Genomic DNA, 72,089 nt, shown 5'->3' with positions numbered 1-72,089 from the left:
CTAAATTTGAAGAAATTAAAAACAACATTGAATTTTGAATGCCTCAATCTGCCTGCACACCCTTGAGAATAATCCCACCACACTCACATAAAGCACTGTTGAATTCTAATTTTAAAGAGTTCTTCATCTGGTCTTTTCCATCTCATCATCGATGATAATTTTACTTCTTTATAATTTAAATTTAGATGACTAGCCAATTTGCTTAGCTATCTTGTTTCTTGGATGTCATGCAGATGATTTCAATAGAATTAAATGAGCAAAACAATGGAAAAATGCCATTGCAAATGAGGCAGTCTCATCTCTGTTCTGAAAACTCCCTTTTCTGCCAGAGATGTTCCGCAGGTCATATGACCTAAATTCTAATTTCACCACCTCCCTTCCCCCCCTAACCTCCACCCCCCCCCCAAAAAAAAAAAAAAAAACACTTGAAATGTCCTTTCAAGACTTTCTCAGAAGCAAGGATTTCCTATCATCAATAATACATAAGGTTCTTGTGCAAAGGGCAGCCACGGAGGATTCTTGCAACATCAAAAACAAATCCATCCTTGAGGGATCTTTAAAGCATATTTCAAAATGTGTTCTAACCAAAACAAGCAGCACACACATGGAAGAAACATTTTATTGTCACTTCTCAACCATTAGCCACTTCTGTGTGTAAATGATTTCTTACACCATTATTTAGTACCTGAATGTTATGGTGTTCTCAATTCCTGAAAAGATGAAAAAGAGGGTTTATCATGTCCCTTTCTTTACAGGTAAGACTGATAACTAGATAAAGGTTTTGCAATAGCTTTTACAAGGACAAACAAGGAAGAAAAAACATCCAAATTCATATCACCAACGTGTATGGAGGACTTTGATACCAAGCAGGATTGCTTGATGTAACCTGAAAAGGCGCAGCGTAAGAGTAAGAAAAACATAGCTTTGAAAGTATATGATGTTGTTGTTGGCAATGAGTACTGTTGAACTGAAGAGAAATACAGGATGCTTCTGCTGTTTCCTTTTTGCAGGATACATTTACTTTTGGAAGAGTTCTCTTAAGCTCTTAAGGCATTTTCTGCAAATATAAACTGTCTGGTGTAAATGGGTTGTTTGCTAGTTTGATCACTTGTTAGAAATAATTTATTTTTACTTGATCAGGAATAATTGTGTCTGACAAAGGCACATTTAAAGTTGTAAGCAATACTGAAAGAGATTTTTTTTTTAATGTAGTAAAATTTGAAGTAGTTTGTATTGTACATAAAGATTCAGGCATCTTGGCACATGTATCCATATAACCTTAAATCAATGTTTATTTCTCCTAATAGACAATAGAGATGAAATATTCCAAGTTGAGCTCAGAATTCATCCTTTTAGGTGGGATTTGGTGCCCAAAGCCACAGAATTGATCTCAAACTAATAAATTATATTTTTCTAATGTCAATCCTAATTGGAAAGAATAAGTTGAATCATACTATGTTCTAATTCTTCTATTTTTTAATAGTTAAATTCTAGCAGTCAGGCTTAAAATATCTCAGTAATGTATCTCTCCAAGGAGTAACTTGAATGTGAAATGGCATGAAGCTGTGCACTGAAGTGAACTCAATCCTTGCCAACAAGATTGTAAGTTCATGACAACCGCAAACATTTGTAGCTTTGTAGCACCTTTGTTCCAAAGTGAACTTCAACTGCCCTAAATATCTCTGGAGCTGGTGAATTGACTGGCAGAATCTTTGGATTATTTGTATATGCCTTTGCTGTCTGACATGTCAAATATGGACATATGCACACAGCTTGAGCAGATGAACTGGACTGCAAACAAGCAGCACGTCTGACATCTGACTTACCTCTCGCATGTGAGCTGTTGCCCTGCATACACGCCTCTATTCCAGGAGGTACCATACCTCCTGTATACTGATCAGACCACTTACATGAACCCAGCCTCCCCAGGCAGAGGCAGCAGTAAGAGAAGTTTGGCAGGAATCAGTCATACTTGCCATCAACTCTAAAAAGCCCTTTTCTGTGTTTTTGCAGTGTCTTCGCAAAAGGTGTGACTTGCTGTGCACAGTCTGCTGTGCCCATCAATGATGACATCTTTGGGAAATGCCAGGGAGATAGTGGCTGCCCAACATAAGTCGGAGGCAGCTTACTATGTGCCAGCTGTATCTATGAGGTCAGAATGGAGCCATTAGTATGCAAGAAATCTGCTTTGCGCTATCTTCTCCACAGAGAGAAGTTTCCATGCCAAAACTGGTTTCCTCAAAATCCATACTTAGCTGCTGCCAAATGAAGAACCATCTAAAATCTGTAAGTGATCTAGTTTTTTGCACTAATGCCCTCCAAGGCAATTAAAGCTCTACTCTTCAGCATGCCTAGAAACTTCTGCCTTAACTGGTCAGACTCATTTAGTATGTATCTTCTCCTTAAGCCAAAAGCTTGATATTCTTGCATGCACCTATCCTAATCTGAACCCAGCAGAAAATCAGATTCTGTATAAAACAGAGACAGAAAGATGTTGGAGAGAGATTTATTTCAGCCAAGGTCTCAGGGATTAGAGCACTCAGGCAGACACATGGCTTCAGATTCCTTCTCTGAACCTGCAAAATGCAAACCCACCTTTTCCAGAACTTACAAATACCTTTTCTAAGAACCCAGAGACTCAAGTGCCCTCACTGCTCCCTGGAACTTATTTTTTTCTGTAGCAAGTGGAAAATCTTCATTGGAAAGGATTGAACCTGATCTCTCCCTTTCTGCCAGCTAAAGAGTCCCTTGTCCTCTACTCAGAACATACTCCTACAACAAAAAGAGAGGTGATTCTGATGCCTGTCAGTCAGAGGAGCTAGTAACAGGAAATTTTAAATGTGCTTGAAAGCCCTGCCTAGTTACAGAGGGAATGGTGATGTTACCTCCTCTTCTGGAAGTGTTATAATAGGAGAAACAAAACAAAACAAAACAAAACAAACGAAAAAAAAGAGTTATGACCCTTTTCTGAAGAAAGAATGTAGGCATCTAATCTGGGGGATGGGAACTCCATGGTTATTCCAAGCTAAGGGAGTTTTTTTTTGCTGCAACCTGGCAGAAGTTAACTATGCCCTGAAGAAAAGTGACATTCAGTTTTCTTAGAGGATTTTAGCCCAGAGGCACTTATTGTAAAGGAACATCACATGTTTCAACAGTGTTAGAGGTACTCAAACTATCCCCAGGGGAAGAAGCAGGTTTACACAGAAGAGCACTGGGGAGACAAGTTCATCGAATTCTCTGAGGTGGCCCAGAAGCACCAGGACTTTCAGAACAGTTTGCTTTGTCTTAATGCCACCCTGGGACCACTATTCCTCCCTGGTTTAGGAGGGCTGTTCCTCGGGAATGTCAGCACTATCCTATACGGTGGGTGAATGTGCCCTGCTTCCCCTGAAGGGGCAAAACCTTCAGGTCATACCCCAGATTTGATTTTTATATGCCCACCACACCTGCCATTGAAAATATGACACTAATTTTGTTTGTTCTTTTACTTTCTGAGTCTGAATTATGTCTAAATGGAGGGATAAGTTACACACAGAAGTTGAGCATTTTGAACAGCTTCAGTTTAGTGAAATTAACACTACAGGACAAACATTTAGAAGTAAAATATTTTAGCCTGGATAACCACTTTTCCATTTAGCAGCCCAGTGTCATATCTCACACAAAGGAGTTAATGTAATGGAATAACCTGATGTAGAAATTATTTTAGAAATTATTTTATGCAATATTTATGAAATATGTATATTTCTTAACAGACTTTTTTGTACTGTGAATTCCATAAACTGAAAATAAGCAATTGCTCATTTTCATAATGTAAATTTCAATTTAAAATGTGTAAGTCTGCTTTGCTGCAAATGAGTCTGACCAGAAACTATTTTTTGTTTATATTTAATAAAATTGAATGTAAACAGAATTTTGAAATATATTCAGAACTCAAAACACTTCTTATGCTTGAGCATGGTCAAAGTAGAATTTTGTCATCCAACTTATTATAAATAATACCCACATTCTCTAAGGACAAGGAATGAAAATTAAGAGAGAATGTCCATGGGATACACTGTTATTTATTGTGAGATAATGGACTCCTGCTGCCGTATGAATGGGATTGGGCAAGGCTGAGGCATTTATGGAAAACAAATATTCAAGGAAAGATGATGATTTCATTTCTAAAACTGGAAATACTTACCCTTTTATATAGGTTATGCTATTTGTTATATTATACATGCGACAAAGCTTTTAATAATTTTATCTTATCACACTTTGTCCTATAGAATAAAAATTTACTATTTGCCGCACCTCTAAAGCCTATTGTAAGCCAATCTTGTATGCAATGTTAGTTCTATTAAAAACAATAAAAAAAGATTTGTCTAAATACAGACTAGTCCAGTGAGTAAGGGTGTAACACCAAGTTCTTGGGGACAGATCGTGCCCTTAAGGCACAGTTTTGCATTGCTGCAACATGGACATGCTTGATCAGGTTTCTGACGATGATTGTGTATCAAAGAGACCACAGATACATCTGGACAGATAGATTTATGCCATATATTCTTTCTGAAAGGAAACTTCTGTGCCACAGCCAATCAGGGACAATTGTGCCCCTAAATACACAATTATCCTAAGTGAGCTTTTTAGCTTTTGTATTCTCTTCTACGTGTATACTCCTAATTGGATACTGGAACTAAAAGCAGTGGCACAGATTTTCAGAACAAACGGAACTCAGGACTGCTGTTAACACTGCATATATAGTCATGACAAGCTGGTCATTTAGCCATACAAACAACCATTAACTAATGATATGATAGCACAATCTGCTGGGGACATACCTAGATCTTCCATGATGCTTGCTAGAGAGGATTTAAGGTGCCACAAGCAATTCTGGTGGATAGTCATTATTTTCAACAGCTGCAAACAAAAGCATTGTGACATAAGGCAAGTGTAGAAAGTTGAGAGATTAACTACGAACATATTCATACATGTTGTGTGCATGACCTGTTTTGTCCCAAATGAGCATGTGATGAATCCTGCCCCTTACTGTCTTACATTCCTCAGATATTTTTGCTTATCATTAAATTATATATATATTTTGAAGATGGTACAGATTCGATCACCATGTAGGTGAGCCCACATAAGTTGAAGCACAAAATCATCACTATCTGAGAATTGCTGGTGCAATTGGATTGAAAAAAGAACTGTGGTCACATGTTTGGTTGCTTTAGTCTGATGCTTCAGTATTCATGTGATATATAGGCCAACAGTTTTGTGTTGCAGGAGTAACCATAAAACAAAGATATATGCTTTATGAAGAAAATGAGAGTTTGATATATGTACAAAGCTTTTGTTTCTGTACTGAAGTGAAACCCAGAAGCTTTAGAAAAATATCTATGTGAGAGGGTTTTTTGTTGTTCTTTTGTTTTGTTTTAGAAAAATGTCTATGGGAGAGCCAGGAAAGAAGTCTACAAGAGATCTGCAGCTTAAAGAACTTGAGAAGTTTTCTGTCAGCTGTAGGAGGAGGTTTGAGAGTAGAAAGAGAAATCACTAAGAGACTGCCTTATTTCTTCTATTTCCCATTTCATCGTCTGTCTGATTTTGCAATCTGCTGTCCCTACTGGTGTGGTCATTGCTGGTCTATAAGACCCTTGTGCCTAGCATGGTTTAATCAATAGTCTAAGTTACTCTTTTACTGTAGCAATGAAAGAAAGCAAATAGTTAACAAGTGACTAGGAATCTTTATAATTGCTGACCTTCAATAGTCTATATAATGTGACTTTAGGCCACTTAGTAATAAATAGACTAGTGTAATATTTACAGACATGTCTGGAATGCAGCTAGTTCCTCTCTTTCACAAAGTCATTAATGGCTCTGTGAGGAATCAGACTACCCCCGTTCATGTTCCCTGAAGACACTGTTATCTCTTGACAGTTTATGCTGACCTCTCTGTTTTGTTTTGATTTGTTGTTCCCTGATCCATTTCCCAAATCCTGGGTTTTACAAACTGTTCTAAGGGGTTAAACATTTTCAGCAAATCATTCTATGATCTCAGTCATACCCGTGGATTCCCCAGTGCAGTGATCAGAAGACCTCATAGAGACTGTTTCTCAATCAGTTCCTTTCAGGTGGAAAGGACCTTGTTGTTTGTATGAATAGAAATTTTCCTACTGAAAGTACACAACTCTCCCTCTTTTCCACTCCAGCAGCTAGTTTCCACTGCTTTGAAATTCTGAATGCTGAAGCAAACAGGGAAAAAATAGGAAATGTGTTTCGGAGAGCAGAAATGAAAACATATGGGGAAACAGTTTCTTGCTTTCCTTCTTTCTTTGCCTCTTTGACAAAATCTGAATGTAACAGCAGCTGCTGAAAAGCCCACAGCCTTACAGATATACAGTGTGAGCTTGGCCTTTGAGCTGTATCGGGTATGCAGGACTTACTTGTAAGAAGAGTGAAGGGATTATTTCCAGAGAATAAAAATCACCACTTTTGAAGAAGCAGAGTAGATTCATAACATTGTAGAGTTCCATTAAAAAGTTTAGTAATTGTTTGCAGCTGCCCGTTAAAGCTATTTCTTTCAAATCCCATGGCACTGAAGGCAGAAAGAAAGTCTGTATGCCAATTTTTATGGATCATAGTGTTGAATCTAAACTCTTCTACTGTGGTCCCCAAACCATTTTTGGTTTGTTTCTGTTTTATTCCAAATACAGATGGTACATATAGTCACTTAATGTTCCAAAACAAAAATAAAATTAAAAAGAATTAAAGGAATGTACAGAAAATGTATTGAAATCCTTAAAAAAAAAAAAAAAAAAAAAAAAAAAGAAGTACAATTGGAAGTGCTAAATTCTGGAAAGTCCATTAAATACTGAATCAGCATCTGCATCAAGCCACTTTATAGAGGTAAAAGAAACAGGTTTGGATAAACTCTTTGCCATGCAGTATGACAGTCTGTGTCAAATCTGAGATTTAGCGTTGACAAAGATTTTCAGTCCAGCTTGTAATTTGCTTTGATTTTTAATGTATGTTATTTTGCTTTATTATACAGCAGGGAATTTGGCCCATGTCCATATTAAAGAGATGTTGCCCTGAGCTACATTCATTTGTTTTCTAATATTTACATCATGGAGCTAAATTTGACTTTCAGTAGGATGCTTTTACCTTTCACATAACTGGTCCTGGTCTAATTATCCATGCCAACCTCACTTCCTTGGAAAACAAGGACTTAAGTAAAAGCCAAAGGCATTTTGAACACGCCCAGAGATGTCAGATTCAACCTAAGCGCTGTGTGCAATGGGGAGTGAATGGAATTTTTTTTAAAGGAATTTTTCTGCGAGGTCAGTACAAAGGCGCTATCACAGTCAGTTGTTTTTGCACAATAGCAAATAAGGAAATGTGAGAAATCTGTCTCATGTTATCATCTTCCTCTGATATTGAGCAAGCTATTCTTGGATTAGATCAGCAATTTCTTTCCCTTCCATTCCCGCCCCCTCCATTTCTGCACATGTGCAGTAAACATCTGTGTTAAGGCAATGACACATTTCTCACTTCAGACTAATGCCTTTCCCTTTTTAGGGAGAGCTGCTCTCTAGAGGTCTCAAGAAGTGGCAGCATGTTAGTATTTATTTGCTCTTATTATATACGAGACAATTTTTCAATACTATAACGTCACTGGATTAGAGTGTGAGATACAGAGAGGACTCAGACTGCAATTAAAGGTCATTTCAATCCTGCCTAAATTCAATTCACTTTGCTAAATGTGTCTGTCTGACAGAAATGCTGCAGATGATATACACAGAAGAGGAAAAGAGTAAACAGCTATATTTTATGCAAAGACATCTTCAGGATAGAAAAAGAGTTGGAGTCTTCTCAAAACCACTGTGTGGTTTGCAGAGCTAGTCAATGCACTTTGAGATTTCTCTGGTGCAATGATTGCAGACAGGATCGTATGACATAAAAGGCCGACAGTAGAGATTCGGCTAAACACATTTTTTACATGTAGAATTTATCATTGTGTCCCACAGAATTTGTGCAATACATTTTGTTTGGTAACTGCTCCCATACCGGTCCAGCCTGACCAAGTAGTAATTCTTCTATTTCAGGTTATCCTACAGTGCTATCCTATCATTTTCTTGTTACTTTTCATTACAATGTACTAATAACAAACGCATCAGTGCAGACATTTGTAAAAGAGAAGCATATACAGTCGATCTGCCACCTCCAAAAAAAAAATTTTGCTACACATCTTTGTGTTTTCTATGAAATATTGTGATTTCCTTTACTACAAATACTACTATAAAATAATAATAATAATAATAATAATAATAATAATAATAATAATAAAATCTGTTTTTAAACCTACAAGAAAGGAACTGAGTAGTGCAAAAAGTGCTTGCATAACATCTAGAGACATAGCACATAAGACAGAAAAGATGTGTAAACAATAAAAGTAGAAGAGTGAGAGAAGACTGATAGTAAAGCATAACAAATGGAGAAGTAAAATGTAAGCCAAGACTTATTTACTTATTCTGTGTGCTGCAGAATGTATGAGTGGAAGGAGGGGGCTTCCAGTAATGAAAAAGCTATTTAAAAGTATTTGCAGTGGTGTCCAATGTATTTCTACTTTGCAAAATGTATTTGCCTCTCCCTTTATCTACTATCTACTTTGCTTCTCACTAAGCTTTTGTTTGCAGCTCTCTTCCTCTTTAGCAAGAAAGGCAAACAGCTCTGCTGCAGCCTGTGTTTTTTCTTTGTGGCACATATCTACCAATAAAATGTTCACATGCTGAAATATCTTTGTCATGTGCACAAACAGTTAGAGCTGCACTTTGTTTTTCCTGTGATAATCACAGCGCAGCTGATTTCTCCCTTGCAACACAGAATGCTTTTTGTTGGTTTCCTCTGCCTTGATTTTCCTCCTTTTAGCTGGATTTCTCCATCACCTGCAGTGGTGTGCTTCCACCCAGAGCTGAGTCACTGGGATCTAATTCTGGTCACCTTCAACTCTGACTAAAATTAATGCCCTATTGACATGGCTTTTAATGTCTTCCTGGGTTATGTCATGGTTGGCTTTTAGTCTTCCTCTTTGAACTACAGAAATTTAACACGATGTTTTTTAAGTAACACACAAATGCACCTGCAATCAACAGATCAGTCTATCTTTACTCAAGTCTAGACCTTTCATATCTTTTCACTTCATTTCTCAAATGACAGTTTGAGATAATGTGAGATGAATTTAAGACACTTGGCCTCCAGGTTTATTTATGTTCTTTTACTGTTCACTGTAATAGCCCAGGAATGGTGTATGTTTCTTAGTTTGCTTTGCTTAGTTCTTGGGAGTTTTTTTTTTGTTTTGGTTGGTTTGGTTTGTGTTTTTGGTTGTTGTTTTTGTTGTTTTCTGTTTGTTTTTCTAATATATATTTTTGAACTGAGAAATCTTCTTTTCAATTGGTTCTCCTAAATTTTCTGCCAACTTATTCTTTTTGGAAAGGGAGTTTGAACAGCCTCACTCAAATTCCTTCCTCTTTTGTTTGTTTGATTTAGTTGCATCAGTTTTGCAGCCTGCTTTCAGCCACGTCTCAAGACACCACTGAATTTTTTTCACTTGCAAAAATCAAATCACTTTCAAAACAAAACAAAACAAAAAATCATGGAATCATAGAACCATAGGATGGTTTGGATTGGAAGAGATTTTAAAGATCACCTTATCCTGGTCACCTTCAACTCTGACTATAATTTATGCCCTATTGACATGGAAAAAAGTCATTGAGTACCTCAGTCTTCTCCTTATCCTGGGTAATTGGGTCTCCTGCTTCCTTTTGGAGAGAGTCCACAATTTTTCTAGTCTTCCTTTTAACACTGACATACTTATAGAAATCTTTCTTGTTGCCTTTTACATCCCTGGCCAAATTTAATTCTAATAAGGCTTTAAACACCTAAAATACACCAAAGTTTCTGACCGTCTTTATAGATGGGTCTTCATTTGTGGATGTGGTCTACCTCGACTTCAGTAAGGCTTTTGACATCATTTTCCACAGCATTCTCCTGCAAAATCTGGCTGCTCACAGCTTGGGTGGGTGTACACTTTGGATTAAAAGCTGTCTGGGGTGTCATGCACAATGAGTCATGGTGAATGGAGTTAAATGCAGTTGGAGGCTAGTCACAAGCGGTGTCCTCCGGGGCTCAGTACTGGGACCAGTTTTCTTCAATATGTTTATCAGTGATCTGAACAAGGGATCAAGTGCACCCTCAGTAAGTTTGCAGACAACACCAAGTTAGGCCTAAGCGTTGATCTGCTTGAAGGTAGGAAAGCTGTACAGAGGGATCTGGATAGGCTGGACCAGTGGATCAAGGCCAGCTGTATGAGGTTCAGCAAGGCTCACTGCAGGGTCCTACACTTAGGGCATAACAACCCCATGTAATGCTACAGGCTGGGGGAAGAGTAGCTGAAAAGCTGCCTAGCAGAAAGGAACGTAGGTGTATTGGTTGATAGCTGGCTGAACGTGAGCCAGCAGTGTGCTCAGGTAGCCAAGAAAGACAGCAGCATCCTGGCTTGTATCAGAAAGAGCAAGGCCAGCAGCACTAGGGAAGTGATTGTCCCCCTGTACTTGGCTCTGGCGAGGCTGCACCTTGAATACCATATTCAGTTTGAGACCTCTCATTACAAGGACATCGAGGTGCTGGAACATGTCCAGAGAAGGGCAACAAAGCTGGTGAAGGGTCTAGAGAACAAGTCTTATGGGCAGCAGCTGAGAGAGTTGGGGTTGTTTAGTCTGGAGAAAACGTAGGTTAAGGGGAGACCTCATCACACTCTACATTTACCTTAAAGAAGGCTATAGTGAGGTGAGGATTGTTCTCTTCTCCCAAGCACTAAGTGATAAGACAAGAGGAAATGACCTTAAGTTGTGCCAGGGAAGGTTTACATTGGATATTAGGAAAAATTTCTTCACTGAAATGGTTGTGAAGTATTGGAACAGTCTGCCCAGGGAAGTAGTTGAGTCACCATCCCTGGAGATCTTCAAAAAACTTTTAGATGTAGTGCTTAGTGACATGGTTTAATGGTGGGCTTGTCAGTGTTAGGTTAAAGGTTGGACTAGATGATCTTAGTAGTCTTTTCCGACCTAAATTATTCCATAAATTATGCAAAAAATGCACTCTCCTACTCCTTCTTCAAAGAAATAAAACAAAATAAAATAAAAAAAAAACAATAGTTTCAAAAATCACAGACTTCTATATTTATGTATATTTTATAAGTAGATGAAAAATGATGATTCATTACATTTTCATTTCTATTGTACAATGCTTTGAATGACTTAAACTCCTGGTAATTTTTTTACAACTGTAGTTAATTAACACTGAAAGCACAGAATAGAGTTTATATTTGCTGGCTAGAAAACCGTGGATATATTTTTTGTTGATATATATATATTGTTATATATATATATTGTTGATATATTTGTATGTTATTTATTTATGGTCATTTCACCATGATAAACTACAGACCACTTACCCCATCATTGTCCTTACCAGAAGAATAGCAGTACTAAATGAGACCGAATGACTAGCCTATCTCCAACAGTAGTCATAACAGAACGGCTAAAGAAGAGTGTGAAAGAAAGGCAAGCATATAGTATTCCCCATTAATACACTACTACTTTCCAAAACTTTTCACCTCAGTATCTTCCAAAACTGGATGTGGTTTCCACAGACTTAATACCATGCGATCCTTTGGCAAGAAGTTCCATGTTGTGAAGAGCCACCTTTTTTCTCTGAACCTATTTCCTACAAACCTCAGTTGAAATTCTCTGATTCTTTTACTGAAAAAAAAACAGTAAGTCCTTTTGATGCATTTTATTATTTTACAGACCTCTAGTGTATCTTCCCAGCCATTTCTTTTCTACACCAAAGAATGCTACATTACTAAGACATTCATATATTTTTGTGACCAAGATGTGCAAACTTCTAAATACTGAGTAGTACTCTTGTCTGGAAATAGAGTTTATCCCAGAATGTAAATGCTCCTCAGCTACATGTGGAAGTTCATCACTTTTGACCCATGACTCCACTGCATTTATATTTAACTTTCTTGACATATTGTACATGTGTAGAGTTGATCTATAAGTATCTGGGTTTTCTTCTTAAGCTTTGTTTAACAATAAATATATCCACAGTTTTCTAGACAGCAAATATAATCTCTCTTCTGTGCTTTCAGTGTTAATTAACTAATAAATAGTATGTAATAAATACACATACAATTAAGAGTTTAAAGATTTAAGGAAAACAAAATCACCAACATTTTCCAGGATAACAGAACCTATCTCACAACCCACATAAATTCACAATGAGCAGTTTCTCATAAGCACAGGCAGATCCCTTTGATGCAATATGGAAACAGAGTACTTAACTACATCATCACAGCCTCACAAATAATATGGGACTGAGGAAAAAAATTATGCCCTCTAAAGTGGAAGGTGTTCTGATGAAAGTCAAGGGGAGTTATGCTCAAATACCAAAGGGCTGAGTTTGTTTCTTTCTGCCTCCAGGGAGCGAACTGGAATCCACACTACTTCTTCAGCTACTTGCCAACACCTCCTCAGGTGTAAAGCACTTTAACATCAGTAAATACAGAGTTGCAAAATTGGCCCTTATCATATTGTCTTTTAGTAAGCTAAGCAAAGTTAATGCACCTAGTAGTCTAATTAACCCAAATTCATGGCAAGCACAGAATTATCTGTTCACTTTGTATACTACACCCTTAGATGACACATTTTATCTAACTGTAGAGACACATAACTGAATGCACTGGAATAATCCCAAATATTATCCAATCCACCCACTTGCATTCATCAGGATTTATTTCTACACTTAACTCACAAAGATTTTCTCTCACCTACTTTTGAAGACTGCTCAGCTGATGACTGGCACCATCATGGTTGCATGGCACTTGGAGATAATTCTTTGATAGTACTTCAGAGATGCCCACAACAAGAATGCTGTCTGTGCCATGCATACCTGCCTCCCTATAAAGAAGGCATAATGACTATATCAAAAATACTATTTACTTTTTCAACATAGGCCTGACATCAATAGAGACATGCAGAACTGGATACAGCTGCAGGCGCACATTATGTTGCTGTTATGTAGGACATTTTCCTACCTATCATTGCCCACAGAGGTGTGCTGGATAAGCATGCTGCAGGGTTCTCTGCCATGGTGGGATTAAGCCCTTATTTTGCAAACAGAAGCCCATGAGTCAAGAAATGCATCCTACAGTTCTGCTGCTCAAGGAGAGACTCATTATAATGTATCCACAGAGTTTCATCGGCAAAAGCATATGGATTTGCAGCAATATCTATTTTAAACTGATGGATTTATCGTTCTACACTGAGAGAAATGAGGAAATCTCCAAAAGTCCTCCAGCTATTCAAGAAAACCCAAAGATTTGCACCCTTCCTATCATAGCAACACCTATTGCAAAGCTCCTCAAGCCATGAAGAAGATTCCTCAGGTGCCAGAACTCCCACAGGCACAGAGCACCCACAACAAGCCATAGGTAGGTAGGTAATGTACTAATGCTGCTTTGCTGCACTCATGGTAGATAAACTGTTCCACTCTTACTCTAGGGAATATAGTTCATTTAGGCACACCCATCAGCAGAGTCAGAGCTGCCACAGCATGCAATAGGTCCCGGTCTCCTTCCCAGTCTCAGCCTGTAGATAGCTTTAACCCCTTCCTTCCTGATATGCATTTCAATTTTTCTTTCATCTTTAATTAAAAAGATTTTGTAGGAAGATAGTTAAACCACTCCTGAATAATGGAAGCTGTAGGCACACGACTCATCTGTAAATATAATTTGTGCTTACACACTGAAGGTCACCAGTGTGCTGGTAAAGAGGCAGACTTTGGGTTCTTTTCACCCTGGCAACTACTACCTGCGCTAGTCACAAATATACAATCACATCTTGGCAAACCCCATTCACTCTTCATCTGTAAGATTTTTTCCTTAGGTGCCATAGCGTATACTGATTCATTCTCCAGAGGTCCATCTATGCAACTTCTGCATTGTTTTCCAATTACATCAGATTATAGCAGGATTTCCTTGCAGAATGTTACTTACTTCTCTGCATGTATTATTAAATGAATGCAGATTAGATCTTCATTGCCATGAAAACGAAAAAAATCACCCTGAGGATGAATAACCCAGTTAATAAATTTGTATAAAGTACTAAATTAAAAGGCACAACTACAGCTACTGATGCAGTTAAATGCAACACACTGATTATCATTTATCTTGGTTTATTTAAATATATATACATATTCTACTTCATCTTGCTAGCTATTGAATCTTAGACACTAATTATATACATTAGAAGAATTGCCTTCTTATTATGCAAATGCAAGTTTCCATTTAGTGCTCATTTAAATTCTACTAGCCATCAAAAACATCTTCTTTGCATATCTATACTAATTTTTCTTCATTATCTGTGCACATGCAATACAGTTCTCTACATACACATGAATACATGCATGCATGCACTTAACCACATCGCTTCAAGTAATATCAGTTTTGAAGCATATAGTTACATTCTATGGGACCTGTTTCCATGTGCTTTATGCCATACAGAAAAGCAGCAATACACAGTTGCAACACACTGAAAATACCCAGTCTGCAGTATTGTCTCAGTCAGCTCTCCAGGAAAGAAAAGAACACTCATGAGCCAGACAATTCAGAAACTGGGAACACACAGTTCTACATATTGCCACAGCTGTAATGCTGAACTGTTAACAAACAAATACCCCTGTATCATAGTATATTACTCCATTTTCAACTCTGTGAACCAACTTTAGTCTCAGTCCTGGAAGTGGTGTGTGAGTAACTCTGCACTTCCAAGGGCTAGTCACATTCATAAAAATGCACATGTAAGAGTGCAGATTTTACTGTCCTGGACCAAACTCTGCGCTCCGTCCTCACTGGGGCAGTGAAACATTCAAGGTGAACCTTGAATATGATTCCTCCACTCTAGCAATGCCATAGGAAAGGTATAGCAGGACTTAATACATCTTCATCACCTTATCTGTCAGAGGTCTTCCAGCTCCACAAAAGAGAGGAGTATTACCATATGTGTACCATCTATGCGTGCAAGAAGAAAGGCTAGAAAAAGAGGGAGGTATGCTGAGGAGGTTGGGGGTGGGAGGGGGCAGGGGGGAAGAAACCAGAGAAACAGATAGTGAAGTCCCACAAAGCAAATTTTGGTCCCACAATGAAATTGGATGAGTTGAGAACGTGGACTTACTGTGGAATATGTGAAACAACGGAAAAATACCTCCTTGCTCCTACCCACAGCCTCCCCTCCCCCCAATTATAGCTGGTTTAATGGTTTCACAATACTTTGTGGTATTGCAATACTCTATTGGTGTTGGTTTTGAAATAAATTCAAGTGTATCACTCATCATGACTATGTACTGATGTAGCAAAAAAGCAACAGAGTCTTACTTGACTTTCACTTCTTCATGCAGAGCAGCCACAGGGGCACAGAATTTGTCTTGTAGCCTTTGCTGAATTAACTGTCAGAGACTTGGGCAGCAGTGGAAGAGTGGGAGTGCTTCTCTCAAGTCAGTCGATTAGGAGGGAATAGAGGTAGTAAATGCAAAGACACTCCCCATTCCTCTTTTCCCTTTACTTTGTATATGGAGTAGAGCAGTTGCAAGATCACATGCCCTGTGAAATGAAGGTCCCTGCTCTTCCACCTTGACACCCTAACAGGCAGGGGAGCAGGAGATGGACTTCTCCTGAGGCAGTGCCACTGTGTAAAATTGCAGTCTCGATAGCACACTTCCCTCTCTGGCTCCCTGTTTATATTTCTGGACTTTTTGCTGTATATAGAAAACAGAGGAGCCCCTGTCAGCTTATGTTCTCAGTTCCCCATTTCAGTTACAAACCCCTGTTCCCAGAGCCCGGTGATTGGATTCTAAAATATTTTTCTACTGCTCTGAACTTGGACGTTTCTTTCAGAAAGCTGGAAAGCAGCTGGTACACTTTTGTTACCTCATGCAAAAAGGCAACAAATAAAATGAAGTCTTCCAGTACTCTTTGGGAGAGGTTTTTTTTCTTTTTTTTTTTTTTTTTTTTTTTGGCCTGGACTTCATGCTTTTGAAAGTGCCTAGATGACAGCAGCAAACAGCAATGAGTGCATTATCTACAGAGCAGATACAGACAACTTCTTTAGTACACTCTGCAAGCGTACATCACTCCTCACCAGGCAGAACTATGCTTTCATCGTCATACTTCTGCTGTGTCATGTGAAACTACCACTCACAATTACTAATTCTGATTGAGAATTTGGGGGTACCTACTGGGAATTAGACTGAGACTGGTCACAGCATTTGACATACATAGCTGATAGGTAGCAGTGGTAGCTTTCAAGAAGAATCTTTTGGCAGTTAACTCTGCAAGTTCAATGTTTGGCTTGCCCCAGCATCCTTGGCCACCACAAACCTTCTGGATGGAAATATGCATTCCAGTTGCAACTTTTGCTGAAATTGAATGTGAGGTGAATTCAACTACAAGACCATGTTGAGCTCATGCAGCTATATTATGACATGGGTGCCTTTTACATCTCTTTAGTTTGCATGGGTACAGTTAGGTTATTGTACTGCTTAAAAACAATTCTGACAAGCTGCGTCCTGCACCGTCCTCTCATCAAATTTCCATGACTTTTCTCATCATTAGTATTGCAGATTTTAACCTTCTGTTTCCCCCTTAATTCCCCACCCACCAACTCACACCCACCCCCAGCTGTTGGTCTTATACTGACTGAAAATTTTCTTTCCTATCTGAATAACATTCATATAACATTTTTATTGTCTGTGGTTTGTACCACGTATTCTCTGTGGTCTGGTATTATTCAGTTTTGTATGTTGAGATTTTGTAGGCCTACTCTTGGATTTGCTTATACTTATCTGTACTGCTAGTGACCTGTTGTCAGGGTGCTGAGGTAGTTTGCTGATGCTGGATGTCGGCAGACTGCCACGGAAGGGCTTTTTGAAGTATTTTATCCCACCTACTGCAAAAGGTCCCAATCTTTGCCCACTTTTCTAGTTCCTACCAAAATAGAATGGTAAGTAGGTAGCTGGGGAGTTGCAATAGGAGCCCTACTTTGATTTTTTAGCGAAACAAGTACAAAAAAAAAAAAAAAATAATAATCATGATCCACATATGAAAATCATAAGACTTTCAAATATTCCTGTACTTGTGTCAGGGACAAGCAAGAGTGGGGCTGCTCTGCATGGGAGGGTGAGCTGGGAGCTGTGGGGATGGCAAGGCAGGCAGGACAATGTCCATGCGACAGAGGCCCATTTCCACAACACCCAAACAAGATGAACAGTGGCAGCAGCCTGAGTCAGCCACAGCCCACTGACTGCTGGACAAGCTTGTAGGGGTGAGGTAGGTCTGAAGTTAAGCCAAGAAATCAGACCAGCAAGGCAAGGTGAGGATCAGTGTGGCACAAGGGCAGGCCCAGCACTATTGCAGTGGAGCTGAGGTGAGGACTCAGAGTGAAAGCCTGATCCTCATCACAGCTCCCAAGTAAAGGGCCTGCCTCAGACAAGACTTCTGGCTATCAGCTTTTTTCACAGCAGCTTGATCCAAGGTTACACGGCTGTGCCATATCAAAGCTGACCTTGAACACTTCTTTGCAGGATGGGAGGAAGAGTTTACAGTGCCTGTTGGTGCACTCAGTGTCCTGGCAGGTTTCTGTCAACTAGTGCTACAGGCTTTCTCTTTTTCATTATTAGCCCCCATACAGTGCAGCTCATCCAGGCCCTGCAGGCTGATACCAACCAGAGCACAGGACCAAATCTGTGCAATAGTTTTGCATTTGCTTGATATCACAGAAGTTTGAAATTTCAATAACACAAGCCTAGCACCTATCAACGGTAAATAGGTAGGCATGTGACTAAGTACAGAGGGTATGCTATATCTATGAAATGTCCTCACTGTGCTGAAAATCTATAGAAATACCATACCAATGCACAGCTGTACTACAGAGGCCTTCTAGCCTTTGATAGTTATCTCATAGTACTCTCTTACTGGAAGGAATTAGATGCACATGTACCCTATAGTTCACTTGTTTAGTATTCTCAGGCCACTTCTTTTCTACGGAATTTACATTAATTTTCCCAACAACAGAAGAGCTCTCAATCAACAGCAAAAGTTAAAAGCATATCAATACTAAAAAAAAAATGTATTTAAAACCATCTTTTTCTACTGTTGCTTATCGTTAAAGATTGTTTCACACAACACTTGTGGAAGCTAAGAAACAGAAGGTGATTTCTAAGCTCAAAATAGAGTGTGTTGTCAATAAAGTCTCTAATGAGTTAATGGTAACTGGCTAGGTAACTTCTAAGAATTGTGCTGTCCTGCATCCAGATAGTTTAAATGTAAATGTACTGTGAAACTTAAGAGCACACTTAGAAAAGGTTGGAAAGAGAAGGAAGAAACATGGGAGAGATGGTTTGTGTTGGAAGGGACCTTAAACATCATCTAATTAAAGATAAAGACATAGCATTATGATATAGAATTGCTGCCTGTTCAGAACAGTACAGAACAATGTACATATGAAAAACAGTGAAAGATCTCCCTCAAGCACAGATTCAAATACAAGGTGAAAATACTGCTTAATGCATGTAACTTCCTTTTCATGACAAGGTCACACACCTACCTGACCAGAGAAAACTGAAATTTCAGTAACACTAGCTTAGCACCTATCACTGGTAAATAGATAGGTAAGTCTGTGACTAGGTACAGAGGGTATATCCATGCAAAGTTCTTGCTGTGCTGAAAATCTACAGAATGCTGATGTAATCTTTTTGGATTTCAGTAAAGTTTTTGGTACGGTTTCTCATGGTATATTTCTGGACAAAATGTCCAGCATACAGCTAGATGAATACATAATGCAATGGATGAATAATTGGCTAAGAAGGTTGAGCTCATAGGGTTGTAGTAAATAGGGTTACATCAGGCTGGTGGCCAGTCACCAGTGGGGATTCACAGGACTCCTTTTTAGGGCCAATTCTCTTCAGTGTCTTCATAAATTACTTGGATGCAGGACTTGAAGGTGTACTAAGTAAGTTTGCAGGTGACACTAAATCTGGAGGAGCTGTTGAGCCCCTTGAGGTTAGAGAGGCCAAGCAGAGAGATCGTAACAAATTAGAGGTCTGGGCAATCACAAACTGCATGGAGCTTAACCAGTGCTGGATTCTGCACCTGGGAGAGGGCAACCCTAGTGGTTCTGGTTGACAGCAAGTTGAACATGAGCCAGCGGTGTGCCCTGGCAGTCAAAAGGGCCAGCCACAGCTTGGGGTACATCAGGCACAGCACTGCTAGCTGGTCAACGGAAGGGATCGTCCTGCTGTGTGCTGGGCAGCCTCACCTTGAGTACTGTGTGCAGTATGAGGTGCCACAATATAGGAAGGACATTAAAAAGTGTCCAAAGGAGGGCTACAAAGATGGTGAAGGGTCTAGAGGAGAAGACATATGAGGAGTGGCTGAGGTCGCTTTGTTTGTTTAGCCCAGAGCAGAGGAGGCTGAGGGTAGGCCTCATGGTGGCCTGCAGCTCCCTCACGAGGGGAGTGGAGGGGCAGGTGCTGAGATCTGCTCTCTGGGGACAGTAACAAGACCTGAGGCAATGGCATGGAGCTGTGTCAGGGGAGGATCACATTGGATATTATGAAAAAATTCTTCACTGAGAGGGTGGGTGGTTAATAGGGCACTGTCACGGGCTTCCCAGGGAAGTGGTCACAGCATAGAGCCTACTAGAGTTCAAGAAACATTTGGACAATGCTCTCAGATATCTGGTTTGATTTCTGCATGGTCCCTTGTGGAGCCAGGAGTTGGATTCAATGATCCTTGTGGGTCCCTTCCAACTAATATTCATATATAGGATATTCTATTATTCTATGAAAATGGGGAGTGGGTGAGCTAAAGACATAGTTCATACCTCTGTGTATAGTTCATTCCTACTGTGGTCTTGCTAACAACCATTAAGAGTATTAATGTGTCAGCCTGCAGTTTAATAACTTACCTCATAGGTGCTGTATCAAAAGATTCCAACTTACCTTCATGTTCAAGTGCTGATAATCATTTTTTTCTAAATTTTAAAGAACTCCAACCTTGTAGAAGATGGGTATAGAATCATAGAATCATAGAATCATAGAATATCCCGAGTTGGAAGGGACCCATAAGGATCATCAAGTCTAACTCCTGGCACCGCACAGGTCTGCCCAAAAGTTTAGACCATGTGACTAAGTGCACAGTCCAATCTCTTCTTAAATTCAGACAGGCTTGGTGCAGTGACTACTTCACTGGGGAGCCTGTTCCAGTGTGCAACCACCCTCTCGGTGAAGAACCTCTTCCTGATGTCCAGCCTAAATTTCCCCTGCCTCAGCTTCACACCGTTCCCACGGGTCCTGTCACTGGTGATAACAGAGAATAGGTCATCTGCCTCTCCAGTCCCTCTCGCGAGGAAGTTGTAGACTGCGATGTATGCTTAAGAGTGAGTGAAAGGAAACAGTTTAGGCTGTCCTCTCACTTAAACAATGTGAGTTCTGCATGCCATACTCTCGCAGCAGATTCTTTATGCCTTTGGTCACCTTCCTCATTCTGGTCTGCTAGGCTATTTCCTTTGTGAAATCTTTAGACCAGGGACCAGTCTCTCACTGGATATTTGTACGTGGCTCAGTACAGATGGCCTAATAAGAGATGACAGCTCAAAGTAAAAAAATCAGTGGAAGATAGACATTTACTTGTTGTTTTCAAAATTTTTATATTTCTTTATTTGATAAAAGAAAAAATTTAAATGTTAAAATTTTATATTTTTCTCCCTGGAAGGGATTCAAAAATAGAATTATTTAAAACCTTAAAGTTGCCCATTTTTTTTTATCCCTTAACCAAGACTAATCGGTGATTCATGACCTTGTTTGTACCTTCCATATTTGTGGATCTTCAAAGGCTGAAGTGGCCATGCCATGAGTTAGATCATTCTTAAAACTTACTGATCAAGATATAGATCTTCCCCAGCACAGCCCCTACACACAGTCTTGTAAAAGTACAGTGCAACACCAGAGAAAGTCAGGAAATAAATTGGCTTCTGTATTTACAAGAGTCCATGCATAGCAGCCCCAGCAGGGGATCACAATCCACCCCTTGAGATCAATTCTGTTAAAAGTGAAAACAAAGTTTCTGGAATCACAGTAGTGGAAAGGACCATAAGTCGAGGCTTCTACAGTAACAGACAACTATGTAAAACAGTTATTTAGTCCAGAAGGGTCCCCACAAACCACAAAATACTTCCCAACACCCTGTAACAAGCTTATGATCTGTGGTACAAAAGACCAAAAGCCACAAATACTCCAGAGTGCCACAGGAAGTGTGCAGGAAAGATCCTGCTCATCACCAATATCTTTGGCTTCCATGAAAGCATGGATCCTGGGACATAAAAATTTTGTAAATTTTGTCTTAGGTAGTGTCATTTTGATTTGACGATTGTTAGTTAAACAAATTTCAAATTGTGCTAGATACCTAAAGTAAGCCTCGAAATAAGTTCAAGTATTATATGTCATTAGGAAGAAAAAATTAAATAGTCATGAGTCCCTATGACTATTTTCCTTTTGTTTCAGCTTTGTTAACTACTATTCTGGTGCTTCCCAAAGGAGCTGTGTACTAGTAAATATTAAACAATACTACAGGTATCAATATTTTACTAAAAGGTCCTTCCTTGTATGTAGCAACTGAAGACAGCATTCTTCAGCCTGTGTTACAAACTGTATGGGGAAAAACAATCAGAAATGTGTTGGAGACACAAACCTGTGATTTTCCTTTCTCTATTTTAAATCTCCCAAATTTGGAGCGAAGCCCAGATTTGGATTTTGCCCTCCCAAAATATCCTATGAGCATCTGGTTGGGTTGGTGGTTGGTTTGTTTCTGTGCTTCATACATGATAAGTGGTATCCATGGTCACATATAACCTAACACATATTTTTATTGCATTTGCAAAAGAAAGGCAACAACAACAATAGCAACAAAAGTTTGATTTTGGAGAGACGTAGAGCCAGTTTGGACTTGGCAGGCAAATGTTGCTTTAAAAGTGGCCTGACAGACCTCCCAAAATACAATGAATATGGCATCAGAATATGCTGAAAAAGGAATTCTGGTTTGTTGCGAAATTAGAGTATATTATTTTCCCTTCACTGCAGTTTTGCTGTCTAGTATGTAGACCATTTTCTTAAAAAAAAACTGAATCCTGCTGTTCTCAGTAGGAGTTGCATATTATGGCTGTGCTGTTGGAAGTCTTACTTAGAATGACTGAAATGTTTTTGCAGGGTGTCAACTTCCAAGTCATCATTAATGTTTACAGTCTCAATAGCAGCTTGCATTGCTATAGTAACCCTTAAAGGAACACTCCTAACAAAAAACTGAAATAAAAGGAAGACACGTTTTTACTAAGCACTCATAACACAGAGATTATTCCTGGGCTATTTCAGTAATTTATATTTTAAACAAAGGCATCCTGAAGAAAAAGAGGGCCTCTTATACTAGCAAATCAGTTTTATATACTGCTGCATGATGAGATGTGACAGAACATGGATAGATGCCCCCTCCTAAAATGTATAACTTTTGTCAGCTCAGATTGAAGCAAAGATGGGAAGACAGTTAAGGAAGGGAGGTTTCTTCTCTGCAAACTCTTCTGTGAGGAATTCTGTGACTATTAACACAGACAATCAGTCTACCATGATCTTTTTATTTACCTCAAAGCCAAATTAGAGAAAATAAAGCTGTTTTATTTGTAATTAGTGTTATACACTATAGAGAGATCATTGATATAGTAGTCCATGGTCTATCGCTTCCCTTCCTCAGCTTGAGCTATGGTATATGCAATAATCATTTTCCCAAGCACAAGCAGATTGTGCTAAACCTCATACATAACCTTTTATAGTCAGATTTATGTAGATGTTTCTCTAATATTTTACATTGTTTCTCAAAAATGTGTGTGTTTTTTTTTTTTTTTCATAAAGGAGGAGCGTCATAACTTCCATTTACCAGGAAAATCCTCAATCTATTTTACAAAGCCTTTTTCTCCCAATAACAACAGTGTGTTATCTTTGAGGTAGCTGAACTGCTACAGCTGGGGAGAAGCAATCAAATCCGAGTATTCTCAGATTTGTGAAATCATGATTATTTTCTGACATTGCAAACGTCATCTAACAATGATGTTTGACATCAGTTTTGACAAAGGGAAGTACAAAATCTAATTTGGCTTAAAAAAAAAAAAAACTGAAAAGCAACAAGAGGAAGCTTTTTATGGAAAAAAAAAATCCTTTAACAAACAGGAAGTCTAGAGGAATGAGCACAGTCCTAGAAGTAAGAGTCATATCCTGATGCTGATCTTACAAGTACCCTACAAATTTTATTTAGTTTGAACTCACAAAATGGCTTTGCCCCAACTTTTCTGCCACTCTGAGTAAAGCAAATGGCCATGTTCAAAGCCACAAAGCAAGTGACTGTCAAAACTCTAAGACTTCAGGTGTCTAAGATGAAAACATCTCAGAAGAATTATCCTAGGCTGTTAAAGCACAGTGCCCTGAAGACAAGTCATAAAAGGTCTGTTCATTTCAGACTTTCAACCTACACAATGGGAAGAATGAGGTGACCTAGTGAAATGAGGCTGTGAAACCTGCATGTTTGACAGTTATCATGTTGCACTATTTCTGTTTCTTGTCGTCTGTACCCAAGCCTGGATCTTCAGGGCCCAAATGGGCTCCTGCAAAATTAATATAAATTAAAAGAACAGCAAGTATCACTGTTTTTCCTTCATAGGCAAAGAATGGCAGAGCTGAACCTCTATTTTCCTGTATGTATCAGAAATGTGTAATAGGAGTTTATATAAAGTTTCTCTGTGTTCCTTCCTGTAAACTAAGAACAAAGATATTAACTCTAATTGAAATATATATATATATAAAAAAAAGTTGCAGTAAGGATGGATCAGCTTGACCAAAGTATTACTAACCAAATTTTGTAAATTCTGGAATAAATGTAATGACACATACAAGGCAAGAGATGGATCAGTGTAGATGTTCTCCAAATGTGCACCAAAAACTAATGTGGAGGTGTGCCTGCCCATGAAGGCTGATACAAAAAGCTCACATTGACAAGTGGATGCCAGATACTGACAAATCAAACTAGCACAAAACAGAGGAGGGAACAGATGTAGTGCATTCCCCAGTGCGTGCTCTTTACAAAGTAGACAAGGAAGATGTAAAAAATAAATTTCCAATGAAGCAGTAAGCCTACCAAGAGAACAAGGAATTCCTACAAGAAAAAGAAATTAAAAAAAAAAAAAAAAAAAAGGAAAGAGAAGAGAAGAGAAGAGAAGAGAAGAGAAGAGAAGAGAAGAGAAGAGAAGAGAAGAAAAGAAAAAAGAAAAGAGAAGAAAAGAGAAGAAAAGAGAAGAAAAGAGAAGAAAAGAAGAGAAGAAAAGAAGAGAAGAAAAGAGAAGAAAAGAGAAGAAAAAAAGAGAAAAGAGAAGAAAAAAAGAGAGAAGAGAAGAGAAGAGAAGAGAAGAGAAGAGAAGAGAAGAGAAGAGAAGAGAAGAGAAGAGAAGAGAAGAGAAGAGAAGAGAAGAGAAGGAAAAGAAAAGGAAAGGAAAGGAAAAGGAGCGTAAAGGAAAGGAGCGTAAAGGAAAGGAAAGGAAAGGAGCGTAAAGGAAAGGAAAGGAAAGGAAAGGAAAGGAAAGGAAAGGAAAGGAAAGGAAAGGAAAGGAAAGGAAAGGAAAGGAAAGGAAAGGAAAGGAAAGGAAAGGAAAGGAAAGGAAAGGAAAGAAAAGAAAAGAAAAGAAAAGAAAAGAAAAGAAAAGAAAAGAAAAGAAAAGAAAAGAAAAGAAAAGAAAAGAAAAGAAAAGAAAAGAAAAGAAAAGAAGAGAAAAGAAAAGAAAAGAAAAAAGAAAAGAAAAAAAGAAAAGAAAAGAGGATGAAGGACAACCAGTCTTAGAAGGAGAGGAAGTACCAAAGAATTACAGGAGTCACAAAATCACAGAATAGCAGAGATTAGAAGGAACTTCTGGAGGTCATCTGGTCCAACCCTCTCCCCCCGCCCCCCAGCCCTCCCTTCCCACACTCAAGCAGGGCCATCTAGAATGGGTCAGCCAGGAACATGTCCAGATGGCTTGTGAAGATCTCAAAGGAGGGAGACTACACTCCTACTCTGGGCAACCTGTGCCAGTGCTCAGTTATCTCAGTGCTTCCTGATGGTCAGATGGAACCTCTTGTGTTCCAGGTTGGGCCCATTGACTCTTGTTCTGGCATGGGGCACCAGCGAAAAGAGCCTGGCTCCATCCTCTTTGCACCCTTCTCTCAGGTATTTATAGTCATTGACGAGATTCCTCTGGAACCTCCTCTTCACCAGGCTGAACAGTTCCAGCTCTCTCATCTTCCCCTCATTGGAGAAGTGTACCAGTGCCTTGATCATCTTGGTGTCCCTCTGTTGGACTCTTTCCAGTATGTCCATGACCCTCTTGTACTGGGGGCCCAGAACTAGACAAAGTGCTCCTGGTGTGGCCTCAACAATGGTAAGTAGAGAGGAAGGATCACCTCTCTTGGCCTGTGGGCAATACTTTGCCTAATGCAGTCAAGAATACCATTAGCCATCTTAGCAGCAAGGGTACATTGCTGACTTATAGTCAATTTGGTTTCCACCAGGACCCCTAGGTCCTTTTCTGCAAAGCTGCTTTCCAGCTGGGTGGCCCCCAGCATGTACTTGTTCCTGGGATTGTTCCACCCCAGGCGCAGGACTCTGCACATCTCCTTGTTGAACTTCACAAGATCTTTGTCAGTCCGCATCTCCAGCCTGTCAAGGCCCCTCTGGTTGGCAGCATGGCCCTCTGGTGAGTCAGCCACTCCCTCCAGTTTTGTGTCATCCAGGAATTTACTAAGGGTGCACTGTACCCCAAGATCCAGATTATTAATGAAGGTGTTAAAAAGGGTTGGACCCAGACTTGACCCATAGGGTACTCCACTCATTACTGGCCTCCAACTAGACTTTGCACCACTGACCACTACCCTCAGGGCCCAGCCGCTCAGCCAGTTTTTGATTCACCACACTGTCTGTTCACCCTGTCCGTACTTCAGCTGCATCTCTATGAGGGTCTTAGGGGGGACAATGTCAAATGCCTTACTGAAGTCCAGGAAGAAAAATCCATGGCTCTCCTCTCATCTGTCAGGCCAGTCATTTCATTATAGAAGTTTATCAGGTTGGTCAAGCATGACTTCCTCTTATTGAATCCATACTGAGTACTCCTGCCGTCTTTCTTCTTCATGTGCCTGGAAATGGTTTCCAGGTTTAGCTGTTCCAGTACCTTCTCAGGGACTGAGGTGAGGTTGGCTGGCCTGTAGTTCCTTGGGTCCTCCTTCTTGCCTTTCTTAAAGATAGGAGTGCAGTTTGCTTTCCTCCAGTCTTGGGACACTTCTCTTGGTTGTCACAACTGAGCAAAGATTATACAGTGGCACCAGTAAAGTTCTGTCAGCAGTCAAGAGTGCAGTCCATCAGGGCTCATGGACTTACAAATACCTAGTTTGTTTAAGTATTTCCTACATGATCCTTTTCCACCAAGGGTACATACATCTTCCTTGCTTCAGCCTTTCAGTCTGCTCTCTAAGACCTGGGATTCCTGAAGGCTCATCTTTCTGGTAAAGAATGAGGCAAAGAAGCATTCAGTACTTCAGTCTTTTCACTGCCCTGTATAACCAGGACTCCTGTTTCCTTCTGCAGAGAGCTCACATTTTCATTAGTCTTCCTTTTGTCACTGATATATTTGTAGAAGCCCTTCCTGTCACCTTTGACATCCCCAGCCAAATTCATCTCCTTTTGAGCTTTAGCTTTCCTAACTCCATCCCTGGATGCTCTGACAATGTCTCTGTATTCCCCAGATTACCTGTCCTTGCACCCACACTCTGTAGGATTCTGTTTTGTTTTTGAGGTTAGCCAGAATCACAGAATCACAGAATTGTAGGGGTTGGAAGGGACCTTGAAAGATCATCGGGTCCAACCCCCCTGCCAAAGCAGGTTCCTTAGAGCAGGCTGCCCAGGTAGGCATCCAGATGGGCCTTGAATATCTCCAGAGAAGGAGACTCAACAACCTCCCTGGGCAGCCTGTTCCAGTGCTCCGTCACCCTCACACTGAAGAAGTTTTTTGCATGTTAGTGCAGAACTTCCTGTGGTCCATTTTGTGGCCATTACCCCTTGTCCTGTCCCCACAAACCACTGAAAAGAGGTTGGCCAGCTCCCTCCATCTCCTCAGGTATTTATAAACATTGATAAGATCCCCTCTCAGTCTTCTTTTCTCCAGGCTGAACAGACCCAGGTCTCTCAGCCTTTCCTCACAGGGAAGATGCTCCAGGCCCCATATCATCTTTGTGGCCCTCCACTGGACTCTTTTCAGGAGATCCCTGTCTTTTTTGTACTGGGGATCCCAGAACTGGACACAGTACTCCAGGTGAGGCCTGACCAGGGCAGAGTAGAGGGGGAGGATCACCTCCCTTGACCTGCTGGCCATGCTCCTCTTAATGCACGCCAGGTTCCCATTGGCCCTCTTGGCCACCAGGGCACACTGCTGGCTCATGGTCAACCTGTCGTCCACCAGGACCCCCAGGTCCTTCTCCTCAGAGTTCCTCTCCAGCAGGTTGTCCCCCAGCCTGTACTGATACGGTTGTTCCTTCCCAGGTGCAGGACTCTACACTTGCTCTTGTTAAACCTCATTTGGTTTCTTCCTGAAACAAGAAGATCAAGACGAACAAGAAGATCCTTGTTCATTCATGCAGGCCTCCTGGCATTTTTGCCTGACATTTTGTAGAAGGAAATTATCATCAACATGTTCTGGGAACCTTCTGGGTTGCTTATGCCCTGCTATGTTTTCCCTCCAACAGATATCAGGGTGGTTGAAGTCCCCCACAAGTGCCAGGGCTTATGAATATGATGATGTTCCTATTTGTCTGTAGAGGGCCATCTTACCACATCCCTGTGATCCCAATGAGATCGTAACCCTGAAACCATATGTATGTCTTTAACTCCTCTTGTTCATTCCCCATACCGTGTGCATTAGTGTAAAGGAACTTAAGAGGGGCACCTCAGCATGTTTCATTCCTAGCAAATGTTTGGGGGATTTGTCCATAATACTGCCTTGTAGGTAATTCCTTGCTAACCAGCAAGCGCTGGACCCCACTTAATCCCTACTGTGTTGGTTTTGTGATCCCTCCTTTTCACATCACCTCATGCCTTTTTCAGCAACCCTGTCTGTCATTCCTTCACACAGCTGCTGGCTACCCTCTGCCTCCCCCCTCCTTCCTAGTTGAAAACCCTCCTTATGAGGTCAGCCATCCTACTGGCAATAATGTCTTTACCTCACATAGTGAGGTGCATGCTGTCACTCCCAAGCAGACACTGATCCTCAGATAGTGCTCCATGATCACAGAACCCCAAACCCTATTGCCAATACCAGTTCCACAGACAATTATTTGAAAGAGAACCAGACAAAAAACAAAGATTATACATGTTTCATCATCAAAGAACAGAAAGAGTTATAGAATCATAGCACCATAAAATGATTTTGGTTGGAAGGAATCTTAAAGATCACCTAATTCCAACCCCCCTGCCATGGGCATGGACTTCCACTAAACCAGGTAGCCCAAAGCCCCATCCAACCTGGCCTTGAACACTTCCAGGGATGGGGCATCCACAGCTTCTCTGGGCAGCCTGTGCTGGTGCCTCACCACTTTCTGAGTAAAGAACTTCCTAATGTCTAATCTAAATACATCCACTTTTAGTTTAAAACTATTACCCCTTGTCCTATCACTATACTCCCTGAAAAAAAGAAAAAAAAATGTCCCTTCTTTCCCACTCTCCCCATCTTTCCTGCAGGCCCCTTTTATGTACTGGAATGTGTCTGCAGGGACTCCTCAGATCCTTCTCTTCTTTAGGCTAAACAATGCCAACTCTCTCAGCCTGTCTTCATAGGAGAGGTGCTCCAGCCCTTTGATCATCTTTGTGTCCCTCCTCTGGACTCATTCTAATATGTCCATATCCCTGTGCTGAGGGCCCCAGAGCTGAACACAGGACTCCAGTTGGGGTCTCATGAGAGCAGAGAGGAGAATCACCTCCCTTGACCTGCTGGGTATGCAGCCCAGGATATGGTTGGATTTCTGTGTTGCAAGTGCACATTGCTGGCTCATGTTTAGTTTTTCATCCACCAATACCCATAAATCCTTCTCCTCAGGGCTGCTCTCAGTCCACTCATCACCCAGCCTGTACTCATGTTTGGGATTGTCCCATACTTGATGCAGGACCTGCACTTGGCCTTGCTGGATTTCACAAGTTTTGCATGGACCCAGCTCTCAAGTCAAGATCCCTCTGGATGGCATCCCTTCTGTGCAGCATGTCAATCACACCACACAGCTCGGTGTCATCTGCAGACTTGCTGAGGGTGCACCCAATCCCACTGTTCATGTCACTGACAATGTTAAATAGTATTGGTCCCAATACCAACACCTGAAGGACACCATTTGTCACTGATCTCCACCTGGATGTAGAACTGTTGACCACAACTCTCTGAATGTGGCCGTCCAGCCTATTCCTTACCCACCAAGTGTCCATTCATCGTATCCATGTCTCTCCACTTTAGAGATTAGGATATCACCTGGGACAACGTCAAATGTTTTGAGCAAGTCCATGTAGATGGAGTCAGTTGCTCTTCCCCTGTCCACCAACGCTGTAACCCCACTGTAGAAGGCCACCACATTTGTCAGGCACAATCTGTCCTCAGTGAAGCTAAGTTGGCTGCCACCAATCAGATGTGAGACTGACTGACCTGTAGTTCCCCATGTCTTCTTTTTTTCCCTTTTTAAAAATGGGGGTTTTGTTTCCCATCTTCCAGTCAGTTGGAACTTCACTAGACTGACACAGCTTCTCAAATATGAAGGATAGTGGCTTAGAAGCTTATAAGAAAGGCTGAGAAATAACCAAAGTGAGAAGAAAAGGATAATGAAAGATAACGGGCACAAAGAGGCTTCATTCTTCTCCCTAGAGCATATATCACATGACCAACATCTCCCTACAATAACCGTATTATTGAATTTCTACAAGTTATCACCTTTGTTACCTCAAAAATGTCACTGGGATTAATAGTATGGAAGAAAACAATTTACCTAGGGTGCTACTAGTAAAGAAATGGAAGACTTTGTTCAAGCAGATTAATTTCATGGTTTGCATAAGAGACCTGAACTCCAAACTCAGTTTGAAAGTGAAGTTACTCTTTACCATAAGCTACACTTCTGAACCCTTCTCTACGTACAGTTCAGGCAATAAAAGCAATTTACTTATGAAGGGCTCTGTGAACACAGAATACAAATTTTATGTTCTATGTTGGGATGGAATCAGAGCTCCACAGACAATAACCAAAGTGTATTCTATGCTGCATTCTGTATTTCTAACTTAGAAGCACAAAGTATATGGTATAAGAGAAAGAAGACAAGCAGATAAACAAAACTATAAATCAAAACTCCACACAGGACTACACTGCATATTTTCATCTAAAAAAAAATTTTGGAAGTATTTATACTTTGTTGTGAGTATTGTTGCACAAATATGCCAGGGGTAGCCCTTACTAATGGAATACTGCTCCAGGATGCAGCAACTGAATAAGGACGACTTAACCTACACAGTAAATGCCATTTGAGGAAGATTTCTGAAAGTACCCAAACAAAGAAAGTCTGTAACCAAAACAGCTTATCTAGAGACAGTAGATGAAAGAACTATGTGTATTTCTTCTTCTGGATGACTGATCCCAGAAATGTTGTTTCCTGCCACTGACTGTTTCTGAGTTAAACACAAAACTAATGTCAGGATCTCGAGTGGATGTACCTGACACCTCTTTCAGTCATAAGTTCATACTTACCTAGGCTCCTTACCTGACTATTCAGTTACTTGCCCAAATTCAAAGGTGAGACTTAATTCTTAGAATTTCAGATAAAGTTATATTCTCTCAGCTTCCCTTCTGCTCATGCTACTTTATAACTACAAAGCCAATTGTTGAAAATGCAATAGATGCTGTATTAGAAAAAATGTCTACACTTGATTATGTTACATCAATAAGGTTCTGTGGGTTTAAATACATTCTTCAGGATTTGCTTAGATCTAAATCCTCTGTAATGTATAATTAGCGCAAACTCCACTTTACATATCACAGGGGTTAAGGACAACCTTTCATGGTGATACATATAGGAAAGGAATGGTACAGAATGCTAAAACCAGATTTCTATTAACTAAAAGAAGTAAAACCATGTTTTTAAAGCTATGTGGATGCCTAAAACATGAAGGCACTTCTGAGTAGAATTTGCAAACACAGCTAAGCAGGTTAACTGTCAAACTGCATTTGACAGTCTGTGCAAGTTAGGAACGATGGGCCAGACCCCATAATTTTACATGTTTGGAGGCTAAATATTATGCAGCCCAAAAGTCAGGCACCAGCTGTGGACTCAAAAACCAGAGCCAGACTATATAACTTGCACAAACAGAAGGAGCTACAGCTAGCCAACATGAAACGCTGCCAAGAGGGATGCATCTGAAATTCTCCCCCTTCTGGACATAACACCTCTCCAGGGAAGAAATGCACCATGTCAAAATCCCTTCCTGTACACAGGAATGTATGTGTGCATACAATGTCATCTGGGTCATAGATACAGGTCAGTCTTTCTTCAAGACAGAGAGTGGTCACCTCCTTCCTTTTACAGAGCAGCCTTACAGCTTGAAAATCAGCTTTTCTTCATGTTTAGTGTTACCAAACAAAATATTCTGTTTATTTATTTAACATGGATTGGGGCAGTGTACTTCTTCAGATGAGACGATGCCTACAAACATATTTTTTGCTCTGAAGAATTCATGGTCCTAATTGACCATACGAGTGACCAAGCAAATTTTTTTTATATATTTATATTTTATATATATATATATATTTAAATATATATATATATATATATTTATATATTTTTTTATATTACAGTGGTGGAAATGTCACTGCTGCCTCAGCTAAAATCTGAGATGACTTGAGTGTAGACATGCTGGAACAGAGGCACTGTGTGAGCTACACACCGTGACCCTGTTGTGTGATGTAAGACATGATACATCACATGCCTACTCTCCATGCCAGCACAGATTCACAGCCACGATTGAGGCAAACTAAGGCTGCAGACAGGAAGAGATACAAAAAACTGCTGAGCAGCCTCACAAAGTTTCTCGTGTTTTAGAAGCCTGCCCTGTGCTGATGACCATGTCGGATAGGTAGAACCTCCAGGATGGAGTGCTATAATGTCAATGAATGAGATTCCAGTCATAAATTTCACCATATCCTCCCAAAATATCACTGCCTGAAGCATTGGGGGGTTGGGAGGGAAATGGGGGGGGAGTTGGGGAATGAGGGGGGAGGGGGTAGAAAAGCTATGGGAAGTCATCATTTCTAAACCAAATATTAGCAGTCTTCAGCTGAGAACTGAGAGAGTTCAGCTGAAATTGTTAGCAAATACCATTGAAGGCAATTTAAAATAATTGGTTTTGCCTCACAGTACAGTTGGTTAAGGCACACATGGAGAGAGCTGTTGTGCCTTAGCTGAGGGGCAATAGCTCTTACATTTCTCTTATTCAATCACTTCTAAATGGCCGAACATATTAGCAATTTAAATCCCTGTGGCAGTCTAAGCCTCAGACTTCCAAACTTGGACCTCCACAAACAAGCCTTGGTTTAAAAAATTATTTAAATAATTATTCAAGTCTATTCTTGATTCCAGGAGAAACTATTTTCAAGACAAGTTCGAGGTCTGTTGATGATCCAGCATTTGGGTACTGAGGCTGTTACCTATGGACTATGTTATCCAGAGCTCTATGCCTAGAGCTATGCTAAAATGAACTATATATTCTAATTTAAGATTTTAAAATAGCAAGGATGCTTTTTGCTTTTTGCTTCAGATATTCAGTGAACTTTATCTTTAACCGAATTTATAAAAAGAAGTGGTCAGCAAGTCCAAGTCACATGAGAAACTTGGCTGAGAAGTCCAAAGGCTGAAGTACAAATTCTTCCTTCATGTTTCCTTTGACATACTTCACCTTCTCTCGGTAGACATCAGTGAAGCTTCACTGAAAATGTACTTTCTAGGCTAGTTTTCCATTAATTTTCATTCCCATATATTCCAAACTGAGACTTCTCTAGGGAAAACCTGATCATCTGAACAACTCTTTTGTTCCCACCAGTCTTTTTTTAACACTAAAACAAAAATTTGCAGTTTCTCTTACATTCAGTTGCTTATTGTGTCTGCAACATCTGTAGCAGCACAGGGAAGCTTCGAGGAGCAGACAGTTTACCTTATGGCAAATTCCAAGGTAGTATTTAAAGTTCAAATGAAATTCCAGTATTCAAAGTGGGAGGTTTAAGAAAAAAAAAAAAGTCCCAGGTCTGTCAGTGAAAAGTTTAATTATGGACAAGATGACACACACATAGTAAAGCCCACAAAGGCAACAACACTACTGTGGAAGCACATTCCAATAAAATCTTAAAAGATTACTTTAATAATAAACCATGCATTCTTGAGCAAGCCATCGCAGGATTAGCTACCACATTGCTTTGCTGTAAGCAGATTTTTCACAAACTGTTATTGATACTGCTTTCAAGGCACTCGTGTTTCTAAAGTTAAAGTTGATGTCTTCTGAAGGTCTCTGCACTTCGGTGTTTTTATTTCACTCTGCTACCCCAGTTTCTATCCAGACTGGAATCCCAGTGATCCTAATGACAGACTGTGGTTTAGTCAGAGTTAACATCCGGAAAAGTGATAGAAAAACTCACTGAGGTGAAGCTTTCCAGCTGCAGCTTCAAGATAATTTTAGACCTGCTGAAAAATGGTTTGTATTTGTGAATTGCCAAGGCTGATACTGTTCTGTACAATAAGCAGTTGACTTAAAACAAAAAAACCTTGGGTAGGGCACTGAAACTATGCCAGCAATAGTAAGATCAGACACAACAAATATGAGAAAAAAGCAATCATCCTGGAAAACATAGCAGTCTTTCTGCTATAATCTTTTAAGAATCAGGCTAAAAGTCATAACAGTCATTGTCCATTTGGTTCTGTTTTTACTGTGGCGAAATACAAATCTTTCTACTTTTCATAAGTGTAAAGTATGCCCTTTAAGTCCTGCAGTGCAGCATAGAAGAAATAACTGAATTCCTGCGGGGCTTTCTTCCTGGATTCCTCCTACATTCAGAAAGCAAGCTTATTACATATGTTTAATGTAACAGTTCTGGATTTCAGCATTTAGCTCAACAATGTGGGACATCAGGGGAGCTGTACTGAGTTGAATTACAAAATAGATACTGCAGTCCTTTAAGGTTGTGATATTTTTTATTCTCGGAGAAAAGTGTATTTTTTCAGTTAGTTTTTAACCATTTATCACTAAAAGTGTTTTTTTGTTTTGTTTTGTTTTGTTTTTTGGTGGTGGTGGTTTTCTGTTTGTTTGTTTGTTTGCTTTAGGTTTGGTTTGCTTTGGTCTGCTGTTTTTTTTGTGTTTTTTTTTTTTTTCTATGATATTATTAGTTATGTCCCAAGTACTGGTAGGTGGTAAAGGACCTCTTGGCTTTTGCTTAGTAGGCTAATTTCATTGCACCCCAAAAGGGCTCTTAAACTGCTTTCTCTGAGCGAAAGAGAAACATTTTAATCTCTTCAAAATTTAATAACAAATAGTACAAATTCTATTGGTAACCATTAGTGCAACTAGTCAAGGTGTTCCAGTAAAATGTGCCTAGGTTTTATGGTAGGCAAAGCCTAAAAAGTGCTAGTCCTGCTTATGCCAGCAGCAGGCTGGACTGCTTTATAGAAGTTGCTTTGTTACTACACCATGTTTAAATTATGCAAAATCTCATACTGCATTTTAGGCAGTCTGTTTAACTCACTTCCACAATATATGCTAAGCAACGCATTATTCTTTAAAATACATGCTGCCATAGAACAACAAGGAGCTCCAGTCCTGTTGGTAGGTCTCTAGCATAAGCTGTTCAAAACAATGTACAGTGTAGTGCAAACTGTACAAAACCAATATTATTAAACATGAATATGACAGTGTCCCAAAGAATTCAGATCTAATCCTGCAAATACCAATGTCTGCGAGGCCAGCAACCTGTTAATTGTAGCAAATGCCTCACTTATGTAGTATGCACTTCCTTCCGTGAACACTAGGCTGGTGTACAAAAATACATCTTTCAGGAGTCCTTTCTGGTTAAAATTAGCACTTCTGAAATGAAAGACCAATACAGGCAAGTGAGACACAACTATCAGCTTTTAGTAACCTCAGGCATAGGGCTCCTACCACTTTTGCTACTACAGACCTGAGCAGTCAGACACAAAATGTGCACTTCACCGTATCAAGGAAAGTATCATATCCTTTGGTACCTTTACATGATGAACAAATGCATTCATCAGTTTTGAATCATGAACTCCACTGTAGCAAAATCATTTTGCATTAAATACTCCCCTGTCTAAAGTGCTTCAAAATGTCTATCAAATGTATTACAACTGCAGCTGTAATACTGAAAAAATATGTAATTCTTTTCTTTTCTTTTCTTTCTTTTTTTTTTTCCTTCTCCCTCTCTCTCTTTTTTTAATTGGGTATTGTTGGGCAAAGGGCAATATCATAGTTTTGGACAGAAATATTTTGCACTGTTTTGAGAAAATGAATGTTAGGCTAAGTTTACAGCCTTGAAAAAAATAATAATAATAAATAAGAAGTTCTGCTACAAGGACAAAAAAGTGATTTTTTATCAGAGGCTTTTTCACACAAGTTGGAAAACAGCTGTACTGCACTGAGAAACAAAACATGAGAGATGTTTGAATAAAGATGAGTGGGAAGTACAAAGGTCAGGTCTGGATGTGACCCAGAAACTGAATTGCACTGACCCAGTATTTTGGTTCAGCTCACCACAGGTTTGGGGGGTGGTGGGAGGGTGGTATTTTGGTTTTGGTCTTTTTGCAGAAAATAAGCTTCTGGCTTGGGCTTGCACTTCGAACACCACCACCGCACCCGCGTTTACCCAGACGGGCACACAGACACACACGAAGGGACCCGTTTTGTGCAGCAGAGTCGGTCTCACTGCCGGCTGGGGAGTACGAAATACCTGCGCCCCGTGAGCAGTGGCCCTTCCCACGGGGCGCCCCCCTTGTACCCCGCGCCCGCGAGTGGGCTCCAAGCCCCCGCCGCGGCAGGGGGCTGTCTCCGGCCCCCCACTCCCCTCCTCCCGCAGCAGCGGCGGCTCGCAAGGGGTTAACCTAGTAAGCACCGACACGTTGAGGGGGAGTAGCCAAGACCAAGCAGCAAAAACATCATAGCACATTCCTGGGTAGTCCTCAGCTGCCAGCATCTGATTAAAACCATATCTCTCGCTGTGAGTGGCTAACTAATCTGAAGGCGAGAGTACAACTGAATATTTAACCGGGCCCTCGCTCCTCGCCAGGCTACCGGCTGCAGACGTCGGATCATGCACGGGGCGGCACGGATCTAGCTCGTAAGTAGCTTTGCAAGCGGGGCTCGGCTCTCGAAAAGCCTCGGGGGGGGGGGGGGGGGCTGTCACCGGGGAAGGGGAGAAGGCGCTTGTTTTATGTATGTACTCATTCATTTATCCATTTTTCTCCTCCTCCTTCCCTGCCTGAGGACGTGTCGGTGGGTGCCCGTAGCGGGGCTGACCCCCGGGGTGCTGCGGGGCTCACGGAGCGGGGACCCTGCAGGGGAGCTGCCACCGCAGCGGGGGGCTGCCCCCATCTCCCCGCAGCCCCGGGGGGGGGCAAGGCCGAGCTCCTCCGCCGCCGGACGGAGCCGAGAAAGCGCCGCAGGGTCGGGGGAGGACGCCAGGGGCGGCTCCGGTCCCGGTCCCGGGGGGGAGCCGCGATGCACCCAGCCCGGCAGCCCCCGTCCTGGCTGTGCCGCGGGGTGGAAGCCGCCTGCATCCTGCTCCGGCAGGGCCGGCTCCCTGAGGAAGCCTGAGCTGGAAGCAAAATAAACATGTATTTTTATTCCTGTGTGTGGAGGGCGGCGGGGGTTATAGACGGGGAAAATTTGTAAAACTCAGTGTTTGTAAGCGTTTAGTCGTGGAGATGAGGGAATCCTCCAGTACCAGAGAGGAGGGAAGGGTTAGGATGCAGTGAAGCAGGGGTGGGTTTTCTGTTTTGTTTTTAGATGGAGCATCCTTGCTGAGCACCACTCTGCTGGTGAATTTCAGGGTGATGCTTCTGTCTGTGGTAAACAGGTGTAACTAAAGATGCCTAGGATTAACTGAAATGAGTCTGCTTTCCTCAGGAAAACTAACTTCTCAGCTGGTGAGGCTTCAAGTCTCTAACAATTGTGTGATGTCACTTAACTTTGGCTGTTGTTTCAAGGTAGTGCCTGTGATCTGAGCAGTAAGATAAGCGCAGGTAAGCGCACTAAGGAAGCATGTAAATCCACTGGTAAGGTAGGATTAAGTTAACTTTCTTTTTTTTGGGGGGGGGATGTGGAGTGAGCATAAAGGAATCACTTTGATATTAATGAATCTAGTTTGCCTTAAAGCATTACACTTTTGCCTCAGAAGACTTTTGTAGCTTTCATAAACAAGGCTGTCCAAAATTGAGCAGATCTGAAAGCTTATAGACTTAAACATTTTTCTCATTGTATGCTAAGGAATGGGCATAGATATGCTTAGGGATGGGAACTGCTGTGTAGATAAGCATAACAGAAGTTGAGATTAAATTAAAGTAATTACAAAAGCTATGTATTCTGTCTGGTTGTGAAGATTTATTAGCTGCTAATAAATTGAAAATGTGACCAGGTGTCTAACAGGTCGCTATCAGGAGGTTAGGAGCTGTTATGAAGACCTTCAGATGATTATTGTGTCTTGTAGGGGATACAGTGGGTAGATAAACAGAGGGGCAAATTGAGATCAAGTCTTCTCAGCTGGGAAGGGGGTTATTTGAGACACAAGATTGTCTGTTTAAAGAATCACTGTAATCACGTCCAACTCAAATGGCCCTTGAGGCATAGTCCAGCTTCCAAATTGCCCTGAATGGGCTGAGGATGTGGTCAAGTCTAAAGCAGAAGCTTCTATTAATAGACAGTCACTAGAATTTCCTTTTGGAGGAGGAGAACTGAGTGGTAGAAATGGTAAGGAAGATGTGAGTGCTAAATGAATGTCAGGTGACCCATCAAAGCAGAGGCTTAACTAGCATACCTCATGACCTATGGTATAGGAAGACTCGGTACAGTGAGCTGAAAGCCAGGTGTTTTCCATCTTAGATGAGATGGTTCTGCTACAGGGAATCTGACGGTGTTCTGAGCTTATTACTGTAGACAGAAGGCTAGGACCATAACAAGCTCTACTGTACTAGTCCTGTAACTTCTGATACCCCTTCTCATCTACTGTGCTCTTACTTCTAACAAAGCTGTTAGCTGAGCACCAGCAGTTGCGCACAGTGCTATCGTTTGGAAGAATGAACCAAATGCCAGAAAGCTGGCATCAGCTTCCTTTTGTGAAGGTAGAGATGGTTATCCATTCCAATACGTGCCTTCTGCTATGTTTCTAAGTATATCTGTACATTTGCGGTATGTATAGAGCCCACTTTTTCAGTGAGAAATGCATTGATTGTCAAAGTACCTGCATAAACCAATTGCTGGACACAATTGTCCTGTAGATGTTATGGATATACTTCTTACTTACCACCTTTACTTCATGAGCAGATGCAGGACAAGCACTCTGAACAGGTGAATGCTCTCCTGAGAAAATTGTGCTTTTCTCCTTGTGAACTTTACACTGCTAGTACTCTTGTGTGACCTGCTGGATTAACCAAGTACTTGAGGCTGCTTGTGGACTTGCTTCAGCAAAGCTAGCAATATGCAAGCACTTTCGAGATGTGAATTTGCAAGGACAGTGAAGGGATGAATTCCACATCCAGAGAAAGCCAGCTGACTCTGGAAATGGTACTGATAGAGCAAATCCTGTTTGTATAGATTCTGTCAGAAGTGATGAAGAGATTACAAGGTAGCTTCATGCTATCTGCAAGGATTTTAGAGGAAAAAATAGCTCTTGCATGTAGATTAAGGGATTAGTAGTGGAACTAAAACTCCTCCTCCACTGCGAGGCTGGGGAGGGAAATGCTAAGATGTCTTAAGCTTCTGTCGTGGAGCACAACCAGGCACAAGCCAGTACACCCCTGCTTCAGCATGGATTCTACAGAAATGCAATTTGGAGTTCTGTTAGAATGATCAAATATCCTGTTAGAAGGATCAAATAGAATAAGGTATCAAAGAAGTGTGACTTCCAAAATAAGATGACTTTAGGAACCCAGTTCTGAGGTTGCATATGGGTTCAAGGGTCTCAGGGTTATAAAGAAGCTGGACAAAATATGGTGGCAGGTCAAGTCAGTAAAAAAGATGTACCAGTTAGAAGAGGATTAACATGTTTATACAAGCTGAGAGGCTGAGTACTCTCACATGAACAAAGCATCATCTCCTGTCTAACTCCCGATGTCCTGAGTTGATGAGGGCATAGACCATTCCATTTTTCTTCTTACTGAAAAGATGTGCCCTGCATGTGCTGTGAAGTGCCTATGAAGTGCTGAAATGCCCTGTAGATCTTCACTCCCAACTATATCAATGTGTTTTTTCTTAAAAGCTTCTAATAAAGCTTCATAGCTGGTGCGTGTCACCTTAAATCTCAAAGCTTGGACCTTTTGGGGCCAGTTAAGGGCATACTGTTGGCCTCAGAGCTCAATTTCCTGCTGTTTTGTCAGTTCATGTTGCATTCTTAGGCAATAAGATGAGAAGTAAAATACTGTATGAGGATTACATCTTAAACAGAACTGCTAGGTTAGAGGGCCACAATAACAAATGTTTTACCTGACATTGAGGAGGCTTCTTGACAAATGTCCACTAGGATCTTGCTCCTAGCAAAGTATACTGAACACTTAATGCTGATGCAGCACGTAACTGCAAGTCTCCTCCTATGAGGGGTCTGTAATACACCTTCCCTGTGGCTAAAATGCTTAGGGATGGACAGGAGAAGTAGAGAACACAAAGGATGCAGTGTTAATACTGCAACCTGTATGCAACCTTGGAGACTAACTTCTGCGCTTCCACTAAACAGGGTAACTTGTGCTTTAAAGGAGGGCACAAAGGTCACTGTATGAGTAAGTAGTAGTTTTATAGTAATTTGAATAGCAGATCTACCTGCAAACAGTTGCCAGCCTGGCTGATAGAAGATAAACTCTAGAGCAGGACGCGAGGCTCATGCTCTTGCACTCTTCTGGTGTATGGGAGACATCTCTGTAATCTGACCTCAAGATCATCACAGAGGTGGGAAGTTAAATGGACCCTGATCAGGATTACTTTAGAGTCTGGGTTTAGGAGTAATATCATAAGCTACCCCTAATGTGCATCATGAATGTATAACTACAAATACCTACAAGGAAACCTTAGTACAGAATAGCCATTTGTGAAACCTGACTAGTTGTTCAGTAGGACAGCTACCGAAGTAGCTGCAGTGGAGCTCTGAACATCATGTCTAGATACATCTCTTTTTAACCTCTGGTATTGACTTTTGTGTACCTTCCCCCTTAGATTTTTCTCTGCTTTAGGTGGCAAGAAAGGCATAGTTAGTTAAACAAAATAAAGCTAGGGCCCTTGGTGATGACTAATCTTGTAAGCAACAGTAATCATAGTATACTATAATCCAGAATGCTTGATACTACCAAATTGAGGACTGAAACTGCTGTAGAAGAACCTGTCTTCATAAAGTTCAAACAGAATCATCAGTCTTTCAATGAGAGATCAAGAGCACAACTTGCATCTGTTATAGGAGACAGCAAGGAGCAACTCTTGCGACCAATGACTGCTACAACAAACTATGTAACCAAAGGCTGGCTGTAGCTGGTGGCTAGGTGCGAGGTTCTTCAAATATTGCCGAAATTAACATTTAAGGACAGGCTTCTGCCTGCTTAAGGTTAATTGGCTGGTTGAGCACCTTCTGTATAAGCAGACCACAACACTTGACCCTGTTGTAATGACTATATGGTTTTAAACTGGGTGAACTCATGAGTAATACAACAAAATCCCATTTTTCATGTGGATAGACTTGTGAACAGGTAGAACACAGTAACAACTGAACATTTATAGTTCAGTATAGGCTATGCAGAACATATGCAATCTCTCTCAGTACAGCTTGCGCACACCCAAACTGTAAAGCTGGATAACTCTGCCAGCACTGGACAGTTAACAGCATGCAGCTGAAATAACCTATGATAACAGCTTCAATATGTGTCAAGTTCCTGCTCTGAGGAAAGGGGTGAAAAGCGCAGTTATTAGCAACAGTCCTTTGCTGTACTAACCAGAAGGAAGATCAGGAACAGTCCTAGGCAGGAGAGAGTTAGGAGTACGGTTGGAAGTGAAGTATCTGAGCTGTTCTCTGGTACAAAATCCAGTTTGCATCTGAATATACACTAACTGCATCAATTAAGCAACCTGTAAGCAAAGCAGTTTTTAATGAAAGCAGTGAGCCTCAGCAAATAGTCTTGACAGTAGGCACTGCCAGCATATGGCCTGAGATTCCTCATCCTGTGAGTAGCAGGTGATGCTTTTCTGAGCAATGGCTAGAACAGACAGCTGAAGACCCTTAAGATAGTGGCTCCTGAGCCAGAGGCTTCAGCACTGGAAACTGAAGTGAATGGTATGCAGGAGTGGTCCCTTAACAAGTCAGAAAGCATCCTGTCTTTCTGGAAGACAGATATGAAGAAATTTCTTGTGGAAATGTTCTTGTAAGGACTACAGAAGCAGGCTAGTGACCTTCTATAAGAATATAATCTAAGCCTGTGTTATCAGCTAAATAGCTCTCAGAAACAGAGCATACTGGAGTATTTTCCAATTTTTCTAAAATAAGAGCTTAGAGTTCAGATGCTGGTATTGCTTGTGCTAAGACTGAAGGGGTTTCTTAATCTACAAAGTGAACTAAGAGGTTGGGATTCTAAATGCTGAACACAGGTTGGAAAAGCTGCTATCAAGATTCATTGTAAGATGCTGCATTATTCCCAGAATAAGTCATTAGTTCAGACAGACCAGCTAAGTGTCTGGATGCTGACTTCGGACACTAAAGTCTCTGTCCGAAGAATAACTTTAGTCTATCAAACTGACAAGGCAGTCCTAGTTCCCTTCAATTTGAGGTGAAGTAATCAGTTAAACAGATAGCAATAGCTTATGAAGATACTTCTAAGGAAGGAAAAAAGGTGGAGGGCAATGCTTGCTAATTTATATCATACCAAGTTGTTAACCAGATACAGCCTGTTTAAACTGGTCATGATTTCTCTTAAGACCTCTGTTCTAATATACCTGCAGCAGCTGTATTGATTTCCAAAGAAGGAAAATCTGAAGTAGAGCTACAGTGGAAGCTGGGCTGAGATGTAACTAATCATCTCATCAGTGTTTATGTGCTTAAAGCCATAGTACTATGGCAAAAAGGACCAGTCCAATTGCATTACTTGAACTGAGTGACCTGTTCAGTTCTAGCTGCTAATTCAATGATGCTCACTTCACTGTAATTCCAGCGATGAATTATGCAGAAAACACTTTTGGGAACTTAGTTTGAATTTCTAAAAAACAAACAGCTCAGACTGATGCGCTGATATGAGAACAGACTGTTCTGTTCAGCTGATGAAATACCAGTTGGCAAATAGGCTAAAATAGTAAGATGTCTGGGTAGTGGCTCACAGGCATGGTCCTGCACCAGCAGCGGTATGTGCTAACATCTGAAGCTGACATGACTAACTAGAGTATTAAGATCTCTATTTCTATTTCCAGTAGGTAGAGGGAGAAGGCAGCAGCATGAAGAGGGAATTCCATGAGAGATCCATTACTGCACTTCTGTCCCAAGGAGCAGATGAATATCACCCTTCGCTGTTTCACTTTCTTGATTATGTATTATCAAGACAGTTAGACCTTGTGCATTGTTCTGCAATATACAAATACAGCTGTAGCTTTTTCTGAAAGAGTATTTCTGTTGGCAGAGGAAGCATTTGGGATGGGGCTGTCTTAATACCCCTGCAAAGTATTGATACATCCTCTTCTAGGTGAGAAGACAAAACATTAAACAGAGCTTAATGCAAGTTGCATGAAAGAAGTAGGATTAACTTCCCAGGGTGAAGTTTTGTTAATCTAGAAATACTTAGGCCAACAGATCAAGTATGGTTTAACTGAGGCCCTGACACTGAAGGAACAATCTCTTAACTACAAATCAGGCTTCTAACTACCTATAGGCTAAACAGCATAGCTGAACAGTTTGTTTCCATGTTTTTGAACTTGGTAAGCCAAGACCAGTGGTTTTAGCCTTGCTATCAAGGAATTGCAGGAGAAACTGAGTGGTGGGGTCATCACTAATCTAGACCTTACTGATTGTGGGAGTGACTGACAGTTTCACTTGTTAGGCATGGTAAGCCAATATCCTTTTTGGTTGTCTCTTACAAAACTAACCACAGGGGCTTGGGTTAGACTTGGCAGCATAAGGGCCTGTATTTAGCCAACTTTCTGGCACATGATGCTGTTCTTGCATTCCAGACATGGCACAAACTGGAGGGGAACAGTTCACAGGCTGTCTATGAACTCTTTCCTACCACTTGTCTTCAAGCAGGTACTTGTTATGGGTTAGTGTGAACAACACATACTGGGTATAATCCTACTTGTAGGTAAGGCTAATATCTTTCATGTGTATTAGCCACTGCTACACTAGTTCCTAATAGATTAATCTGGTTGTTTAGTAGAGGAGACAAACTAATGGTAGTAGTACTTGCACCAGAGCAAGCTGCTGGAATTTTCCACTTAAGTCATAGCAATCTTGTCATGTCACAGGAGGTCTATTCAACTTGAACTCATATACAGTCAGGTGCTAGAGCAATGAGTGCTTTAGTAATGAAACAAAATACTTAAAATGGTATTTTATTTGACTCCCTGTTACCAATGACCCTGTTCCAAAAGCAAATGTCTGAATAGCATGTTCATGTTTCTTATTCATTAATTCACTGCTGTTGCAGCAGGAACTAAGAAAATAAGGTATTCAATTCTGCATGTAGCAAGTTTAAATGTGAATGTCAGTCATACAGGAGCTCACACAAATGCACTGTTATACTTCCATTGTGCATAGAACCTTCTAGTCAAGATTGTTCATTATTTGTAAATCTATCTGACTTTAGAGCTTCAACTCTTGCAAGTCATTGTCTGTATTACTGTTAGCCATTAATCTGTCTCTTTAGTCTGCAAAATTGAAGTCTTGTAACAAATTCACTCAAGTGGACAGCTTCTTTACCATCCTTGTGAAAACAGCTCTTTTGTCAAGAATTTGATAAGATATTTCTCAAGTTGTGTTGTGCAGGTCCTGATACAACATTCTAACAAGAAGAACCTGGCTAACTCTTCACATAGCGGGCGGGGGGGGGAAACCTGCCTTGAGGAGGTATGTTTAGCACTTGAACTATTGCTGTGCTTCCGGTTATTACTTCTTCTCAACAGGCTATAATGGACTTGGCAGTAAAAGATACTCTTGTCCTCTCCTGCCTCTCAGATTCTAATTTGAGGTTAATATTTACATGCAATGACTCTTAAAGCTGAATCATGTACTTCTAGTATCAAGGGACAAAGAAGGAACAGAGGTTGTGAAGAGGATAAACTATTAGACTGAACAGATGTTTAGATTATCTGTCTTGGCTCTGACTTTTGCAGTGCTCCTAACCTCTTCTTAGATGAGTTTTCATTAACATTAAGGCAGTTATTTTTGGGGGTGGGGTGGGGAGGACAGTAAACCTGTCTGTTGGGAGAAGGTAGCCTAGTTTTTAAAACCCATAACAGACTATGACAATAATGAAGATTCTCAATCCCTCATGTAATTACACAGGAAAAAAAAATCTGATCATTAAGGGTAGACACCACATTGCCACTCTGATCAAATAAGAGAAATAATTGAACAACACCTAGATTACCTTAAGAGATGCTTTCAGAACAAAACCATTTGGAATGTGCTTCCATTTTTTTGCTAAGAAATGGGTATTTCAATGATGTCTTGTCTCTAAAAACAGCTCTCCTTGCAGTGAGTTTAGAATAGACATTGAGAGTACAATATACTTAAAGTCCTACAACTGATTTCTTTTCCCAGGGTAGATATGTGGCAAACCACATACAATGCATGAATGAAGAGCTTCCTGGTTTGAGATGGGCCTTGAGTTATGAGCTGTTGCCTACTATGTGTAGAGGGCCTGAAACAGTCTATCTTTGCATTCGTAGTTTAGCAGCTAATTCTCTTCCTCAAGAGGTGGGATTTATCAAAGACAGAATTCTCTGAAGGAATGATAAGTCATGTACTGTGAACTCTTACCAGGTGAGATGAGCTGTGCCAGACCTCAGATGGGAGAGAGTTGGTTCTGTAAACTGGTCAGAAAGCTCTCACTGATCTTCTCAATTCTCTGTTGACACTGAGAGAGGCTGAACCCTTGCAAATCCTCCTGTCTTCCTGTGGAAAAGATCATACTTGTGTGTATTCCTGCCCATTTTCTTCCACCTCAGGGTTTTGTGCTTTATGGCTCTATGCAACTAAGTGGTCTGGCTTCCATAGGTTGAAGGTAGATGGCTAATAATGCATGGTTAACTGGCACATAAAGAGACCTCCGTATGGGCAGTTGTTATATCTCTTCAGTGAATCCTTCTTGTGCATATTTGCTTCTTTCTAGGATATTTGCTTGTTATTTCCTCTTAATTTGGGGGGGGTCTTCAGAGTCTGATACTTTGGTTGCATAACACATTCCCCTAAACTGGGGAAGCAAGATCATTTACGGGCAAGACTCAGTGCCTCAAGGTTGCTGTTTCTTCTTTCTGGCACAGAACTGGGCAGAACATCCTAAAGCTGTGACTCAGCTGCTAGAGAGCATGCCTTACCTTTGTTCTTCTCCAGGCTTTTTCTTTCTGTTCTCTCAACAGTAACCTTCCAGATGGGGGTGGGTGGCTGACTAATGATTCAACCTTAATCTTTCCTTCATCTCTTTCTACAGCACTTGATAAATCTAGGGAATGGTCCACTACGCTGAAGTGTAAAGGCTATCTCCACCTGAAACTCTACTATCAGAACTAGATGCCGGACTAGACCTAAAGCGGGATCCAATTGGCTTTATTTGACTTGATTAATGAGTGCTTCCTTTTTCCCCAATGGGCAAAACCTTCTAGCACTTCTGCGAATGTCCTGCCAACCCCTGTGTGTTGTAATATTTTTCTCCCTTGCTCCTTTGTCAGAATGGACACTGTGTCCTACCAGGCTAAATAGAAATTGAGGCCTTCAAGGTGAAATTGTTTCTCTTAAGAACACAAATCTCATGGTCTTTCCTAGGTTAAGAATCAGTTAAGCGCTGGCATGCATTACTTTGTTAGTTGCAAACCGGATGAGTTGATTTGTATATATTGACTTAATGAGTTGAGGGAAGAAGAGAAGCAGAAATGGGAACAAAACCCATAAAGGAACTTCTAAGTAATAGATAAAACATCAGGCATAACTGAGGCAAGTGGGAAATATGCTGTTGAGAATTACAGGCTTATAACACCACGAGATATGCAATGCCTACAGCATTTGTCTGGTTACATAGTACATCTCAAATAGTGTGCTGAATAAAAGGGGTGACTTGGTCTGTTGCTACCAGTTTGGAAACAGAGGGAATGGCTAGTAGAGAATGTAGAACAGCTATTTAATTCTCAACCATCTTTTGGCTTCACTTATCAATGTTAAATTCAGCAGACCACTTCAATACCTCAGACAAGACTCACAAGGCAATTTCTGTAGCAAATGTGAATGTCCAGATCTTTCTGGCTGGGTATAGGTGATCTTCAGATCTCCATAAACACAAGTCCCTTTATTTAGTAAGTGTGACTCAGTGTTTCAGCTATTTAGGAACAAAACATGGTGGCTGCAGTTGGTGGTGATGTGTACTTTTTTGTTCGTCTTATGAATATGTTCTCTGAGGCTAGAAAGGTATCATGGCATGGAGATGGACTAGTATGACTTAATTTGCAGAGATCTTTTTTTTGGGGGGGAGATTACTTGACAACTTTAGGCAAGAGTATGGGTGTTTGGGAGCTTTTTGTCGTCTTCTGAAGCACTCTTGCAGTCTAATGAATATTTGCTTTTACCTGTTGAGTGCTATAACTTCAGTACTTATAGGAATATGAATAAGATCTGATGGTTTCTTCTGAGTATTCTGATGTTATCTTCATGAGTGTTTAGAACAGGTCCTAGTAAATGTTTCTTGCATTCTCTCCTATGCTACTACAGATGATGCTCACAGTGAAGGAGAATACAGCAAATATCTGAGGTGCTATAAATAGCTTTAAAAGGTGAAAAGCTAAAGGTTGACAGTTTAAAACAGGATGATGCAAGTACAGCCTGTGGATGTAGGTCAGTATGATATACCGATTAGGTATTATTGAGGTAAGGGGTCATCACCTAGTTGCTGTAACTTCATGCTCTCTGTAGCCTGAGATGAAGAAACAGTGAGTCAGATTTCCTGTATGACCACTTCCAAAATTTCCAGCCTACACTGCACTTCAGTATTCAGCAGAATAAAACTGGACTAACAGGTATAATGGGAATATTTTTTTTTTCAAGGTAAAATATTATGCCTGCCTGCTGATTGTTCCTTGGATTCTAAAGAACTACAACAAGTACAGCTGACCACCATCTCATCATGTCTACTGAAGCTGAAACTACTACTACTATCAACAGCCAGCCTGAGCAGCAGGCTCCACCAAAAGTACAGCCTTCAAAGAAGGAAAAAAAGAAAGGTAAGAAATACCTACCTCTTGAACACTCCTAGTCAGTCTCCTTAATCTTTTGCCTAAAACTAAGATTACTTTTGCTGCATAGTTGAAATAACTGAAAGGTTTCAAGCTGACTGGGAGGGTGAGTAAATAAGCTAGTATAATCTAACCAGAAGGTAGGCTTTTAGCTTGAGAGCTTTTTTTAGCTCTAGGTTCTGGAGCTTTCTGTTCTACTTGTCAAGATCAGCAAATGAGATGCTTAAAAAGTTACTGAAAGCCTGGAGAAATGAAGGTCTCCTGAGGAGGTGACCAGACTTACAGCCATCTAGGTAGCTGTTGCTCTGAACCAGACCTCACTTTATTCTCCACCCTCTAAAGAGGGAGTGACACTCTGGACTCAGATTCTAGTCCAGAGAAGCTAGGATACATCATTCATGAGAATAATTGTGTTAGGCAATAGCTCTTTAGATTGGTCATTTGAAATATAACTGCCTCATACAGAAATACATACCGAGGTACACATTCTATATGTTGAGTATATGGAAGAAAATGAAGCTTTTCTGAGAAGTAATGGTAATAGTGAAAATGGAAAATACAGCTAAAATATCAAGTGATTACAGGGATGCAGGTACTAGGACTTCTTCTAGAGGTGATGGTGCTGATAGCAAGTTCTAGCACAGGGACTAGTAGATTCCTAGAGACCAAGAAAAGATCTAACTAGACCAGAACTGTAGGCTCACACCTGAAAGGCTTGTTGATCATCCATTATGGCCATAGGAAGTACTGTTCTTTGCCTAGCTGGTTGTTGCCCACAAAGATTTCAATGTTTCATGACTGTTCTGAAGTTCCCAGACATTAAGCATTGGTCCCCACTCTTTGAATACAGGTCAAAATCTGTAAGATCACTGTGACCTTAAAGGAATAACTATCTTGAAGAGCACACATTTCTAGAAGGACTTAGGTTGTTAGTCTGTTATAGTCAACTGATAATTTTTACAAGAAAAATACACCATATTAGTACATATTTTAAAAGTTTCCAAAGCCACAACATACATATTTCTCTTCTAAAACCTTTCTCTGTCTCCAGGGCCTGAAAAGACAGACGAATCTCTTTTGGCCAGATTCAAAGGTGATGGTGTAAGATACAAAGCTAAACTGATTGGCATTGATGATGTCCCTGAGGCAAGAGGAGACAAAATGAGTCAGGATTCAATGATGAAGCTGAAGGTAAAAGCCTGAGCTGGCATGCAAGGAAAGTGTTCTGCTTAGCCTTCAGAAGGCCGATCAAATAGTCATTTTTGCACAATTCCAAGTATTGCTTAATAGGAATATCAACTGATAACAGCACCATCTTGAATGGAGGATGCTTTTAAAGCTGTAACCCATTTATAAGATAGTAGTTTTAAATGCAGTTGATCATGGTTTCTATACTGTCTTGGGAATAGTCTGTTGGGTCTCTTGTTATCATCCATACTATATTCCAAAGTATGAACTTGATTACAAATAGTGAGCTTTGGTATTGGATGGGGAGGGGGGAACTTTGTGATATTTAGCATAATAATTAAAAGCCCAAGCTGACATTCTGTAGCAATGGTGACAATAATATATATAGACAAACCAAGGGAAAAATAAGACACTGCAGCAATGAAGATAACCACTTCTGGATAGCAGAACCCTCACGTTAGCTTCAGTCAGGCCAGGAAAGCTGAATTGACCTGGTAAGGATGCTGCTGTTGCAGTAGTTCTATGTAAAAAAAAAAAAAAAAAAAAAGCTCTAAAGCTCCTAAATGTTTACAAAGGAAACAGTCTAGTTGTGAGATATCACATCTAACCTAGCCAGGCATATGCTGTAAGAGAAATGTCGCTCAAACCATAGCACAGTTGAGGAATAACTAGATTAGCACTAGTACAGTACTGGCTATGGGCTCATGAGACATGCTTAGGAAACAAGCTAAAACTCACTCAATCAAGTGCAAGTCTCATCAATGCTTTGATATTCATTTTATTTAGGGAATGGCAGTGGCAGCTCGTTCCCAAGGTCAACACAAGCAGAGGATCTGGGTGAACATCTCTCTCTCTGGTATCAAGATAATAGATGAGAAAACTGGGGTAAGAAATGAGTCATTCTTAATGTGATTCTTAAAGCAAGTGAGTAGTCTAGGAGGTAGACCAATCTGGACTAGATCCTGCAATGTAAACCAATGGGGTTTGTTTTTTTGTGATTTTTCTAATTCTAGGTCATAGAGCATGAGCATCCAGTGAACAAAATCTCCTTTATTGCTCGAGATGTAACAGATAATCGTGCCTTTGGCTATATTTGTGGAGGAGAAGGCCAACATCAGTTTTTTGCCATAAAAACAGCACAACAGGTATTGATCAGAGGCCCTTTTCCATATGCTATGAGTGATGCTACAGTGTAAACACTTGACGTTAGGCCCTTAACAGATGTTTTGCTGATAGTCCTATGAGGTGCAGGGAAATATCAGCAGACGTATTAGTCTGTCTCCTGAAAAAGGGTGGTAGGAGCTGACTGTATTGCCAGTGGCTCTCGTTTTGTTCAGCTTCTCATAGTCCAAAACAAAAACACTCCAGTATCCTTGCTTACTATGATTATTCTTGCTTAACAGTTCATCTCTAATGGAAGACATTGCCATGAACTTTCCTATACAGTGGCATGTTGCTGTCAGTGAGAACACTAGTTCTTGACTTAAACAGAGTTTTGCTCAATTAGCAGAAAAACAATCAGAACCACTCTAGTCTCGTCTTCATGATGCTTTGTCTTGTGCAGCAGTGAAAACAGACTTAACTGCAGCATTCTGGGATCAATGAATGGCATGACTGATCATCCTATAGTTGCTTCTACTGGGAGGGATTCTGGTCCTGTAGTGGGCTTCCACCATGCAGAATCCTGTATGCAGAGCCTGTCTTTCTACAAAGGGTAACTGTACATAAGCAGTGTTGGAAACAAGCTATTTGAAATTAATACCGGGCATTGTGCAGCTTCCCAAATATCTAACTTTGATTCAGGTGTTTTGTCATGAAAAGCTAATAAATGATTGTCTTTATAATAGTCACTGTAATGACTTGTAGAGCCAAGACTTGAAAGCTAGAAATTTCCTTGTATACATCCCATCATGCCCTCCTGGAGGACCTTTTGGCAGTTTCAAACCCACTACAGGTGGGACTGAGGGCTCCTTGTTGGAGCATGCTACTACTTTAGTAACAGCTGTTGCACTCTTAAGCCTGTTTTATTAGTTTCAGGCTCCTGTGTAGTACTGGCTTCACTGGAAGTGTAGATCAAATACAAAAGCCTTTTATGTGTGCTCTTGAGTGGAGTCTGTTCTGAGCTTTTCACTGTGGGGTACTGCTTGCTAGTCTATAAGCTTAACCAAGCTGTAGACAACTCTTGACTTGCTGCTAGTTTTTAAATACAAACATGTCTAGCTGAGGAGTAAGCAGAACTTCAGTAAGCATCTCTAGACTGCTGCAGCTGTACTGTTTGTCAAAGATGATAACCCTTGAAATGGCTCTTCCTGCAGTTGCATATTTAAAACCCTTGATTATGAGAGGATGACAGTCACATGTGAATGCAATACCTTTCTAATTCATGCTAAACTTCCATCCAGGAAGACACCATACAGGTGTCTGCTCCATGTGTTTGAGATGTTGATTTAATTGTATGCTTGCCTTCCTGTTTTGCTGTTTGCATTCTATTTAAAATCTAGAACAAGCTATAGAAGCTTTCTCCACATTCATTGTTGAAGTTGGTAGAAACACAGGAAACTAAATTTCCCGCCCCTACCCCCCATGAGGCTACCATGGAGCTTGAACACTCTTTGCACTTTTGAGCAAATATGATTAGGACTTGCCATGTACTCATGAAGTCTTGAGCTACATGCTATCTAGCAGGACAAAAAAAAAGTAGACTTAGCATAGGTACTGTCACTTTCCATGGGGATTTAATGGTTCTGGGCTGATTTTTACCCCATTACCCTTGCTCTCTACATAAGAGAGCTTATGCAGGGACTAGGCAATCCTTTAGAGTCTTGATATTTCCTGGTATCTCAACATTACTGTTGCTGCCCTGTGGGCTTCTGGTGAAGCAAAATGCGAAGTAGCACATAGCTTAAATTTATGTTCTCTTTCAGGCTGAGCCCCTAGTTGTTGACCTTAAGGACCTATTCCAACTAATATATAATATGAAGAAGAGGGAAGAAGAAGACAAGAAGAAGGCAAGTAAAGTTACAGAAGTTGCATTAGTCTGCATAGAATAAAGCTTGTTTCAGCTTTGGCTGGGCTTGTAGGCTCTTAAGAGACTTGCAAAAGGTCTATCTAGAGCCAGAATTATCTGAGGTTATTGGTTGCCAGCTGTGCCAGCAGTTTGTTTACCAGATTTAGGAGATAAGCTATCCAGAGCAAAAGGCTTTGGATATTCTACCTGATGTCTAGATACTAAAAGACTTCTTTAGAGTGAAGAAGCAAATAAGACTGAGGTAAGTCTCTCCAATTCAGCCTCAGCAGATTAGGGTTTCTGCTGCAATACAACTAGCTCTGTCTTTCTTTATAGTGCTAATATTATGGAGGAATCATAAGATGACCAGTTACAGTGGAAATGGGAGCAAAAGGGGTAGTAATCTCCCATAAATTTTCTATAATTGACTTACTCTTTCAAGCCTGCAAGTTCCTTGCTTAAGAAAGGTTTTGATATTTGTCACTGACACTGTTGTTCACCTATTCCAGAATGGTAGTGAAGCACTGTCTGCTGATCAAACTGACAAACTGAAACTGGTAGGTTAAATTTTAGAGATAATGCCATTTAAAAAAAAAAAAGTAGCTGACTATCTCCACATTGTGTGGTAGATACAGGATGTATAGATATTCAGTAGATCTATATAATACTTGGGTTTTGCTTTTGCAAGAACTCTAACAGACACCAATTCTTTCAATATTTCTGGCTTTCAGGGAGTTGACCAGATGGATTTGTTTGGGGATATGTCAACACCTCCTGATGTGAGCAGTCCCACAGTAAGTAGAATGTAGCTTAACTGTTTCAGTTCCAGCTTTGATATCAAACTTTGTCCTAGTAGTAAGATTTACTTTTACTTCATTAGTTCTAGTTTCACTGAGACATCTATCTAGTTATCAGCGATGTATTAGCATCCTAGAGCTGTAATAGTAGCTACTTACTAACCAGAGTAGCTAATGTCATTCATTGTGGAGTCTCCTTTTCTGGAGATATTCAAGGCCCATCTGGATGCCTACCTGGGCAACTTGCGATCTAGGGAACCTGCTTTGGCAAGGGGGTTGGACCCGATAATCTCTTGAGGTCCCTTCCAACCTCAACAATTCTGTGATTTTTGTATCCTGGAGAAGTCATTTGAGACTTAGAGTACTTTATTGTATACACCTACTTAACTAGCTGGATATATCTCCGCTGTAAGGGCGATTGTAGAAACTCAGCTAATGACCTTTGAAGTTGAAGCTCACTTTAGGTACAAGAGAATCCTTAAATAATGTATTCTGAGTGGACACCTACCTATTACAGATAAGTGGCCCTGGCTCACAGTGGGGCCTAACTGCACAAAACTATGCATTTACCTTGTCACAGCTCATTGTGACCCCCACCCCGCCAAATTGCACTAGTTTATTCTGGCACTATAAGCTATCAATCAGCCATGCAAAAATTGGTGTTGGAATGGATGTCAATCTAGCTAGTGACTAGGTCTGACCCTTCTGTCTGCTTGGTAGACAGATGGTATGTTAACCTCTTCCACATACAAATAGCTTTCTAATCTTACTCCAAAGAGACTGCAACTTGAAGTCACACTGAGGCAATGTGATTTCACAACTTCTTAAAAAAAAAAAAAGACCAGATCTCAATAAGGGTACTTGACTCCAGTGAAAGCCTAGGTGTAGTAAGTGCTTAATTACTGTAACTTCCCTTAAACTAAGATATCTTAAAATGTGCTTTTAACAGTTTCTGAAACTGCAAGCTGTGGTTAAATCACAGCTACTTAGTGTTTGACTTAATGCCTTAGTGTCACTTCACTGTGATGTTGAATACATATTAGTACGATGTATTGGATACCAGCATCTTTCCTGCTGCAGATGTTTTCCTTGAGCTTGTGTACTTTGCAGACAGTCATATATGAAACTAACATTTTTTTTCTTTCTGAACAAATAGGAAGCTAAAGAGATTCTGTTAGTGGACCTAAACTCTGAAATTGAGACCAAACAGACTTTTACAAAAGAGGATCTCTTCTTGAATGGCATCACAACTTCTCTTCCACAACCAAAGCCACAGCCACCATTCTTGCCAGAAAATTCTTTCTCTACCAGTCTCAGCTTCTTTCCTACACCTAATCCAGACCCTTTCAGTGATGATCCTTTTGCACAGACAGACCAATCTGCACAACCTTCATTTGATTCTCTAAAATCTGCTGATCAGAAGAAGGAAAATCTGAGCACCTTGACACCGGTGGGTAATGGTGCTTCAAATGGTGATATTGACTACTTTGGTAAACAGTTTGACCAGATATCTAATAGAACTGGCAAACGAGAAGCACTAACAAGCCAGTGGCTATTTGAGAGTAAGCCACCTGCAGCAAGAACTCCAAATGGGGTACCAGACAGAGAACAGAATGGCTTTCTTAAAGCCCCATCAAACTTCTTTGTGGAAGGTCCTTCCAAAGGAGTAACTCTGCAGAATGGAGTAAAGCTGGATTCTGAAAGCAATATCCAGCTCATGTCACATGAGTCTATAACAATTAGCCCACCACCACAAAGTACCAAGCCAGGAAGAGGAAGGAGGTCTGTCAAGGTGAACAATGTTCAAGTAATTAATGGTGATATGCATGCTTTTACTTAAAGAAGCTGGGTGAAGGAAGCTTTTCTTTCTTCATACTCTGTAACTGACTAAACAGCTTCACAGTGTATCTCTTCCACATGCCATGCTTACTCTAACCTATCTGCAGCCATGGTACATCCTAACACTCATGAATGCTTCATATAGCTATGATCACTAAATGTATGCTCTTTTCCTTAATGCTGCCATACTTCTGTAAAGGTCTGGTAAGTATACTGCTAAGTATGTTGACCCTTGATATAATGCAATAAGCCATTACGATAGCTGTAGAGTCATCAGCCTGTGGTTTCACAATGATGAGGTACCAATAGTAGTTTACAGAATCCTATATGGCTTCACAGTACCTGTCTACTGAGTGCAATTTCAGTGACTTGTCTGACCATACACAGGGTGGTTCTGGGTCAGCTGCATTTATCTTGTAATCAAATGATGAAAAACTCACTGACCTTGATACAACTTCAGGTGTCATTGCAGACTGGACAGGAGTGTTTGGGGGAGGGGAATCTCATTATGATAGCAAGTATTTAGTCAATTCTCCTGCCGTTGACCTGCAACTACTGTATATTATACATGTTTAATGCCATGCATATCAGCAGGTATAAACAAACTGAAGTTTGAAACTCTTATGCTTGGTCTCCTTTAGGATACCTAGTACCTTTTAGAATACATCAAAGCTTCCTGCTCTGCTGTAGCTAAAAGCTTGTACCACCAGACAGTCTTGATCATAATTGGTCTTAATATATATTCTGCCATGCTGTCTCACAACAGCTCTTTTTCTTTCCAGACTACATCAAATGACTTGTTTAGCTCGGACTTGTTTGCACCAACTACGGAGAGCCTTGGCTTAACCTCAGTGGCGCAGACAGGACCTGTGCAAGCTAATCCACTGGACCTCTTCAAAACAAGCCCTACCACAGCACCTCCATTAACTGGTCTAGGTTAGTTCACGATAGGTATCTTAGACTGGTGCAAGAGCTTCACTTCATTGGTATTCTAGCTCTGCTTTATGTAATGTGCAGTGTTTAATCCATAGATAAGCTGTAGTGCTGTCTGCCCTAAACTATTAAACTTTGTGAATAGACACTTAAACTCTGCATCCTTAACTAGAACTGAAACTTTTGACAGCAGCTTGCCGTTCCAGGTACACAGGGTGCAAATGTATCACAACTTGAGAGGCCGGGGTAACACTGCTGCAGGATCTTAGGATCTTACTCACACAGAAGTAACTACCAACCTCAATTCTGTTCTTCAAGAACTGAAAGGGAGTGAGGGGAACAATACTAACCCCTTTATTACCAGCCTCTCCAAGTGACTTTTTAAGTGTAAATTAACAAATTTTTGCAAACAGCTGATGGAAAATGCCTTGCTGGTACCCCCAGTGAAATTGATACACTCCTACTTAGTCTTCAGAACACTGAAGTGCTGTGTAACTATCTTCCCCGTGCAGGTGGCTTGCCTGTATCTTCATCACCATGGAGTACACAGACATCTGCCTTCAACCAGGCTGCATCTGTCTTTTCTGGGTCTATGATGTCTACTCAACCTGCAGGATTTACTCAACCACTTGCCTTCAGCACTCAAGCAGTGTCAAGCTGGAGCCAGCCTGCATCTTTTGGTCCAACAGCCTCTCAGTCCCCTGGTGTCTGGGCACAGCCAGCACAAGTTACATCTACTTCATGGGCACAGCCATCCAGTGCTGTAAATCCATTCCAGAGTAGTGTATTCCCACCTTCAACACTACCTGCTCAGCCCCAGTCTGTACTGCCATCTGTGTCAACAACAAGTAGCCCACCTCAGCCACCACCTAGAACTGCCCCTCAGAAGGAGATATCCAAGAAAGATAGCGATGCTTTTATTGCTTTGGATCCACTTGGTGATAGAGAGATGAAGAATGTCAAGGAAATGTTCAAAGACTTCCAGCTGACAAAGCCACCTGCAGTGCCAGCAAGGAGAGGAGAACAGCAGAGTCTTTCAGGTGCTTCTGGAGCTTTCATTAATTGTTTAGTAGTAAAGTAGCCATTCCTCAAGATAGTACAGATCATGATAATATGGAAGCTAGCAAGCTGTCTGCCAAAATGACTGGTAAAGTCTTTCTTCAGCTTAAATAGCTGCTCAGGGAGGAGGTTGATCACCACCTCAGGGATGGTTAATCACAAGTAGCATCTGATAGTAATGATTACATTAACCATTTTATTTGTTTAAGTTCTGAAACAGAACTGAAGGACCGTCTCCCCTGTTGTTAAACAATTGATGAATGCCAGTGGCCAAACAGTGACACCTAGTGCCTGAACTAATTTATTAGGGATACCTAGTGCCTAAACTAGGTCTGTAGATTGTTACATCTATACAAGTCTCATCTGGCTCAAGTATACCGAGGGACAAGCCAAAGATAAAATTGAGGTCATATAAAGCTTCTTGCTTGCGTTTCTGTGTATGCAACTGAATGAGACTTCGTTTATTGAAAGAGACGAGTACTTGTTTGATATGTTGTTTGATATAGCAGTTTGTCTCTTCTTTCTAGAATTACCAAAGCCTGTTCCCCGACAAAGTGCACTGCCAGCTGATAGCCTATTCGAAAGTCAACCTAAAGCAGACCTTTTCAATGCCTCACCTGTAAGTACTAAAACTTTCCACTGTGTCCCTCCACCCTACCAACAGGGATCCCTGTGTTTGAGAACTCGCTTAGTTCTAGCTTTTAGGGGCTATAGAACAAAACTTCTTGCATACCTGAGGCTAATATTTAATCTAACAGAGGGCATTTGTTGCAAAGAGGCTAACAAAGCATGATTCCATTTGGCCTGGGTCCATAACAAATGCTACAAACTATAAATCCTCCTGGAAACTTCTTCAGCTCTATATGGGGAGCTTCTACAAAGGTCTGTAAATGGTGCAGCTGCAGAAGTCTTCCACTTCATCTATGCTTACCCCTTTGCAGGCTAGTATGGACTGAATGGGAGGTTCCCATGGCTGGTATCCCTTGGGGGAGGAAGTGGCCTACGCACATCACTCCATTTGGGACACAGTACTTGAAACCCTTGGTGGAAAATCAGGACTACTTCCAGAATGCTGGCCTATGACATCTAGCATTTGGCTAAAACAGATCTCAAAGTGACTATACTGGCTCAAATACAAATGAGTTAATGAAATACACATGGCTTTTCTAAAATGTACCTTGCTTCCAACTAGTATAACTACTAACATGGCTTTAGACCCCCCTTTACTCTTTAAAGCAGTACAGTTGATATGTATTTAGCAGGTGCTCGGCAGTATTGTCTTTCCAGAAAGCATTTGAAACCCAAACTAGCTGATACAGTCAAGCAGAATAAACCTGGTGAAACCTGAAAATCCACTGAGTCTATGACTTTCCTTTTCATAGAAGGAATCTCAGAAACAACCTTCTGGTCCATTTGGTGATCCTTTTGGCAACCCCTTTGCATAGACTAGGTAAGTCTTCCACTAGTAAGACAACCTACTTCATGCTCTGAAACTGATTCAGAAAAGCTTTGGCAAAAAGCAGGCTGAAAACTACACTGGCTTAACTTTATTGCTCCTCTGAAGTACTGCAAGTAGTTCCTAAAGTATACTTCTGCTAGAGTGCCTCTGCTTAGACTTGTACATGTTGTCTGCCTAAGTCTAACCAATTTCACTTTCTGAGCAATAAAGATTTTGTTTTTCTATGGACTTAAATCTCAAAGCCACAAGAGATGTAGATTTTCTTTCCTTGAGGAAAGTTAATGAGTAAGTATGTGCTGACTACATTCTGTGACTACATTCTCTTTAGCAGAATGGTAGCAGACAGTCCACCATGCAGTTTAATTCACCCAGAAAATGTGCCTTCAATGTTTAGGAAATTAAAGTAATAACAAGAGAAGGGCTGTCATGAGCTTTTGTCATTATAAATTAATTCAAGTTCTCTTACCATTAACTACAGAACACAAACTGTTAGATGTATGGCAGAGGAGTAAATACAGTAGTTTGTCATCCCCTGAAATACAGTCTACTTGTTTACAGACAAGTTTTGCTATTTATTGCTTTAGCTTTGTTCTTAGTGGTACTAAGCTAGTTTAAGCTGTGAAACTCTAACTTCTAGCCATCCTAACCTTAAGCCCTTTTCATTATACTAGGCACAACCAGGGAAGGACAAATGGAATAACTGGACCTCTTCTCAACATGACTCTTTCTATTTGTTTCACTTTGCTGTCTGCCATTCCTACTGCTGTTCCACGATGTCTGTAATCTAAAACACATCCAGGTGGATTGAAACAAACCCTCAACAGTATGCTGTGAAGATGGTAATTCAGGGCAAAACAAATGGAAAGTTGTACACAGCCTGGAGACCCAAACTCAAATTGCTGGATGTTTAGTTTTACTTTAGTCTTGCAATATTCCATGGAAGAGCTTAGTGATGCTAAGTCATGTGTCTTGTAAACATGGTCACCTCACTTCCTTTTTCTGCAGCACTCACTGTCCTGAAATATAGGAACTGAATGTACCTGGGGAAGAAATGCTGCCTTCACATAAGGGAATTGAATTAGTAGCTAAACTCCACACTTTAAACAACTAGGTCATTTGCATGTTACCACAACAGCAGCCAGTTGTAAAGTTAGTGGATACTACTCACTTCTAATTGGTGACTGGACATATGACTTGGTCTCTAAGCCACAGAGATATAAATTGTATGGGTGGAGGAGAAATAGAATACTTGTCCACTTAACTAATGGTAAAAGTAGCATTCTGCCACAGAAATGTAATAAAGGGATGAACTGTGGGGTCTGTAACAGAATTGCTGGAGTCCTGAGTACTAGAGGTCTACAGTGTAGGGTCAGATAAGACAAAACACTTCTTGAAGAACACTGAGTTAGTCGTTGACACTAACTGTTGTATCGGTGCTAACATGGCTTATTCAGGGAGGGAAATCTACTAGATCACTTTTTTTAAATTAAGGTGGCTTGGCAGACAAGTGGAACAAGCAGGTAGGCTTCTTGCTTATATCTCATTGAATGTCCCCAGTGTTGCTCAGTTTAAGTTCACACACAGTGTAGCATGACATGTTCCCAGTATGTCAGAAAGCAAAAAGACAATCATAGCTTCAATCCATGCCTAGATTCCTTGTGAACAGGTGCACCAGCTCTGTGCTATTAATGTGAGGTAGCCCTCCATCTCTTAAATGTGCCTTTTCTAAAGAACCTCTTTACTAACAGACCTTTAAATCAGTCAGTTATGACCAATTGTAACAGTTATGTTCTTGGCCAGTGGTGAGTGCTGATATGAGTTTTTTCCTGTTAATACTAAGCATAAACTTGAAATAGTATTGTTAAATCAAATGTCTAAGTGTTTGCTGAACTGGAAAGCTAAGAAAATCAGCTTGGAGAGAGCCTTAGTACCCACTTCAGCCAGTCATGCAATTAGTCGTGTATATAAATCTCTTGCACTTTCTGTAATGCAAAAAAGCTATGAACTTAAGTATTTGTCTCAAACTGGAAATGTAGAAACTTATGGATATTACACTGTTATATAATTGTAGTATCTCAAGTGATGTTACCTAATGACATTAAAAAGAAGCAACTCTTCATAGCAAACTAATATCTGTGTGGCTGTTAATTCTGTCCCTAGAACTCCATCTTGCACCTCACTTGATTCTAGGATTTCAGAGCCTGCTAAGAACTATTTGTCTCCAGTTTGGTTCTTACACTGGCTGTCTGACAGCAGAGTCCTAGGTCTTTCTGTAGCTTCAGGCCTGTTCAACACAAAATATAAAATTTTCAACTGACTTAGTAAATTGTTTGTTTCTGCTAATAAAGATGCTTTCTTGCTTGATTCTCTAGGACCATGGAAGCTGTAGACATGAATGAATTAAGCTTCTAAATGTAGTGTAATTTAATGTGTCTATTTCAACTACTTTGCAAGTGGCCTAAACTCCTTCAGGGAAAACTAAATAGGAAGGGAGAAAAGATCTAGCCCACTTTACAATTAATACAGATAGCTAACAAGAACAAATCTGTCAGAAAGCTACTGTCTTAGATTCACCTTTTGGTACTGGAGACAGACCTGTAACATTCAGCAAAAAAGTCAGGCTGACTAAAATAGAATAGGTGCTTACTTGCTTCTGCCAATACCAGTTGATTGGGATTGAAAACAATTCCTTTGGAAGGGAGTTGGTATCCAGCTTGAAATATAGGTCTTATGAATCTTTTTTTTTTTCTGCATAGTAACATGTAATTTAGTATTCAAAAATACCATCTAATCTAAAACAAGTGTTCTCTCTCTGTGCTTAAGAGAAGGGATATATTTACCAGCATCGTTTGAACTAAGTATCTAAATGACTATTTGCTGTTCAAGCTAAAATTAACAGTTCTAGCTGGAGCTTGACAATAGTTGTCGGGATAATCACTAAGTTAGAAGAACCTCTTCCAATCTGGTCAAAGATGATTGATGGTCTGCTAGTCAAGTTTGAATGGCCATTTACTCTGACTTAGTTTCTGTTTTAAAGAACCATGAACTTGGTGGTATATTTAACATCAACTGAAGCAGGTATGATGAAACAGTACAAGTGTCTGTGTCATGGTCTTGCTTTCATGTTCAACAAACTAATGTAACTGGACTCATCAAGCTGGATCGATCCTGCATAAAATTTGTTCCTAGAGAAGAAATTATCCCAAGTCAAGCATGGGTTATAAAAAAAAAAAAAAAAATTAAAAAAAATAAAATAGGGGAACAGGGGGGAAAAGTATTTTTTATTATCCATGGTATTGCAGAATAACCTTGTACTAGATTAATTAAAGTTTGAGTCCAAATGCTAAGTAATGCCTAACTGCTAAAAAAACAGGTTATCTATGAGTTACTTCTGTTTTGTGGCTCTGTCCAGCCCACAGTGCCTTAAATCTGGGTTATAAAAAACTGCTGAATAAGAATGGCCTTCTAAAGAGTAGCTCATATTTGGGGTTTTGGTGAGAGAGTGAAAAGTAGAAACCTACTTCAAAACATCAAAAAAAAAATTGTTGCCCTTTTATATTGGCCTTGGGGGGTGGGAGTGGAGGGAGGAATGTTAGGACTTTTTTTCCTCAAATGCAACAAATGAGAATTCCAAACATGTTAGAAACTGAATTTACCCTTGTAAACAGCTCTGCTTTAGGAACTACTTGTTCCTTATGTAAGTCACTATGATTGCTGTTACTAGGCAGTTAATTTATTTTAATTGAATAGAAAACGTCTTCCCTATATTTAAAAGATACTAGTAAATGCTCTTTCATCGTGAAACTACTTTATACTATTTCTCAATATCCATAGAGGAAAAAGCCAAACTTTCTGAAAAGTGGACTTTAGAGCACTTACCGTAAGTCGGTTTTGGCTAGCAACTGGTATTTTTGGCTAGCAACTGGTATTTTTCAGTAAGTGCTGCCTTTTTTTTTTTTCTCCTCTTGGTAATAAATAACAAACAGAACAAATAAAGATTTTGCAAATTCAGTTTCAGCATTTCTTTCCTACTCAGATACAAAATGAGAAGCATGCATGTTATCCTGCAGCTAATATTCATATTATGCAGTTTAGAGGTGTCTGCCTTACTTTTGGGAGAAAGCAGAAGGTAAGTGTCTTCAGTTTTCTATAGTTGCCTGTGCTATTATTTTTCTCCAACACAGCATAAGCCACCAATGTAAACATTTCCACTGGCAGGGCAGCTTGCTTATATATTCAGTGAAATCGGGAATTTCTTTCCTTGAAGATTTTTTTTTCAAGAAGTTAAATCAAAATGGTTTATTCACTTCACTTATTTTGCCATCAATTACATTGATAGCTATTGAAGCTATATTCTTATTCTTATATTCTCATAGTGAGGGTGGAGCTCAAGCAGCTTTTTTCCATTATGTGCTGAGTGTGAAAATATAATACAATCTCAATCATTATATTTCTGAAGATGCACAATTTTATGCTGATAGTATTTATATTAATATCTCAAGTCTCCTAGACTGCACATCTCTAATTCTTTGGAAATATAGCCTTTGGATCTCTAATTCTTTGGAAATATAGCCTTTGGTTTTCAGTATAAGCAGCATCACTAGAAGGAGGAGGACTGCAGGCTCAGTCTCTATGAAAACATCATTTGAAAACAACTGAATAGCTACACAACCAGAAATAGCTCTGACTAGTCTATATTTCACTTATGAGAATAGCCAGTACTAAGTGGTGTAAGAATGTAAGTCTTAATAGCCAAATGTACATTAAGAACGAATCAGGGTCTGCCTGCTTTAAGACTTAAATTGTGGTATGTGGAGTGTTTTGTGATGACATGAATGCCGTATAAAAAAAAAAAATGTTGCTTCTTGCAAGAGTGTCTAGGCCTGAGGCTGGATACTGCTATTGATGCTTGAAATACCCGAACAGACTTTGAAAAAAGAGCCTTCAAAACCATAAGGCTTTATGTTTCTCCCTTCTTTTTGATGATGGTTAATTGGGCATCCAGATCTAATTAGAGCACAGCTTTGATATATTCATTTAGAAATAATCCAGCCAGAAGATAAGACTATTACAGCTTCTGAAGCAGGCAACATGGGCTAGACCATGCAGCTGCAAGATGGCGCTAGCAGCCACAGTTGTATCACAGAATATCCCGAGGATCAGCAAGTCCGACTCCTGGCACCACATAGGTCTACCCAAAAATTCAGACCATATGTCTAAGAGCACAGTCCAAAAGCTTCTTAAACTCCGACAAGTTTGGTGCTGTGACTATGTCTCTGGGGAACCTGTTTAAGTTTACTGTCATGTAATGCTATCATGGCTTCAGTTACAAGGGAGCCATGACTTCTTTGTTGGTCAGTTCTAACAATGAGACCAACCCTCTTTTCCAAGTCATCAGTTTTTTAAATGATAGACTGAATAGCTTTGTATTTTGATGTACGGATCAACAATAAATCAATGAGGATGGTTGGCTTGAAGCTGCCAATAAAGTATTTTGCAATCTAAGACAGGTGAAAGCAATTTTTGTGTACTGATTGCGAAATGCCTTTTTCTTTCAAAAGACCATTCTTCCATTCCTCAAGCCTTCCAGTGATGGATAGCACAGAAAGTATTTTGATTTCCATACTTGTCTCTAAAATTCTTGCTCTGATTTACCACCTTCAGTGACACTTAGAAACCTAAATGCTTTCTTTTCTTCGATATTTAAATTGCATGCCTCAACATCTCCTGTTTCAGCATGACGTTTCTGTAACATTTTCTCCCTGGGTTTAATTATAGAATCATTCGGGTTGGAAAAGAACTCTAAGATCATCTAGTCCAACCTTTAACCTTGTACTGACAAGTCCACCTCTAATCATACTGCTAAGTTTTACATCTACACATTTCTTGAAATCCTCCAGGGATGGTGACTCAACCACTTCCCTGGGCAGCCTATTCCAATGCAATACAATCCTTTCAGTAAAGAAATTTCTCCTAATATCCATCTTAAACTTCCCCTGGTGCATCATGAGGCCATTTCCCCTCATCTTATCACTTGGTGCTTGGGAGAAGAGCCCTATCCCTGCCTCACTACAACCTCCTTTAAGGTAATTGTAAAGTACAGTAAGGTCTCCCCTGACTTTTTTTCTCCAAGCTAAACAACCCCAGCTCCCCCAGCTCCCTCAACTGTTCTTCATAAGACTTATTCTCTAAAAATGAGGGAAGTGGATATAATGTGGAAGTGGAAAAACTCAGTTTTCCTAATGTCTGTTTTTCTAAACAATGTTGTTCAATAAAATGCTTTTTCCATAGGTGTCCATTTGAATTTCCAGATCAATATAGATAGTGTTGGCATTTCAGAGTTCATGACGCTCACTTGCAATGATTTTTTTTTCTAACTTTTTTTTGTTTTTCCTGCTGTAAAGTCAAGTAGATCCAAAACCTCAAAGCTGGACTTGCAACAAATCCCGTGAACCTTGTGTCCAAATCTGGAAGGGACCAATATGCATGAGTACCCCATACGTATTCACTCAGAATGAATATTCTTGCAGAAGTTGCTAGGCTGAGTTTATTTAAACACTTCTGCTGGCTGAAAGCTCAAAACCACCATCACCTCTGGTTTGCAGAAAGGCAACTGAAGGCAAAACTTCAGTTTGCACTGCGAAGTTCAACTTGGCATTTCCTGCCTGTTTTGTTGCTGTTGTTGTTATTATTATTACTATTATTATTTTATTTTTTATTGCAGACTCAAAATAATGTTTTATAAGAAACTTTGTGAGAATCCTTAGATTCCATATTAGCCTGAGTCTGATCCCTTCTTTAGGTTCTACTCATAGATATTGCTCTTCAGGGACCATTCTTAACTTCTGCAAAGGGTTTTGGCTGCATTTTTACTGTAATAAATGTTCAGAAATGCATTTCAACATAAACTTCTATAATACCTTAATGCTTGGTTATTGTTAGGAGTAAGATATCCAGGTACTTATAGAAATCCTACTAGGTGTCCCAATATATCTTTAAGGTCTAGAGTCTGAGGGTTCCTACTCCTATCTTTAAGAAAAACTTGTCAACCTTTTCCTCAAAATGCTAGAATAGGTGGTGTTACTCTTTGAGATTTATAGTCTCACATCAGTAAGTACATACAAATGCTGTAGTTGTAGATATAGGGAAGAATAAGATGATTCTTATCCATTTGCCAGACCACTGAGGTTTTTTTTCTTCCCTCTGATGATGTTACTGTCATGCAGAGTTTTGAAAAATATGTAATAGACAATGCTTTGAAAAACTGCTGTACAGTTTTCTACTTATTATGAAGTTACAGTAAATTGTAGTATAGATGACATTTCTAAGATGAGCTAATTGCAGGCAAAGAAATTGGTTTTGAAGGTGCTGGATGGCAGCTGGGCTATATCAAACTGCAAATATCTTATGACTTCCCAGAAATTCATAGAACTGTAGAGTAATGGAAAAGTCTAGTATGGAAGGGACCTCTGGAGAAGATCTGGTACAAACCTTCAGTTGAAAGCAGGGCCTTGGTTTGGGTTATCTAGGTGTCCTGACAAGCATTCTTTAATATTGTCAGTGAGAGACATTCTACCATTTCCCTGGGGAAGCTGTTCTAATATTTAATTGTTCTCTTGGTAAAGATTTTTTTGTATTCAGACAGTACTTATCCTGAAGCAACTTGTGCATGTTGCATCCGACTTCTACCATATAGGAATTTACCCCTTCTGTAGAATTTTCTGTGAGATTAGATATACGTATTTTTCTTTCTTTTTTTTTCTTTTTTTTTTTCTTCCTAATATGAGTTATAAATCCATTCTTAATGTAGCACAAAGTAAGTGTGACTGCAGTGCAGCTTCAGGTGGAATTATTTCAAGTAGGTCCCCTAGACTGAAATGTTTGTCTTACATATGCATGCCTAAGCATGCATACTTAGTCAGACGTTGAAGTACATGCACCTTCCAGAAAGTTTTGTGATCTGTAAACCCCAACAGCACTGGAAAAATAAAGTTTGCCCCTAATTAACAACATGAAAGTAAAATAAAAGGTTCAGAGTAAGAGTACACTGATTGATCTAATCTAACTGCTGAATCAGAGCAGAGACAAGAAAGAAAGAAAAAAAAAAAAGTCTGTTTCTGGTAATGACCATTAGAGTATGATCCAAGAAAAGTAGCAAGAACAAAGCAAGTATTCAATGTTATTTCCCAGGCTCACAACCCTTTCAGCTGCCAACAACAGATTATTGGTTTAGATGTTATTGATTTTGATCTAGAGTCCAGCACAAAGTTAGTGAAAGGGAATTACATATAAAATGTACTTTTCACAAGGTTGGATTTGCATTCTGCACTAGCTACCCCAATTCCTGGTGCTTGGCACACAAAAAAGCTTCACACTTCCTTACCAGATAAGATTTTGAGAGGTCCCTATTGCATGGAAAGGATTCTTAATTCTCTGCTTATCTCATTTTTGATACCCAGAGATATTGAGCATATGGGTGCTTTTTGCTGTCTCCTTTTTTTAGAGTCTCACCTGTTAAAAGCAACATCCTCTGTCTCGGGTCCATATATTGCAGGCCTTGGGTTAAGGTTAAGAGGCTTCTGGGAAAAGAGTTGTTTAGGATCAGCAGGCAGGACAGTGGGAGTGTGCGTTATGAATACTACCAGCAGCAGCTGCAGTGCCTGTTTACTGCTGGTGTGTGTGACAGTGGAAAGTTTGAGGCATCAGAGCCAGTATGGGTGAGCTCAGTGTATGTATGAAGGGTTGCACAACTACCCAGTGGCCACCAGGCTGCTTAAGATTCAATGACTGGAAAGAGACATAGGTCTAGTTAGTATCTCAGTATCAGTTTACTATGTATGTAACCTGAACATACAATAAATAGCACTCAAAAGCTGAACTGACTGGTGTATCTTCCTTGTCCAAACAACAGATTTCTCAATTTTGTGGAATCAGGTTACATTTGTTTGGTTTCTTCATGTGTTTGTATAAGGGAGGGGGGTCAAAGAGTGGAGGGTAATGCACTGCCTGTGACAAAAGCTCATACATCACATTGCAGGAGCTGCAGATCTGTCAGCCAGCTGGGGCCTGGAAAAAAAAGGGTCCCACTGTAGAACAGAGGCAGCAGCATTAACGTGGAGAGATGCAGAGAGAGAATTGCCTTGCAGTGAATGAATATTCAGTATATAAATGTCAAAATTGGTGTAAATGGTAGAGAGTAAAAGTTAGGTATCAATACCCCATCACTTTCAGCACTGCTACCTGTGAGGTTAAGGTCAGCAGTAAAATACTGGACTTGTTTTTCAGAACAGAAGGGTCATTCTACAGTGCATCAATTTTTTAATGTCTAGCTGTAGGCACTTTCAAGAAACTCAATTTCTGTAAAGTGACAGCCCTTCACTTACTGAAATCCAGAAGTTTTTTAGTATTTAAAACTGGACACTAAAATGAACAGTCACTCCAGAAAATGAAGGCCTTTGGCTGAAATCTAACTGGCAAAGTATTCAACTCAGCAAGCTGAAGAATACTTAGATAGCTAAACATTTGTCTGCTTTTTCCAACTATGTAAGTTAGACAGTTAACAAGTAATACTTTTATTTATGAGCCTTCTTTTAACTCAGGAAAACATTTAAACATTTATTTAGGCTTAAGGGCAACCCCACACAGCTAATAGTTGAGAAATTAGAAAGATATATTGAAGTACTATACCAATTTGAGATGTGCTGCTGTGCCTTTGTATTTAGCTTTAAGTATGCAGAGTATAGCCACTGTCTGAATAGGGGAACTGCAGATATTCTCTGTGTATTATTGTTTGATTCTCTTCAATAGCACAACCCACCAGAAGTATGAGTATGCATAATGATCTAAAAAAGGCGGGAAAAAAAAAAGCAGGCTGAGTAAATGATATTTTTTTAAAGCGTAATTTTACAAACAAAGAACTTAAGATTAAGCAGTGGTATACATTTTGTGTACCAAGAACTGCTATAAAAGCAAAGGAGAAAACAGCTTGAAAGTGCTTCCAAAATACTGGTGTATGGTTTAAATGCAAACTCAAATGTTATTTTAGTGTACTGCCCTGGAATGTTTTGTTTGACAGCTCTTCAGAAAAAGCTTTCCACAGGGAGATGAGAGAACTGAATTCTCCATATCCAATAGACTGTAAGCTGACCAGCTGGAGTGAGTGGGGGCCCTGTGACCCATGCACCAATCAAAGGGTAAGCTGTAGTTGGAAGTCTTTGTAACAAAGCAACAAACAAATTAATGTTATCTGTCTGACTTTTAGTTGTGGGAAAATATTGCAACTCTTCATATTGAGTGTTTGTAATTTGATGAAATCCATAATCATTTCAGACCTGAAGCCGTAACAGTAAGCAAGACTACATCCAGATGTACTAAACTGTTCAAGAGCTGTCATTGAAAAGTTTTGTTGATAGAAATAATCTTTTATGGCCATGTAAATGTTTCTATAAAGAGTATCACTTTTTAACAGATTTTCCCCTTTTAAATAAGAAGCAATCTTTTAAGCAAACACAGATTTTTGTTTTCTTAGGGGAGTTCTTATAAAACTACCAAAAAAGCATGTAAAATGTGTATGGTGCATTTCCTCCCTGGATAAAAAATAATGGGGGGGGGGGGGGGGGGGGGGTGAAAAATAAGCAAAATAATATATTGGGGGGGGGGAGAGTGAAAAATAAGCATAATAATATATTTGCTACGATACTGATTTGATGTTCCTGTAAATTTACAGCATAAGCTGTGCCTATGATTTTTCAACCAATAATATCACCAAAGATGCCTCATTTTGAGAAGTTCTATGTTCAGATGGAAATTCTCCAGTTCTGGTATGTCTTCTCTTTTATCTTGAAGCAATATTAAAACTGTTATTTATATTTCAAGTTTCGTTCTAGAAGTATCGAAAGATTCGGCCAGTTTGGTGGAAAATCGTGTGTGGAGACTTTAGGAGATACACAGAGCTGTGAAAGTGACCAAGTCTGTCCTGAAGAAATAGAACCAGACTGCGGTGCTGACTTTCAATGCAATTCTGGTAGGTTTTGTTTTCATACCATCATGAGTTGTGCAATAGTTCAGCAAATGACATCTCACTCAGTTCTATGAAGAAGTTCAATCAGTTTGTGTTGAAGTCAAAATGCTTACACAAAACAGGGTATATGCTTCAATGCTCTTCTATTTGGGGATGATTTCCTGAAGCAGAACATTATTGCTAGGGGTTAAAGACAGTTCCAAATGTGTAGATAAGTGGGTTGCAAAGCCATGAGATCGAAAGCATAACATAAAAAATGCTTGAGAAAGGGGTACATTCCTTCCATCTCTCAAAATAATTTGCCTCAGATCTAAATTATTTTCCTGTGTTTTTCACTCCATGTTTAAAAGCTATCCATACACTGTTCTTTCTCCTAGCATCCCTGTTCCACCTGGTACACAATCCTGTTTTATGAAAAATCACTGGGATAAAGCTAGGACTGAAGGAATTCTAGCAAAATGGATAGGGAGGCTAAATGACTAATGTGGTATGTTACATGCCAACTGGGGACCAGCAAGTCTCTAGATTCAAAAATCTTAATTTGTAAAGCAATACAGGCATGGCATATGAATTAGATGAATTCGAGATTCATCACAAATGAAAAAAAAAATAGAATAAGTTAATGATAGTAAAACTAATCAAAACAGGAAAGGAAAGATGCTAGGTGAATTTTGAGTTCCAAGCTATTGTCAGTATTGTATCTTTCTGGAAAGTCCAAGTAGAGAAAGAAAACTTAAAAAGTGTGTCTTTAATTATTAGTTCATAGCCATTGTGTGATACTTACAGGTGAGATAGTTAATATTAACAAGTGGTTTTATTATTATTATTATCTTAGGGCTAAATTTATTCAAATCTTTAAATTCTGTAGAAAAAAAATCAATCTGTGTACAGACTGTGATACCTGAAGTCAGTAGAATTAGTTTTTCACTGTTGCATTAGAATATCAATCATTATAGTTCATGTTCTACAAATAGTAACAATTTAAACAATTAAGAAATAATTCTTTGCTGATATTGAAGTAATGTTTTCCTGTATTCTCCTAATATATTAAAAAATCTAATAATGAAAAATTAATATAGAAATAACCACAAGAAATGACAACTTTCTGCAAATGACAGCAGTTCTCCATCTCAGTAAACTAATAAGCAGATTTATTAGTATGGTGGGTTTTTTTGTTTTTTAGGGTTGTTTTTTTTTCATTCTAAGGAGGAAGAATGAAAATTCCTTGTGAAACTGGTGAAACTATACAAAAAGAAAGATCTCAATGAAGAATAGCTGGGGGTGTCACTTATTGTCCATCTTGGAAAGAATTGGATTCATTCAATATTTTTTTTTTAATTAGGTCGATGCATAAAGCGACGACTTGTGTGTAATGTGGATAATGACTGTGGAGATTTTTCTGATGAAGATAACTGTGAATCTGAACCACGATCACCATGCAGTAACCATGATATCGATGTGTCTGAAGTTGGCAGGACTGCAGGGCAAGGGTATGGAATTAAGGGAAAAAAAGAAGTATTTGGCATTGTGAAGAGTCTAGGACTGTCTCCAAAGCCAACTGAAAATGCTGGGACACTGGCATTCCCAAAAGAGGAATCATCTTTTTCATTTGTATTCAGAAATGCAACATAACTTTCAGAAGAACACCTGACTACTTTTTATATTGTGTACTTGGGGAGGATAAATATTTATCCAGACAGTGAATACTAAGTAAATCAATCATTATGTTAATATGCAGAATTATACATAGATATTACATGAGTATTTTTAAAACACTTACTATTTCAGCATAAAATATATAGGTATATTTTATATTTATATATATATATATATATATATCTTTTCAAGTGATACTTAATAAGGAATCAGTCACTCCCCATTACTTTACTAACATGAGCATCTAAAAGGGGGAAAAGTTCCCTTGATTATTTTATACTACAGGCTGCCTTACTGCAACAACATTCTGCCTGTAGGGTGGTTTTTTTTTCATTATTGTTCTTCACTTCCCCAGATCTTGATTAATTTATAGTTTTCCTCATTAATCTAAGTCGAAAATTTATCTTTCTTTTCTCAGACCATACTGTATATATTTAATTTCAAACAGAAAGAAGGTGTGACGTACTGTGCATCTACAAATTGAGTCAAAAGACAGCTATCCCAACGGGAACAGAGGAAAATAAAAGTATACTACAGCACCACCTTGTGTTTAAAAGAAAAGGGTGCACCCTGCGTTTCATCTTGGAACAGCATGACAGCATAGGTGCAAAATCTCTGCCTTTGTAGTACGGGGAACTAAGCCAGATGGGCATTTATTTATTTATTTATTTATTTTATTTTTAGAAGCAGCTACTTTATTGTTTCTTTTAAAATCCAGTGTTGATGTCTTCCCTGAGAAATGTATAGATGCACATCTGTGGTACGCAATGCAGACAATTTTGATGAACCAATAACCATTTTCTGCAGTTAACTAGGTGCGTGTATTGGACATAAACACTGTGCTTCCTGGAAAGATTCGAATCTATGAAGGAGTTAGAAAGGCAATAAACGATATAGAATCCCCAAATGAGCAGCTATTTTCAGAAGTAATTCTTGTACATTGGTAGGCAGACGTGTAGAACTACATAGTCAACATGCCCTCTTTTCAGGGTTTGCAGTGGTTCAGATTTCCTCTCCAGGGAGTTGTGTTACTCCTCCAAGTCACTCCCTGGGAGAAAAGACAAAGCTAGGAGCTGTTGTATATTCCTTCTACATGAATCTTGTGCATTCTTGATACCAAAGTTCCTAACAGCAAACAAAATAATAATGAGTTAAGCAGGAAAATAAATAAATAAATAAATAAAACT

At 39.9% G+C, this 72,089-nt stretch overlaps 2 protein-coding genes across 9 annotated transcripts in view; both read left to right on the top strand.

The window, feature by feature from the left end:
• The first annotated feature begins 36,006 nt into the window (after positions 1 to 36,006).
• Positions 36,007 to 60,356, top strand: DAB2 (DAB adaptor protein 2). 8 transcript variants are annotated; one of them, XM_035563889.1, is made up of 15 exons: positions 36,115 to 36,617; positions 47,424 to 47,546; positions 47,757 to 47,932; positions 48,996 to 49,135; positions 49,919 to 50,017; positions 50,146 to 50,277; positions 52,057 to 52,140; positions 52,649 to 52,696; positions 52,871 to 52,933; positions 54,093 to 54,728; positions 55,558 to 55,711; positions 56,221 to 56,748; positions 57,295 to 57,386; positions 58,150 to 58,217; positions 58,898 to 60,356. In XM_035563889.1, exons 3-14 carry the CDS (start codon positions 47,836 to 47,838, stop codon positions 58,210 to 58,212), a joined length of 2,136 nt encoding a protein of 711 aa, XP_035419782.1. In that variant the 5' UTR covers positions 36,115 to 36,617; positions 47,424 to 47,546; positions 47,757 to 47,835; the 3' UTR covers positions 58,213 to 58,217; positions 58,898 to 60,356. The 8 variants fall into 8 exon arrangements, 7 of the variants coding, with proteins under 7 accessions (XP_035419781.1, XP_035419783.1, XP_035419785.1 ...); XM_035563893.2 differs by having other exon boundaries at positions 36,404 to 36,617; positions 54,093 to 54,386; XM_035563888.1 differs by lacking the exon at positions 47,424 to 47,546 and having other exon boundaries at positions 36,007 to 36,617.
• A 1,323-nt stretch (positions 60,357 to 61,679) lies between these two features.
• Positions 61,680 to 72,089, top strand: part of C9 (complement C9) — a 21,785-nt gene continuing 11,375 nt past the window's right edge. Inside the window, exons 1-4 of the mRNA XM_050716362.1 lie at positions 61,680 to 62,355; positions 68,302 to 68,419; positions 69,102 to 69,249; positions 70,589 to 70,736. Coding sequence (XP_050572319.1) covers positions 62,270 to 62,355; positions 68,302 to 68,419; positions 69,102 to 69,249; positions 70,589 to 70,736 — 500 coding nt within the window. The 5' untranslated portion in view covers positions 61,680 to 62,269. The remainder of the gene's footprint in view (positions 62,356 to 68,301; positions 68,420 to 69,101; positions 69,250 to 70,588; positions 70,737 to 72,089) is intronic.

The sequence above is a fragment of the Cygnus atratus genome, chromosome Z, assembly GCF_013377495.2.
Source record: "Cygnus atratus isolate AKBS03 ecotype Queensland, Australia chromosome Z, CAtr_DNAZoo_HiC_assembly, whole genome shotgun sequence".
NCBI classification, from domain to species: Eukaryota; Metazoa; Chordata; class Aves; order Anseriformes; family Anatidae; genus Cygnus; species Cygnus atratus.
This window is presented reverse-complemented; position numbering and strand designations above follow the sequence as displayed.

Excerpts from the sequence above, each read along its gene's own strand:
- DAB2 (XM_035563888.1), top strand. The coding sequence starts at position 47,836 with ATGTCTACTGAAGCTGAAACTACTACTACTATCAACAGCCAGCCTGAG. Across the intron at positions 49,136-49,918 it reads ATTCAATGATGAAGCTGAAG|GGAATGGCAGTGGCAGCTCG; the intron begins GTAAAAGCCTGA and ends CATTTTATTTAG. Across the intron at positions 57,387-58,149 it reads ACCTTTTCAATGCCTCACCT|AAGGAATCTCAGAAACAACC; the intron begins GTAAGTACTAAA and ends TCCTTTTCATAG.